The sequence below is a fragment of the Oryza brachyantha genome, chromosome 9 (assembly GCF_000231095.2).
Source record: "Oryza brachyantha chromosome 9, ObraRS2, whole genome shotgun sequence".
NCBI lineage: Eukaryota > Viridiplantae > Streptophyta > Magnoliopsida > Poales > Poaceae > Oryza > Oryza brachyantha.
In genome coordinates, this window is record NC_023171.2 from 11,387,339 (window position 1) to 11,448,286 (window position 60,948).

Consider the following 60,948-nt stretch of genomic DNA (forward strand, 5'->3'; position numbering starts at 1 on the left):
CCGGTACAGCGGAGGGGAATTGGAGGGGGAAATCTTAGATGCGAGCTTGGTTAGGTTATAGTGATGATGCGGGTCAATACCAAAGCATAAACCTCCAACTCCTCAACCCCAAGCCTTTACCGACGACTGACTTTGGCAACGTGGTCTTATCCCTCCGCATCCACACCCTCTTCCTCCTGGTTGCTTGCCTCCTCAAGGTCCTTGAGGTCGCCGATGAACGATGAATCCGGCTCCCCCTCCAAAATCCTTCCAACTTGATCAATTGTGTCTGCTACCGAAGGGACCTCATTGCCGGTGTTGCGAGAGAGGGTCAGCTTCAATCCAAAATTGTGGAGGTGGTTGAGATAATTTTAGAGGTGACGGCGGGTGAGCCGGTGGAGGAGCATATTGATTGGAACAGCCACACCATGGTGGCCCCCAACAATGACGCGCATAAGGGTGGGATACTTAGCATGGGATCCTCAAGTGGTGGCTCCATGGTATGCTCCTCCTGTGGCCGTACTCGATGATGCGTCAATTGGCCGCTGTCTCATGTGGTCTCGGCAAGTAGATTCAGCGAGGTGGAGGCAACGATGACGATGGTAGACTAGGCCCATGACTAGGAGCTCGAGCTTGACATCTGATGTGTCTTCGATGGTTGGTAGAATTGGCAGCTGTGGAAGGTGCCAATGGCAATGGTTGATCGGCAAGGAGGGGTAGTGACCATAGTAGGAAGGTACAACTAGCTCATCTAGTGTAGAGAGGGGGGATAATGGAAAGGAGGATATAAGGAGAGAAAGGGTGAGGTGGAGAAAATGGGACCCACATGTGGGATCCACATGTGTTGTTTTATTTTATTTTTTAATTTGTCTTCCAGTGTCAGGTTAATATCACGTAGGCGTCACACTGCCTCAATACTGTCTTGAGATCTTATTTGCACCGGTTTTGGGAGATGAATGATGTGTTGCATTGGGTTTTACAGTTGAGTGATGTGATTCAAACTCAAGGACGAGATGAGGGACCTAAAGTGAACTTAGTCCTGTCTCAGTTGGCGATAAACTACGCGCGTGTTACATTGGATGGTTGGGCCATCTGGCTTAGTAAGAGGGGAGCAGCGGGGTCAGGATTCGCATGGTGGGTTTAGATGAGCATGTTGAGAATTCCATACATGATTGGTAAGCATGCATGGTTGTAAATGTGCAACTTGCAAAGCTAAGATTTTGTAAGTGGAAAGAAAAAAATCGATTGAAACCAAGCACAAGAATATAAGATCGAAAACTACCATGGTACACAGAATACTACAAAAGCAAACATCTTGATGAAACTAATTGCCTTTGCCTTTACATTCTGATTTGCTTCTTTATATATGGTGATACATGGCCTCAAAAGACTCACAAAGTTGTACTCAAATAATTGAACATAGTTGCTCTCAATTCTCAAGATACAACAAGGCACCTATGTGACATATGTGATGCAACATGTGGGTATATATATGGTAGTATGGGACGGAGTACATTATAACAAACTAGTAGTACTCAACCATCTATTAGACTGACACAATATAAAAAATTTCTACTTATCGCCCAGATTCTAGAACCCCAAGTTCACTGTTGATGCTGAAATTTCCGGTGTGCTCAATTGTCAAGTCACTGTTGATCTTATAAGAAGAGTGTCCGAGTAAGCTTTCCATCTCTTCAGGATTTTGTTGCTCCCATGGATGTTTCATTACTTTCCTCAACCTATCAAGCTTTTCTGCTACTTCCTTCATCAATGGTCTATTCTCACCGGACATTTCCAAGCATTGTTTTGCTAACTCCGCAATCTCTTCAAGAAACTCCAAATTCTCGCCCGTCATGATTTGATCATCTAAAATGTCTGAAAGTTTGTTCTCCTTCATGGCTGATAGAAACCTCATGGCTAGGCTCCTTTCATCTTCAGGGCTTTCGAGGTTGAATGCTTTCTTTCTTGTGAGAAGTTCTAGAAGAACAACTCCAAAGCTGTAGACATCACTTTTATCTGTTAATTGGCATGTTTGCATGTACTCGGGGTCGAGGTATCCACAAGTTCCTTGCACGAGGGTGACGAACTGTGACTCATCAGTTGGTGCTAGGATGGAAGCACCGAAGTCAGAAACTTTTGCTGTGTACTCTTTGTCTAAGAGGATATTTGACGACTTGACGTCACCATGAAGTATTGGTGGTGATGCCCATGAGTGTAAATAAGCAAGTGCTTCTGCAGATTCATGTGCAATGCGCAAGCGAGTCTCCAAGGAGACGCGTTGATTGTGATTGTGGTGGATGAGAGAGAACAATGTGCCATTTGGAATGAACTCATATATGAGCATCGGGACTTCTATTTCGAGGCAACAACCCAATAGTTTCACAATATTCCTATGGTTGATTTGGGACAAGATTAGCATTTCCTTCCCGAATTCTTTCTTTTGTTTCATATCAATTGTCATGCATCTTTTGACGGCTATTTCCTTGTTTCCCTTGAGAAGTCCCTTATAAACGGTTGCATTGCCACCTTGGCCAAGAACTTGCTGTTTGTCGAATTTGTTTGTTGCTTGTTGCAATTCTTCTTCTGAGAAAATTTTGAATGAAATGCCTTGTTGAGATTTCATCTCTTCGAATAGCAGCATACCACCATGCTGGCGGAAGTATTGCCGTTTGACGTGTTGTAGCTTTCTCTTCTCTCTCATGAAGCATGCATAAGTAATTACAATCACCAGTACTACTGCACCAACACTTGCTCCTGCATATATAATGAAAAGGTAAGTAATTGTGATTTTTTTTGCTAGGATGTGTATGTAGTTGATTAATGATAACTAATCATATGTAATTGCTCATTGAGCTCTGCAAATTTAACCAACCATGTAGAATATATATGACAAATTTGTAATCTTTAGGTCAAGAGCAGAGATGAACCCACCTATTACTGGATTTCTAGGAAATCCAGACTTCTGATTTAGCAAACAAACACCATTCATCATATAGCTCCCAGGGTAACATGAGCAGGTAAAATTCCCTAAAGTGTTATTGCATATTCCCGGACAAGGGTAAGTAGCGTTGTCAAGGCACTCATTAATATCTGGAGCCAAACCATCAACACACTTGGTTAGAATTGTTGCATCATCTTATACTACATTTGTAGCTTGCAAAGGTATGAAGCATACATAAGAAAGTATATATATGACCGTACCTTGGCATCCATCCTTTACGTATGGGTTGCCTTCGTATCCATCAGAGCACTTGCAACGGTAACCTCCTTTTGGATCATTGACACAACTACTTCTTTCACTAACACATGCATATGAAGTAGTGTTTCTCTCGACTTTATCACATGAATCCATTGTTATGATCCAGTCTAGGGAAACCGAAGCCAACCCTTTGTACGTGTCATAGAATGCAGTGGACTTGAAGTATGTTTGGTTAAAGTTGAAGGTCGTGGTTTCCATCACTGTTATGTAGCTGCAAGGACTGGTGCTATTGTTTTTATTAAAAAAGGCATTATAATACCATGTGCCGTTGGGGAAATCAAGTTTGCAGCATCCCGCTTCAAGAGAGCATATGCCGTTCTTAGGGTCTTCTCCACATGATGGCACACAACCTGTTAAAACCTGCACATGCTATACGTATTATATACTGCCAATACAATAGTATTAAGCAAACAATTCTTATATGACCCCATTTGGCAATTGTGACACTTGTGAACTATGCTGCTTTGAGAGAGTATATTACTATATTTGGATTCACATACTTAAACGCACACTAGCTATATATATTCACACAAATGCATGTCGAGGGTATCAAAGGATTCTTAATTATGGGACTTGTAATTCCCTTAACCGGATACCGCACACTCCTGAAGTTGGAAACCTTGTAATAGGCTTGGTGTAGAATCACACAACCTAGCTATTTGGCCACGTGTTAACTTTCAATTACAAAATTTTTATGCTATGAATTTCTCATAATACTATCTTCACAAATAAGTGCCGTATTGGACAATGACACAATTAATGTGATACTAGTTTGGTTGTTAATTACTACTAGTATAACACATATAAAGAATATAGCAAAGTCATAATATTTTGAAAGCACTTTTGACGACAACTCTAGAAACTGTTTAGATTGTGCTCAAATAAACCTTACCAAATTTATTTTGGCATCACAAATTATGGTAAGTTGGTAGCATTGAAAAATTTTCAAAGGGTAAAATTATTTTGGTTGCGTTTGCTTTGCTGCACATGTTATATCCTACCAAATTTCAGCATCGTCTGGCAGCTTGAAGAGAAAAGCTCATCTGCCTAAATTTTAGTAGGTACGTACTGCTATTTTGCCAAATTCCCCTTGGCACCTTGCTAATTTAAGTAAAAAAGCTGAATGCATCCATATTTCGTGGGTTTACCAAATAATGGAATGGTTTAAAGTGCATCAATCTAAACACGTTAGCTACAATTATTGCAAAACTTCACTTATATATGATTGGAGGGAGTAATAACAGACGTAATAATGCTATTCTCACATGACCAGTCCTAAGTCATCCTTGATACATAAAGGGAGAGATTTGACTAATGTATATGTATTTTGAAGGCCGTATATATTATGAACACATTGAGTACTTGTAATCTAATGCAATCAGATTGAAAAAGTATCAGTATACTTACATTATTGATCTGCATATATGAAAATGTTTCGCACCCGATGACGATTATCTTGTTGTCTTTATCCGATATCCAGAAAGGAGAGCGACCGAAATGCACAGATGTTGTGTTGGTGTTGTCCTTCATGGTGCCCGTTGACTGGTCGTAGCAGTTCTTGGATATGTTCATCTTCATCCAGGCCTTGCCGTCTTCCATGGAGATCTTGGTTACCTCCATACCCCTGAAGAAAGGCTTGCTGGTGCCATCGACGGACACGCAGTTGAACTTGAACGGGTAATTTGTATAAGGCGCCTCAAGTCCGCAGTGATCGCCGATGCCGAACGGGAAGGGGATGTCCACGGCGCCGCACCTCGTCGGGCAGCCCGGCTTCGAGACGACCGCCGGCGCTGGCACGTTGCCGGCTGCCGAGACGGCAAGGCAGAGCAGCAGCAGCAGAGACGACGGCGGCGGAAGAAGCGGCACGCGACTGGCCATTAGCGCCAGCGGCCTGATGGCGATGGCTCTGGCTACTCCGGCAAAAGACTTCCACCGAAGGCCAACTAATTATTGTGTACAAAACAAATTAAGAACTGTATTAGTCCAAGGCAGGATGCAGTAGCTTTATATGAAAATGGGTTGGTATGATTGGGTGGGTGGCTGGGTGCATGCACCTGGCGTATACTCTCTCTGCCGGCTACGTCCCGAAATAAGCGTAGACTCTCTCTGCCGTCTAGAAATTAGATTATTTTTTAGTTTTTTATATAATATTGTGACTTTTCGTTTTATTTAAAATTTTTTTATTAATATTTTAATTTTTATTAGATGATAAAACATGAATAATACTTTATACGTAACTAATTTTTTAAAGTTTCTATACAACTTTTTTAAATAAGACGAATGATTAAACGTTGAACACGGAAAAATTAAAAATAAAATTATCGTAGGACGGAGGTAGTAGTAATTACTAGTACTAGCAGTAATGAATTGAAATGACACTAGTGACTAGTGAGGTTTCGCAGAACCGGTCCTGTCTAGTGACAGTTCTATGGTAAATGGAAGACCATTGGTTTGGATGTTGCCTGGTTCGGTTTACAGATTTTTTTTTAAAAAAAAACATCACATCCGATATATGATACAACATAGTTTAATATAAAATAAATTACAGATTCCGTCAAAAATTTACGAGACGGATCTTTTGACCCTAATTAATCTGTCAGAGCACATATATGTTACTGTAGTACTTACTTATGGCTAATCATATACTAATTAGGCTCAAAAAATTCGTCTCACTATTTTTTCTATAACTCTATAATTAGTTTTAATATTCATGTATATTTAATGCTCTATTTGGTTATATAAAAATTTAATGTGATGTTTTGGAAAAACGGTGACGTACTCCGTACTAGTATATATACAGGAGCCTAAAATTACGTGTGCTAGTCGGATGCGTGCAGAACTGATGCACTTCCGTTTTGTTAGCGGCCTAAAATTTTTTCCAAAAACATCACATCGAATCTTTGGACATCTAAATAAAGCATTAAATATATATAAATATTAAAACTAATTACATAGTTATAGAGAAAATAGTGTACATAGTTATAGAGAAAATAGTGAGACGAATCTTTTGAGTCTAATTAAGACGTGATTAGTCATAAGTACTACAGTAACCAACATGTACTAATGATAGATTAATTAGACTTAAAAGATTCGTCTCGTGATTTTCAGGTGGAATCTAAAATTTGTTTTGTAATTAGACTAAGTTTAATACTTCAAATGTGTGTGTAAAGTTTTGATACGATGTTTTTGCAAAAAAAATTTACAAACTAAACAACCCCTTAGTTTCGAGGGGCATGCTTTCACATTTTAAAGACAGACGATGATAAATCATAACTAAATATCTGGTTAAATTTCGCGTCTGATGCAAGTGGATACCTAGGGGGTGTTTCTTTTCCCTCCTATGTTTTTTATCCCTATCACATTGAATATTTGATACTAATTAGAAGTATTAAAAATAGACTATTAATAATACTTTGGATTATTTCACGAGACGAATCTATTGAGCCTAATTAGTCTATGATTAACGAATGTGATGCACAGTAAACATTTGCTAATCATGGATTAATTAGGCTTAAAAATTTGTCTAATAAAATACTCTTTATTTATGTAATTAGTTTTGTTATTAGTTTATATTTAATAGACTTAATTAACATCGAAACATTCGATGTGACACGAAAAAAAGTCACTAATCCAAATAGTAGTCCGCTACTACACTAAAAAAGTGGTATGATCGGACAGGGTCTCGATGTATGCAAGACTTGAAAAAATGTTGGCGTCTGAATTATGTCCTATGGAATTTACACGTCCAATTTACTCTTTATAAAAGGTCAAGTGTGGGAATCCAAATTCTAGTTGTGCTGCTGGTCTGAGAAGCTATCTTCACTGCGTGTCACAAGTTGAAGATTTTGCTAAAGATTTAGTAATAGAATTGAATAATGTTTTACTCTAGTGGTTCTCGTTGTTTCTTTCTTGCTTGTTAGACTTTTAGCTTTATGTATGGGCCAAATTTATTTTGTTAGGAAACGTCCGTGGCGACTTCGTCAATCTCTCTAGGATTTACCGACCAGGCTTCATAGGTGCTCATAGGGATAGGGTTGTGTGCGTGACTTATAAGCGTCTGCGTTGTACTATGTTCTTAAAAAATAAACTTTATAATAAGTGGCTGTAGCTTTATTTAAAGTCAAAGCTGGATTTTTATCCATTATCTAAAAATAAAGTTATGCTGCTGGTCTCATACTTGATGCTCCGGTTAGGCAAGTCGATGCAATGCATAATGCCTTCTAAAGCCACACACTTATTAAGACCTAAACTTGAATTTGGCGGGAGTGCATAATGCTGGACTGGACTGGGAGAAAAAAGAAAAACTAAGGCATATTTCACAGCAACGATAATATGCAATGGAATGTATATTTCACATTTCATCAAATCAATTGTCATATTTTGGTTTCGAAACGCGGAAAAAATTGTAGCTTTGGCAGACATTAAGCCGGGCGGTATGTAACGACTAATGAGGCCTCAAATGAAGCCGGTATGAACTGTAATCATGAAAACTACTGTGTTTGGGATACGTGACTAAACTTTAGTCCTTTTAGTCCCTTGTCCCATCAAATACTTAGACACATATTATAAATATTAAATGTAGACTATTAATAAAACTCATTCATAATCTTAAACTAATTCACGAGATGAATCAATTGAGCCTAATTAATTCATGATTAGCCTATGTGATGCTACAGTAAACATGCTCTAATCATAGATTAATTAGGCTTAAAAAATTTGTCACGCAAATTAGCTCTCATTTCTATAATTAGTTTTTACACCCCTAATGGCCTTATATACCTAATGGCCCTTTGCTCTTTTTTAATACCAGGTCTAGAAGATTTTGACATCTTGTGATCTCGTCCCAGTCCAGTACACTGGAGCTAGCTAATTAAGACAATGCAACCTTATCTTTTTATTTCTAGTTATACTTCATTTCTAGTTATACTTATAAACTAAAATTTTAATATTTAATATTTAACTTTAAATTTAAAATTGATTTTGATGTTTTAATCATATTTTTTCAATATTGATTTTTAACTTGCTAAGAACATCTATATAAAAATTTTATTTATAATTTTTTTCATTCGTAAATACGTCGTTTGTCATTTTTCCATGGTCGTTTGCAACTAGACTCCAATTTGTGTACGCCAAGTAGCCCGTCGGTCGCATGCATCGACAATTACACGTTACTGCCAGCAGAGGCGCGCATACATGCAATCTTCAAATTGCTTGCTACTAGCGCTAGCTGTAGCTGGCGCGTACTATGAACGTGTGACTAAATATTGAAAGGAAATTTTAGATACGAATAAAAAATAAATTTTAGATTTCGTCTGGGAACAGCGAGACGAATCTTTTGAGTCTAATTAATCCGTCATTAGTATATATTGGTTACTGTAGTACTTATGACTAATCATGTTCTAATTAGACTCAAAAGATTCATCTCCCGCTTTCTCCTATAACTATATAATTAGTTTTAATGTCTATGTATATTTAATATTTTATTTAGATGTCCAAAGATTTAATATGATATTTTTGGAAAATAATTTTGGAAACTAAAGCCTGAATTTCTATGTGGCACCTATCGTACGATATCGTCTACTTGTAATCCCAACCCAAGTGGCACGGCGTATACCTAAGCACGGTAAGACATCCATGTACTTTCTCCGGGACGTTTTTTTTTACCTTTTTCTCTCTAAATAAAATTTAATTAAATTTGATCAGGTTAATAGAAAAAATGTGGCAACATCTTCAACAAAAAAAAAACAAAATGTACCATTAAAATATATTCAACATTGAATTTAGCAAAACTATTTAGTATTGTAAATGTTGACATGTATAGTATTTTAATTATTTTTAAAAATTAACTAAGAAAAGACCCAACACATCATACAACATGAATCTGAGGGAATAGTAGTACCTGTTTTTACGAATCAGGAGTATATCATTTGACAAAAAACTTTGTGTAATTATATCCGTTTAAAAGTATAATCATTTCTATATTATTTAACATAGACTAACAATTCCTTTTAGTCATTTCACTGGCTAATTTTTGAATTTTGAATTGATTAGATTTCTTTTCTAAGCATTTAATTGGCTCAAAAATTATTGAAATGATTGAAATTATGAGAATTAATGTATAAATGATTATTTCCCTCAAAAAAATGTATAAATGATTATATTATGTGTAAAATTTAAATATTAGAAATATTTATATTGTGGAAATAGGAATACAGACTATCCACGGCAAGTTACCGATAGCAAAGTCCCATTGGGTTACCTGGGCCGCCAATCTGATTTTTGGAGCCCATAAAAACTTACCGCTCAATTTTTCACCTCAGTCTCGCACCGCAAAGCCCAAAGCAGAGCAGCCTTGCTTCTTCCGCAACCCCGCAGGCGGCCAATCCCCTCCCACCTCCCCTGATCGTTCATTTTTTTTTTGCCACCCGAAATTTCATTAAGTAGAGAATGCACAAAGAACAAAGCACATTCTGGTCGCGGTAGAAAAGAAAAGGAAAACTGTTGAAGAACAACTAACTATACCCTACTGGGGCAGAGTTACAGGAATTACGGGAGCACTAGCAGAAACGTTATCAGCCAATGCCTTCTGGGACTACGAAGAAATTAGCTGCTGTCCAGACCGTTATTTCCTCCCTGATTTCGCCAAACAGACTGGCAGCCGTCCTGCTGTCCCCTCATCGTTCATCACCCTGCCATGGCGGAGAGACGGGCGGACGGAAGAGCGGTGGTGCCACCGCTTAAAGCAGGAGCGCCGGCGTTGAAGGCGGAGGCGGAGGCAGACCAACAGCCCGACGAGGTCCAACGCTCCCTGTTAATTAAATGGGCTAGGCCCAATTAAGTTTAATTAAAATTACACTAGCCCATAATGAATGGCAGAGACAATAATACCACCTTAAAGAATTAAAGTGAAGAACCTTAACTTAAATAAAGAGGTAGAAGATACTCTCTGTTTTGACTGGTTGAAACGGTAGGAAGACCGCAGCGCGCGCCGGCCGGTCCGGTCCAGGACACGTAACGGAATCGGGGGGGCGCGGATTCGGGTTTCCATATTCTTCCTTCGGGGGGGCGCGGATTCAGGTTTCCATATTCTTCCTTCTTCCCGAGGCCAGAAGAGTTCTTCTCAACGGCACCGATGGCAGGAACGGCAACATCAACAGAAGCAATGGGTTCATTGCTAAATGTTCATAATATATGCTTGTGCTTATCATATATTAAGCATACTACTAGACGTTCTGTTTATAATTTTTAGATTATTCCATATAATTGTCATACCTATTATCTTATCATTTTAGATTAAAATATGTCGAAATGTGACCATATTTCCAACACTCTCAGCTCTTGTGTCCATACTGATCGTAGCTCGCACCTTCTCAATTGCTTTTTTTTATAGTTGTTGGTTAGTTTAGTGATTCATGGCTGGGTTAAATTGAGCGTTTTAAATCATGCTCTAACAAGTTGTATGTTAAATTGGAGTAGAATAGCAAACATATTGTTCAGGAATGGTTGGGTTACTTCTGATTCGGGGGTAATATGTCTGTGTATATGTATCGTAGGAGCACTCGACAGAGGAAGAGTGGGATGAGGGAGTTTGGCTTCATTTGGGTTCGATCCTAAGCGCACCAACATCCATTGAAGATAGAGGTCGAGTCTATCCCATTTCCAAAAAGAAAATAAAATATCTCTAATTCGTTTTTGCTCAGTTGGTCTGATGGAGATTGGTATGTCCGTGTGTGGGTTATACATACTATGTATAGCGAGAAAACGTCCGGTGGAGGTATAGATTTTTGAAAGCCTAAAGCTACAATAATAATGAAAACAACTACTTGTTGAAAAATGCATCTTAACAATGAGGTAACAATGGCCTACACATGTAAAGAGTCATTAAATAAATTACCCGTGGTAATCTTATGGCAATGTGATAACCTTAATACTTAATGACATATGATATCCTATGTAGTGCTCAACGACATAATTTTAGTCCATGTAATGAGATGTCATGTAAAATATAGTGATTATCTTCCTGATTCTAGGGCTATTATAGATTTCTTCTCAATGCTAAAAAATCCTGTACTGCCAACCTCGGAGCTGACAACCGATGGTCCTCCTAATAAGCTCTCCATCTCTTCAAAATTCTGTTGTGCCCAAGGATGATGTAAAACCTTTCTCAAGCTATTAAGCTTTTCTGCAACTTCTTTCATTGATGGCCTATTCTCACCACACATCTCCAAGCACTGTCTGGCCAGCTCTGCAATCTCTTCTAGAAAACCCATATTCTCCTCGTTGTTAATCTGTTCATCCAATATATCTTCAAGTTTGTTCACCTTGACTGTAGACAGAAACCTCATGGAAAGGCTTCTCTCATTCTCTTCCCCATTGAGGTTGAATGCCTTCTTTCTTGTGAGTAACTCAAGGAGAACAACTCCAAAACTGTATACATCACTCTTATCTGTCAGTTGGCATGTCTGCATGTACTCTGGATCAAGGTACCCGCAAGTACCCTGTACCAATGTGACAAATTGTGCTTCATCCGTTGGTGCTAGGATCGAGGCGCCAAAGTCAGTGACCTTCGCTGTGAAGTTACCATCAAGGAGGATATTGGATGACTTGATATCACCATGGAGAATTTGAGGCGATGCCCATGAATGAAGGTATGCCAATGCTTCAGCAGACTCATAAGCAATCTGTAATCGAGTGGTCAAAGAGATGTGTCTATCATGACTACCATGAATGAGATGGAACAATGTGCCATTTGGGATAAACTCATACACTAACATTGAAACTTCCACTTCAAAGGCAACAACCCAACAGTTTGACAACATTTTTGTGGTTTACTTGAGATAAGATTAGCATTTCATTACCAAATTCCTTTTTATGCTGCTCACCGATTGTCTTGCATCTTTTGACTGCGACTTCATTGTTGTCCTCGAGAAATCCCTTATACACAGTGCCATGTCCCCCATGACCAAGAATTTGCTTTTCGTCGAACTTGTTAGTGGCTTTCTGCAATTCTTCTTCTGTATATAGTTTAAATGCAGTACCTTGTTGTGCCTTGATCTTCTTAAATAGCAGTATACCTCCATGCTGTTTGAAGTACTTCTTCTTTATAATGTGTAGCTTCTTTTTTTCTTCGATGAGGTATGCACACATCAGAATAGTCATAAGGGTAACAATTCCAACACTTGCACCTGCATGGTTTCCACTGTTATAGAACCAGTTTTTTCTACTCCAAAAATGGTAAAAATTATAAGCATTGCCGGGCTGGCTAACCTTACATTTAGTTAAACATGACTAATATGACTGCTTCCTCTACTTTATATTCTATAGTACTACACAATGCCCAAATTGATGTCAATTGGCTCTTTCTGTGACTGTGTGTGAGAGGCTGAAGGGGTAACTTATCTACAACAGGCGTAATCCACGAAGTGGGACCCTCCCTGCAAATACCATCAATCATATGTTTTCCTCGTGGACAAGCACATATGTAGCCCCCCGGCGTATTTGTGCAAATTCCTTGGCATGGCTTAGCGATATTTTCAATGCACTCGTCGATATCTGAAACATATAAAAGACGTTAAAAATCTCATTTTTCAATCTCTTTCTCAGGAGCGAAGGAATCAAAATGGTAGGAAAGGGACCTTTGCATCCATCAGAAATGTACGGGTTGCCCTGATACCCATCAGAGCACTTGCAGCGATAACCGCGACCATTGGTGGCATCAACACAGTCGCTGTTGCTACTAACGCAAGCGTACGAAGTGGTGTTCTTCTTTGTTGCCTCACATGTATCCCATGAAACTGTCCAATCCAAGACAACAGGAACCTTCCCCTTGTATGTGTCGCTGAATACTCTGGAGGTGAGATAGCTGGTGCTAAAGTTGAAGGCCGCGGTTTCCATGATAGCGACATAGTTGCAAGGGCTTTGCCTCCAGTTTTTTGTAGTGTTGTAGTTTTCGTTGAAATAACCTTGGTAATACCGTATGCCGTTGGGGATATCTGCCTGGCAGCAGCCAGCACCAAAGCATGAACCGTTCGTAGGGGTCACTTTGCCGCATGTTGATGAGCAACCGATTACATACTGGTCGTTTTGCCCAGTTATGAGCTGCGAACAAAAGCATGAGTTCACGGTGAGAATTTACCCACGTTCTCTCGTTTTTCGCACACCCGCTTTCTGAATGGCTAAACGTTGTGTTTTTTACAAAAATTTTCTATAGAAAAATTATTTAAAAAAATTATATTAATCTATTTGTAAATTTTTGTAACTAATAATGAATTAATCATGTACTAATCTATTACTATATTTTCCGTGCTGGATTAATACTCTTCAAACGAACACGGCGTTACAAGCTAAGCTATTGGTTTAAGAAATCTTTTGAAGGTTGTCTTTTTCCAGATAAATGTCGCTTCTTTAATTTCTGATGAGCAAGGTGCTCATACATTGAAGTAGTCTTGTATCAAGGGGTGGATCTTGAAATGGGTGATTATTATTATTAATTTTATTTTAAAAAAATTACAGAAATGTATTTCTATTTTAAAAAATTGTAAAACTAACCTATTCGTGTCCAACTAGTGGGCGCAGTGTATGGAACGTCGTCTAAGAGGGTGCGGTAGGTGACATGTTAGATGGCGAGTGGAAAACGGGAGACGGTTGTTGAGGGTGAGCTTTTTTTTTTAGGTGGCCTCCTTAAAGCTGGTAAAAAGACAGTTGTAGCAATTTTACAAGCGGCCCTCTAGCCCTAGCGGTCGTCTTCTGCACACCACTCGTCGTCTTCCACGTCATCAACCACACTCAACCAAAGGACGTTTTATACAGCACGCCCACTGGTTGGGTGCGAGGAGGTTACTTTTGCAATTCTTTAAAATGAAAATATAATTCTGTAAATATTTTAAATAATAAATTAATACTAAAATAATTCCATCCAAGGCATAGGGCACCCATTGCACTCTTTATCCAATATCCATTTACATGGTGAAACATCAAAGTATGCAATGGGCTTTCCTCTCCAGGAGGCCCTTGGCCATGGGCTAAGTTGCCTGGTTGCTGGATCAACCACTGCTTATACCCTCGGTTCCATTTGTTACGAAAGTGATTATTGTAGACTTAGTCAATCACTTGTAGGATAATTATTATCTGTTATTGTCATAGTTAGTGACAAATGTTCTGCTTGCGCTAGTGTAAATTTTGTAGCCTAATGAATTAGAGAAATGTTTTAGGCGTCGCATATTTTAATCATGGATAACTCAACATTTTTCACTTGTGATTCTTTTCGAGAACGTGCGATAGATTTGTGCCATTCTATTGAGAAGGAAGAGGCAACATCCAAATAGCTGAACTCCATATATACATCTCCCATCACTATGTGGGACGTCAGGAAAATAAAACAATCATGGTTGTTAAGAAGTGCAATTCTCTTGGAGAAATAAGCTGTAGCAGAGTTTACCGAGAAAACAGAAAAGAGACTTTTGACATCTCTCTGGAGGGTCTATTGGTGAGGACGTACACATACTACTACTAACCCAACAAATTAGTACTCTACTAAAAACAACACGCGGCATTACCGCGTATACCTAAATACTCTCTGATTTTATTTAAATGACATAAATAATTTTTAGATTTATGTTTGACCCTTCGGTTTTTAAATTATTTTTGTAAAATATGCAAAATTATAAATCGTACCTAAAGCTATTTAAGTACCAAATCATAACAAAATAATCCATAAATATTAATTTTTTGAATAAGACGAATAGTTAGGCATAAATCAAAAGCGAACCATGTCAATTTAAAATTTTGGAGGGAGTATAAATGTTTATTATGATCATTTATTGGCCATTGGCCAATGATATTCAATGCATTTATGATTATTTATTTTTGATAAAATTATAAATTTAATCAAAGTAGATAAATAAATACTTTATATTTAGCTAAAAATAAAAGTTATTTTAACTGGATTTAAAACTAAAGGAGATAAACCATTTAATAGCATTTTGATTAAGGAAAGAAAATTAATTATGCGGGCTACGGGAGCTCCAGACAGGCGGGCCCCCCGAGCTCCCGCGGAGATCTCAGGGCAGCGGGCGGGGAGACCTCGGCGGTGGCGGCTGCCACCGAGCTCCAAGCCAACCAGAGCCACCACCCCCGCCGTCGGGCCCCAAGCTGCCCAGATCCGTCGCTCGCTTGGTCCGTGCTCCAAACGCCGTCGCGGCGCCTCGATCCGTCGCCCGGCCGCCTCCGAGATCCGGTCGTCGCCGCGGCGCCTTGATCCGCCGCCGTCGTGCCTCGATCCATCGTCACCGTGTCTCCAGCTCCGCCCACCGCCTGCTCAAGCCGGCGCCGTCCGGCCGCTGCTCGGGCTCGACGGGAGGGAGGGCATCGCTGGCGCTTCGAACGGTCGCGTGCGAAGGTCGAACGCCAGAACCAGGCTGTGCCACGTGGCCCAATCACAGCACGCGAAAATGGCCAGGATTCAATATATAGAGATTGGATTTTTTTTAAGATATCCTTGATTTTGACCGTTCGTTATTTTAAATTCAAAGGATATAATTTCATTATAATACACTTGTATATATATAATAGAAATTTTATAGGAGTAAAATTGATTAAAAAAAATATATAACATAGCGATAAATTTTTGTGTGATATGTCAGATTAAAACAGATAAATTGATAAATTTATCTTACGAAAGTATAAATAAAATATTTAATATAATTATAAATGTACATAATTAGATTTAAATTTTTATACTGACAGTAGCAATAGAAGAAGAAGGTACTGTAACATGCCATAAATATGAGCCATCCGTTATTTAAATCTAACTATGTACCCTTCCATGAATATGAGTCGTCCGTTATTTTAAATCTAATGGATCTGATTTTCTTATACTGCGCTGGTAGTAGTGTAGTAAAAATTTTATAGGAGTAAAATTGGAATAGAATATATAATATTACGATGAATTTATGTATAATATTTTATATTAAAATAGATGAATTGCTAAATATATCTTATCAAAGTTTTAAATAAAATATTTAAGATACTTATAAAAGATATATAAAAATATATGGTTAAATTTAAATTTTACTAGACTACTGCCCTTCTTAGAAGGTACCATAACAATGTCCTCCTTATAAGGTACTATATCGTTTCTGCGTCTTCCTATAATAGAATTGCAAATCAGCTGCTACCTTAAAATTGCACAGTATATAGTATGAAAAATGGGCAAGACATACTCACAGAGGAACTCCGCATATAAGCGAGTGCGTTGCAGCCGATGACGACAATTTTGTTGTCGTCGTGCGACAGCCAGTAAGGTGTATTCGTGAACCTAGCCCATGCGTCGTGGTACAAGGTTCGGCCTGTTTCTGGATCGTAGCACTGCGAAGATATCGTCGTCTTGAACCAGGTTTTTCCTTTGGGCACCGAGATGTTGGTCACCTCCAAGGTTCCATGCAGGAGCTTCGCGGTGCCATTCACGGACGTGCAGTTGACCACGAAGCCGCCATGGATGGCGCACTCTCGGGTGGTGCCGTAAGGGTACGGGATGTCGACGCCGCCGCACCGTGTCCGGCAGCCTGGATGCCGGCCAGCCGGTGCGACGTCGGCGGCGGCCAGCACCCAGCTGAAGCCGGCGAGGCAGAGAAGAAGGCGTAGTAGCTCGTGACACTCCATGCCCATTCACTGCTAGCTGGTTAATTGGTCTGCAGCTGAAAGTGTCTGGTCGTGCAGTTGTGTGTGTTTCGCACATTCGGCAGTAGGCCTAGCTCCCTAATTATATACTACTGGAGTATCCCGATGGAAAAAGCATTTCAGTATGGGGGTCTGGTCTGTACGTCTGTAGATTGATCATTGCGAAGACTTTGACGGACTCAATAGGCACCGCGACGTGGCCATACTCAGGCAGGCGAGTAGGCCATACGCCCAGACCACACGGTACCACTAGTATATACGATGATATGATCGATCGAGTGGTAACTCGTAGAACGGGAATTGTCTTTTGGACTTTTACGAGAGCAAATTGACGCTTGAAAACACAGCATGCGCGTCCGACACTTAGGCCTGGTAACAAGTCCACAATTTTTTTTCAAAAACATCACACCGAATTTTTAACATCTAAATAAAACATTAAACATAGATAAATCAAAAACTAATTGCATAGTTATGGAAGAAATCTTGAGACGAATCTTTTAAGCCTAATTAGCCCATGATTAGTCATAAGTGCTACGGTAACCAATATATGCTAATGACAGATTAATTAAGCTTAAAAGATTCGTCTCGCAGTTTCTAGGCTAGCCGTGAAATTCATTTTTTTCATTTATGTCCGAAAACTCCTTCCGACATCCAATTAAACAACGTGACACTTCAAGAAATTTTCACTACCGCGGTGTGCGCAGATGAGTCAGGCAAAGCAGGGCACCGTCAAAAGTCCATGGAAATCTGAAGAGGAGATCTCGATCTGGACAGGAATAGACGCGTCGCCAAGAATGGGCGGACGCCTTATGTGTACGGGACCAATTACTCAGGCAGCTAACCACCCTACCATTTTCAGCATCCCTCTCGATCACGCCAGGAATCGATTGCAGGGTCCCAGGGAGACTCGATCGCCAAGTCCTTGCCGATTGTTGAGACGAGAGCTAGCTTCGTTAATATGTCTCTTAGTAATCACCAATCAGCTAGCTAGATATATATGAGCAGTGCAGCACACACAGACTACAGTCCACGATCGATCATGGAGACGGGTCGGCGAAGCCCAGGTCTTGTATGACAGAGACGTGACCAGGAGACATTAGTTATGAACTGATAATATATGATTTTTGTTGCTCATTTAATAAATGAGTAGATCAAATATGTCATTTATATACATCCACTCGATGAATTAACTAACCTTGGGTTGACATCACATACTTATCGTATTCCTTTTTATTATTTGTAATTAACATGGTTAACTGAAAATTAAATATTTTTATCGAGATATTATTTTTAAAATGTATGATATTATATTTATGACTAAAGTTCGGTAGTCAAGCTCAAGCCAGGCTAATCTAGAAGCTCAAAAGTTATATAAAATAGACTCAAGATTCGAGCTCGAGCCTACGGAGACGAGCTCGCTTGAGCTCATTGGCATCCCTACCCACCATGACAAATCTTGCAAAGCAACACAATGCAAAAAGGGAATGTGTTATCGTTGCCCAGGTCGTCAGTCTCGAGTAGCTTCGACTTCACAAACACACCAATAGAAAGGGCAGCAGAGTGACTACAAGCACCAAGGAAAAAGAAGGCACACATGCCACCTCAACCGTCTCAACGCCAAGAAAAGGAGACTTCAGTCCGCATTGTCGTGAGCTTGTCACTCCTAGCACATCAACTCCTACTTCGCTCACCTCTCCGCCCACCTAAACTTCAGAACCAATCACAAAGAAATGACTCCCTTATCCATGATGACTATTGACAAACTTCATTGAGTAGCTCTGACTTCAAACATCAACTTTCTCGAGAGGACTACTCGACCGGGAGAGGCTAGTCTTGAGAAAGGATGACCTCCTCAGGAATGTGAGATGACGTTAAAATGAGGTGCAATGATAACCACCAGACGGCAACCCGAGCCATCATCTCCATGACAACTCTACCACATGTCCGAGCACACAGAACACTTTTTCCCCCACCCATTTGCAGGCGTCACCACACGGCAGAGCCACCACATCCAGTGTTGAAGACCAGCACCACCTTCATAACTATGCGCATCGGGGGAGGGGGGAGGCGACGGGGAGTGATTTAATTTTTTTTTGCCCCATTACATATTTGTTACTCTCCTCTCTAAGAGAGTTGGGAGATAGATTAAACTTACCAGGTAAGTGGCAAAAAGTAAAAAGCCCTGTGGGAGAAAGGACATGCCAGTGACGCGGGGGAGGGGGTATTTGCAAAACCAAAGGCAACACCGCTTGAGTTAAGGCCGGCATCACTGTTGGGGTGATGCCGCACACTCTGCCTTTCGCAACAGAGCGAGGGACAGGGACCGAGAAGGCTAGAGTATGAACGCTCGTACGCTCTCCATCCGTACGGATTAGAGATAGGTGGGTATTTATTTTCTTTTTTTCCATATGGATCTCTTTTTTATATTTTGTTGCTTGGGCATGATGATATATATTGGATTTTTTTATGGTAAATACAAAAGTTTATATATGAAATATTCATGTGTTGATTGATTGTTATGTTTATGTATAAAGTCAGTACGTATAATTATTTAGTATGAAGTTTATATATATATATATATATAATATTTAGTGTGAAGTATATATGTATAAGATTTAGTGTATAAAGTCTGTGTATATAGTATTCAGTGTATAAGTTTGTGCGTATAATATTTCGTGTATAAAGTTTATATGTATAAAATTATGTATATAAGGTTTATACATAATTTGAAACAAATGAGTGAATGTTCGCGCATGAGACAAATTTGACAAGGAAGGCAGTGAAGGAGGACAAAATAGCGACGGACGAATCGAGAGTTGAAGCGCCAGAATTTGGATCTAAGGCTGTTGTGGGCTGCCTCTCGCTGGGCATGCTCTGCCTTCTCTGCGCCGAAGGATGAGCTGCCCTCCTTGCAACATCGCACGCATTCTCCGGCATCTTCTCCGACGGCTCTGTGGCAAATGGATGGCGCAAAGGGAGTGGGCGGCAGCAGACGTTCACCCCCCACGTCACTCTCACGAGGATGAGAGCAAAATACTAGGGATATTCACATATGAGATAATTTGAGAAATAAACTTAACATATAAATCTGCTTCGCAATGGCTTACAAGAATTTGCATAGAATTCCATGCTAGTTAATTAAGATTTCTTGGCAAGCTGAAGTATGCCGGTTGTGACAGACAAGCATATTGAGGCGGCGTCCGCGTTAGAGTAAGGTTAATAATATAGCCAACAAGCTGGCTATAAGACTGTTTATAGTCTTTTTTATAGCCCACTCATATAGTGGTTAGCTCTTCATCTTTAATGCAGGACCCACATGTCTCTCTCACATAGTGTGTTGGTTCTTGTGCCTGAGCTAGCTACAAGCTTATAGCCAGCTTCTTCTCTCTCTCCTCTCCTCTCTCTTCCACATCAGCATTTAGCTGGCTTATAGCCTGCTATTATACTTGCTCTTATAGATGGACAGCAATGCCATCGGTGAACTGAAAGCTAGAGATTGGAGAACACTTCGGATTCCATCGGCCATCGAACAGGTGTGGATTCAAGATCATCTGCGGTGATTATTCAATTCGGGCTGAATAGTCCTTCTGATTTAACATACGACTGGTTATTCAATCCGTGCTGCATAGTCCTCACATTGCTGCTTTGGGGAGACGTGAGTTGCTGAGGAGCTATCTGAAGCTCGTCAACCCGCACCCGTCACCCCATAGAAGCACTGCGCCAGTCGCTAGGGCCTCATTAGCGGACAACAGTAGATCCGCTCTGCCTCGATCTAACGTGTTGCTCCCACACCTGCCTCATCGGTAATTATGGTGGTGCCGACATCATATATAGCCAAAAGTTATTATATTTTGGGTAGTTTTCTAAATAAGGGATAAGACGCTTAGCGATTGGCTTACTCAAACTGCTAATAATGGGTTAAGAGTAGCCCCAGCAGATACTCTATCATATCCTCCATCCTAGAAATAATGTATATGAGGAAAAAAACGTTGGTCCAATAAATACTCTATCCCATCCTTTAAAAATAGAGCATATTTCATATTGGAACGAGGAACTTCATATTTGGAGTTTCTCTCTTCTTACTTCATATCTTAATATCAAATATTAATAAAGTATATATGGAACATGTAATATGGATATTCTGTTGGAGCGATAACTGATATGAAGAGAGAATCTATTTTAGATAACCATCTAAATGTCAACATGGATGAGCTGCTAGGAATCTCCTAAATGGGGCTATAACAAGTTACAACTAATAGTTGCTATATTATACATGAGAGCAAATAGCTAGAACCTCCTCAAATAGTTATAGCCGGAGCACATGGTATTAAAAATGTGGGTGAATGCAGGTTGTTTATGCAATTTTGTTATTAAGTGAACTAGTATGTGCTAGTTTCCAAATACACTTAAGCTTTATTGATGCATATCCTGAGTCTTGAGTTCTGAGACCACAGATTATGAGTCTCACCTCCTACTAAATCTGATAATCCAAAACTTGTATGCAGACTTGTTAAATCTCAACCTTAAAATTCTAGTTATCTACCATGACCAAACAATTCATATTTTATTATTTTCTTTGATTAACATCATAATTTCTAGTCTTCCGAGTGAACGGCGTACCTTCTGTCTTTATATTATAATAGATAGATACGTTATGAACTGATTTTTTCATATGCAATCGCAAACACATGATTGTATTATACATATCAAGGAAAATTAATATAACACAAGAGGAATATATATGATAACACACATGATAACAAGAGATGATGTGGTCCCTTTAGTTGGAAAATCTGGCAGACATTGTTACTAACATCGTCAAGAAAACTGTAGGGATTTATCTCCCTGATTTTAGCCCCATGACAACATTTTCCTCTATGCTGAAATTTCCAGTATTGCTGATAACCTGTGTTGTGCCATGTTCTCCAAGTAGGCTTTCCAGCTCCTGCAAATTATGTTCCTCCCATGGATGTTGTGTGACCTTTCTCAACGTATCAAGCTTCTCTCCAACTTCCTTCATTGATGGCCTGTTTACACCTGACATTTCCAAGCACCACTTTGCTAACCCTGCAATCTCTTGGAGACAACCTAAATTACCGTCGTTCTTTATTTGTTCGTCCAATATATCTTCAAGTTTGTTCTCATCCATCGCTATGAGAAATATCACTGATAGGCTTTTCTCATGTTCAGGTGCAAAGAGGTTGATGGGTTTCTTGCCTGTGAGAAGCTCTAGAAGAACAACTCCAAAGCTATAGACATCACTCTTATCTGTTAATTGGCATGTTCGCATATATTCTGGATCAAGATATCCACAAGTCCCTTGGACCAACGTGACAAATTGTGACTCATCTGTTGGAGCCAATATGGAAGCACCGAAGTCAGATACTTTTGCTGAGAGGTTGGCATCAAGAAGAATATTGGATGACTTAACATCACCATGGAAGATTGGTGGTGAAGCACATGAATGTAGATAAGCAAGTGCCTCTGCAGACTCGTGGGCAATCCGCAAGCGAGTGCCTATAGAGATTTGTTGATCATGGTTTCCATGGATGAGATGGAAGAGTGTGTTGTTTGGGACAAACTCATAGACTAGCATAGGGACCTCCACTTCGAGGCAACAACCTAACAATTTAACTATGTTTTTGTGGTTGATCTGAGATAGGATTAACATTTCTTTGCCAAACTCTTTTTTCTTGGCATCATCAATTGTCATGCATCTTTTCACGGCTACTTCTATGTTGCCCTTGATAAGACCCTTGTAAACAATTCCATTGCCTCCTTGGCCAATAATTTGTTGTTCACTAAATTTGTTTGTCGCTTGTTGTAGTTCTTCTTCAGAGAATATTTTGAACGTAACACCTTGTTGGGATTTCATCTCTTCAAAAAGCAGCATACCACCATGTTGTCGAAAATAATGTTGTTTGATGCGTTGTAGCTTTCTTCGTTCTCGGATGAACCATGCACAAGCAATGGCAATCACTAGGACAACGAGTCCAATGCTTCCACCTGCTTTATGAAATTTTAGTTACTATAAAGTTCTGGAAACATATGCATTATCCATGACCTAGCATGACAACTTGATTCTTTATTCAGTAAATTTCAAAGAACTACAACTTTTATGATCAAATTATCAGTTTGCTACAATATTAGTGAAGCATTTTAGGTAGCTGCAAGGATGGCATTTGAAATTATGAGAAAAGCTCCATTCAAACCACCCTGTTACTGACAAACCAAAGCCACATGTAGAACATATTATGCTTGGGATGGAACGGTAAGCATATTGTCATGTCACGCCATTGTCTGTAGTGTTACGATGCCACATTAGATGATGCATATGCAAGCATGGCAAAACTAGACCTAAATCTGGTACTCTATAATGCTTTCGTGTACGTGTTATTTGACATATAAAGGTTTGATACATTGTAGACGATGACATGGCTCAGTATTCCATACTTGCCAAGCATAATCTATATGACATGTGGGCTCTATCTGTCGCTAGTAATGGGACAATTCCAATGGTTATTTTCTAATAATTTCAAATATCATTGTTGTTTATATTTTAAATGTTTCACTAATGCTGAATCAAACTGATAGTTTGATCGTACAAATTGCAGTTCTATGAAATTTAGTTTGATTTGGTTCTACAATCCTCGACATGTTTTCTGCTTGCATAGGCTATTTAAATAAGTATTTATTTTAATATAGCAAAAAAACTATAACTAATTCCTCATGGAATATCTTGAAATGTATCAATATATAGGCTTTGTTTCAGTTCCAAATGCTAGTCATTTCAGACTGAAGGACAATTTTAAGAAAGTAATTTGAAAATTACCATGATCCATTCATTTGCATCATGGTTGAAATATTAATTGTTAGGGTGGTGTACTGGGCAAGAAGCAAAAAAAGAACAAAAATTGCCTACGCCCTATATTAAGGAAATAACTGTTATATTTGTGAGGGAGTATATATGCAGTGTGACTCGGACTCTTGTCCTTCTAGATTGATGTACACATGTGCAACTATTACTCCCCCTATTTCGTATTATAAGACATTTTAACTTTTTTATAAGTCAAACGTTTCAAATTTGACCAAGTTTATATAATAATGAAGCAACACTTACAATATCAATTAGTTTCATTAAATTCGACATTGAATATATTTTGGTTCAATATTTGTTTTAAGCACAATTTTTTTCATAAACTTGAATGGGTCAATGAGATTTGACATAGGAAAAAGGCAAAACATTTAACGGAGGTAATATTTATTACGAAGAGATGGGCCCACCTATTACAAACGATGCTGCAGGTGGAAAACGGGATTTTCTATTAGTTTGGCAAACACCATCCGTCATATAACTTCCAGGGTAGCACGAGCAGGTGAAACCCCCCATTGTGTTCTTGCATATTCCGTTGCAGGGGTAAGTAGTGTTGTCAAGGCACTCATCAATATCTGAAATCAAACCACCACACCGAGTTAAAAATTGTTGTACCAACTTAATTAATTTTGCAGTGCATTTCAAAAAAAAAATTAATTATGCAGTGCATCAGGTATAGCTATAACATGGACATAAAAGGGCGTATAGTTAAGGCAAAGTCCATTTGGCCCTCAAATCTCTCTTTCATAGTACAATTTTATTTTGAATTCAAATACTGATATTTTTCATGCGAACTTTTAAAATTGGATAAATAACACCAGAGACCTATTGATTCGATCTACCATAGTTTTTTTATTGGAAGGGTTGTGCTTTTCTTGGCTGCTATAGGTGTGGACCTAAGTAGCATTACTTTGGTAAGCATGTAGAATAAAGTCCCAAACAGACAAACATAACTGTCATGCTAACAAAAACCACAACATAAATAGAGCTAAGAAATGTTCTTTTTTTAAAAAAAGGTGAAAATCCTAAATCTACGCTCTTTTTAAGATAGTGACGGTGGTAGTGAATTTACCATCCCATCTATTCTTATTACAAATTTTACAAATAAACTTTTGATCTTTTTAATATCTATATATTTTTTTAAAAGTAGGGTAGTGGTGTGAGAGTGAATCCGCAGTAAATTTTAGAAATTACCAATTGAACTTCTTAATACTAAGAAACAGTCAAATTTAAATGGATATCCACATATAAAATCAAATTAATGTAACTCATATTCCCTATATGGAATTTTTTTATTTATTTCAGATAATATATAATTAATATATTTTTTACCCATATATAGAAAACATGAGCATTTAGCTAGTTTAGTCTAAACTAAAATATGGACTTCAAGAAGAGATTAAGGGTAAAGGATCCATCGTTGATTTAGCTAGTTTATTTATTTCAGCAAATATGACTAATAATTAATTAATAAGCCCTACCTTTGCATCCATCGTTGATGTATGGGTTGCCTTCATATCCATCACTGCAGGCACAACGATAACCTCCCTTCGGTTCACTGACACATTTGCTGTTTCCACTAATACATGCATATGATGTGGTGTTTTTCTTAGCATCGTCACATGAATCCATTGATATGATCCAGTCTAACGAAACTGGAGTTACCCCTTTGTATGTGTCATAGAATATAGTGGAGTTGACGTAAGTAGCATTGAAATTGAATGATTTAGTCTCTATCACTGCCATGTAACTGCAGGGATTGGTCTTCCATATTTGGCTATTGTTGTAGTTTTCATTGAAATAAGAACTATAATACCATGTGCCATTAGGAAAATCAAGTTCACAGCAGCCAGCTCCAGAGCATACACCGTCCACAGGGCTGAAATCCTCCGTGCATGTTAACACACAACCTGTTAAAGCCTGCACGGTGCACGTGTTTTCAGAGGCGAAGCCAGCATCTGATTAGGGGGAGGGGGGGGGGGGGGGGGCAGATTTTCTCCATCTATTTAAAAATTTGTAAAAAAAACTTAAAAAATTAGTTATGTATGAAATATTTGTTCATGTTTTACCGTCTAGTAATTATAAAAAAATTAATTATAATTATTTTAAATAAGACGAAGACTCAAAACATTGTATGTAAAACTAAAAAATAAACTTAATATAGGACGAATGTAGTATAATTTATCTAAAATTAATACTACGGTGGAAAAAAAACATATACTTACAAAATTGATCTGCATATAAGCGAGCGTTTGGCACCCGATGACGACGACTTTGTTGTCCCTGTCCGATATCCAGTAGGGCGAATCGCTGAAGTCCGCGGACGCGCTTCGGCTCCTCATCGCGCCCGACGACGGGTCGTAACAGTACGTGGATATGTTCATGTTCATCGAGGCCTTGCCGTCGGACACGGAGAGCTTGGTCACCTCGGCGCCCCGGAAGAAAGGCTTCGAGGAGACGCAGTCGATCTTGAAGTCGTAGAACGTCTGCATCGCGCACCGAGGGCCGACGCCGAATGGGAAGGGGATGTCGACGTCCCCGCACCTGGACGGGCAGCCGGGCCGCTGGCCCGCCGGCACATCGGCGGCGGCGGGCATCCACCAGATGGCCGGAAAGCAGAGGACGAGATGGCCGAAAAGAATCGCTCCTCGACAAGAGTACCGCCACCTCATCGATCTCACTGATTGTTGGACCGCGAAAGCCCGGGAGGCAACGGCAGTGCGTCAAATTAAGCTACTCAGCTCTCGCGTGATCATGTCCTAAGCTTGTATTGGGACTTAATTTGGAAGCTATAAATAGATAGATGGACATGGACTTCTCTTTTTTGTTTGTGAGTGTTGATTCTTTTTTGTTTAATTTCTTTTATTTTTTAAAATTGTACTGTGCCGCTGACTCGGTTTTCGGCAAATGGAATGGGAATGACTTTATTTGCATAGCGACAACAAGTGTATATATGACTTAAAATTGCATATGAAAGTGCCTGCGCGCCGTTGGTAATTAAATTAATTCAGTAGAGCTGTCTGGACGTCATCCTCTAGCCATTTTTTTTAAAAAAATATATATTCTTGCAGCTCTCAGTTCTGTTACAGTAGGAGTTAGATCGGTTTCAAAGGACAGAGTGAAAACTATAGCACTGATATTTTGTCGCAGTCGCAGGGGCTACAGATTTGAAGATGGTGGTGGTCTGGTGGAGGAAAGGCATCAATTACTGTAGGATTTAGTCATCTACTTTGAAGTGTTCCGTTGTAAATTAGGAAGACGTTGACTTAGGCATGTAGTCCCTGCAATCAATGTATATATCATTATAATTTTGAGTTAAATACACGGATGTCCCTTAAACATGGATCAAACGCTGTCACTAAGGTCCATCATCTTGTCAATTGCATATTTAAGTCTAGGGATGGAGCTAGAACAAAATAAAGTGGGTGTCACTCACTTATTTGTAGCATTTTGAACCAGATTTAGACTAATACGAGTGCCTAAATTTAGATTGAGATGATGCATATATGATGAAAATAGATAAATTCTACTTAAATTTTTTTTAACTGGTGCCTGGGAACCCCAGGCACTATATAGCTCCACCCCTGTTTAAGTCTATAGTCATGATTTAATATACCACCCATGGTCCAAATTAATTGTCTTTGACTTGGTCTTACACGTCAACGTTGTTATCTACTGTGGCAAATATTTCGCATTTCACCCCCTCATAAACCCTCCTTAGTCCTCAGCAACAAAAATGCATTTAGGCCCCTCAGTATGTTAGGATTTGTCCCTATCCAGACTCCTCAACGCATTATGCCACTCTATCCCCTCTCTAATCTACTTCGACTCTATCCCCTCTCTAATCTACTTCAAATCAAGAAGAGGGAAGCGGTAGATAAAGTGCAATGCAGAGGGAGGCATCGAAGTGTAGGTAGAGCTCACATAAATAGGTGTAGGTTCATCTTCTCCCTGAAAATTTGGGTATATCGTAGGCCTTCTCGATGACAATGGCACCGCCACACATCGGACCAGGATGGAGCTACAGTAACCCTGGGGTTCCCAGGAACTTAGTCCAAAAATTTTTTTTGTTAGAGTTAATGTACTTTTACAATATATACATCCATTCAATCCAACCTCAGGCACTCATAGCAGTTTAAACTCAGTTCAGAACACTAAAAAGTAAACGATAGGCACTACTCTATATTTTGTTCTAGCTTTTCCCCTGCATCGGACTCACTGGATCACCCTCTCTGACTCGTATTGTCTTCACTGCTTTGGAACCTTCAAGCTTTGATGATTGCTCTCACACTGATATCTATTTCAGAAGATGAGGAATCAAGTGGTGGAATTGATTTGGGCGTGCTATAGCTAAGTCTCTAAATACACGTTGATTGCCACGGTAGGTTAGAGAGGGGGCTGAATGAAAATCCTTTCCTCGGTGGATAGCCACCTTGATGCCTATGCCAATTAAAGGTGATTTGGACTACATATGTTACAATAAACAATAATTAGGATATAAAAATGTGTAATGTACACGATTATGGATCTAATAACATGTCAGTCTAAATTTAATGACGGTCATTTACCTTACTCTTTAACTTTTACCGTTTGTCGCATACACCAGGCATAGATTGAATTTGCATAAAGTAGAAAACTAGAAAAGTTCCTTTACTTTATTTCTTTAATTCAGTTAATCTAGATGTGTTTTTATGTTTATATAGATCATTTTTCCCATGTCATTTTAAGATAAACAACAGAGATTCTGTGAAGTTTAGCAATGGCATTGGCTGATATATTTTTCAGGCGGATCAGCTCAAGCACTCTGTTTTTTTTTTCATCAAAAGAAAGGACTTAGGTTGACATCTATTTGAATGTGAACACGTGCGATGGCTGTACCCTTTTTTGCATTCTCTATGTCATCGAATGCTGGTGATGAACTAGCTAGCACAACCAAGGATAATTACACAACAAACTAGTCACAAGTAAATGCAACAACAATTAGCTAACAAACAACACGTGGTTACGTACTTAACAGGCGAAATTCGCCGTAGTTCACAATGAAAGACAAATTAATTGGGAACACAGCTGGCTAGAAAACAACATGCTAGCTAATTAGCGTGCACAAAACGAGCTGACGACACACATAATTACATATTAATATTTTGTTGTCGGATCCCCGTAGGTCATCGAACTGCGGGTGGATCTTGTGGCCATCTCGGGAGTGGGGAGTGGATATACATCTTGTCAAATTTATATATGTAATATTCTAGGTTTGGCTCAAAATAAAAAACATATACTACATTAGATATAGATCAATTTTATAATTTTATAGTTCTTGACTATTATCGAGAATTACTAAAATTTTAGTATTAAATTTGATATCTCTCGGTACCTCAGGTATTAGGCCATGTTCGTTTCATTCCTTCTTAACAATTAATAGATTCCCTCGTTTTTGTCGTTTTTCGCGTGCACTCATCCTGAATCGCTAAATGGTGTGTTTTTTTGAAATTTTCTATATGAAAGTTACTTTAAAAATTTAGATTAATCTATTTTTAAATTTTTTATAGTTAATAATTAACTAATCAGATATTAATCTATTATCGTGTTTTCTGTGCCAGTTAACAATACAACTGCCGAACACAGTCTAGAGTTACCACATTTTACACTAAATTTTTGCTACCGCTCGGTACCTTATCACGTAACTGTAAATTTTCTCTTAGATATAACCTGTCATATAAATGTGACTGAACTCTTTATGAGTTATTTATAGAGTACATGCCTGACTTAAAAGGCAAGAAGCATATCTTGGATGTAAGGAGTCATAATGGTATAACGATACGTAAATTATCGGCTAAATATATGATCTGAATTTTAGTATGTAATACGTATTTAGATTATTTTCAAATAGAATTTCTAGTTTTTTCCTATGGATTTTATCTTTTTTTCATGTATGTGTGTTTATATACACACTGTATAAAAAGGACGCGGCAGTCAGTTTTTATTATCCATAGTTATAATCATCTTCTCATAGTTATCATGGTCGGTTGGTGCCCGTAACTTCTTTTTCTACAAGTATTTTTCATGTAAATTCTTGTCTCGATTGTATATCTAGTTTCCTAACACTATCACATCTAGAGATGCCAAATATATTCTAACACATATGTACACATAGGTAGCATCCAATAGAAAATTCTGAAGTGCCAAAAAAGGTGAGAATATAGTTATCCCTGGTTGCCTCCTCCGCTCGATTTTAATAGCTAGAATATTGTTTGTTTCACAAGAACAAGAAGAAAACATAAACATATGATTTCTTGCATACTGATCTATCATTGAAAGCAAGTTATTAACAGATCAGAAAAAGTCAGTCAACTATCATGTAACTCCATTATTTTTATATTAGCTGGACTATGACAGCTCTCCAAGGAGTGGTGGCAATCCAAAATAACTCAGCTTGTTGGGTTAATTTCTTGCAACTTGAAAAAGATTCCCCACACACAAGTTGTAGGTGACACTTTTCTTTGTGAGTCCATTGGATTATCATTATAACTGGAGATGCACAGTTAGCGTAGCGACAGGGGTGAGTGGTTGTAACCCCAAGGTCTCATGTTTTGATTCTTGACATGCTCACACTATTCCTACTTATTATTCCTACATATTAACTTGGTCAAACAATCGTTGTTGTTTTTTATTTGTTCTTATATGACTTTTCCATTGGCGTAGGATAAGGCCACCATATATCAGTTGCTGACTGTAGTGCCATATATGATGAACCACCATCCAAATCACCCAGGGAGATAAGTTAACTCAGTTTAAATGTTGGGGGAATCTTCATACCCAGTTTTAGTGTTGGAGGATAATAATCAATCAAGCACAACCCATAGTTGAGGAGTCAACGTTCACTTTTCTCACAAGAAAATTACTAGCCCATCATGCCTAAGGCGTGATATCTCATCACACAAGTTACTCTACAGCGCGTCTCTGGCCTACATCTAGCCCATCCTCCCTCATCTCTCGCCTCCACCCCTAAACCACAGAAAATCATCCCTTACCTAGCGCAACCGCTAGCCATAAAGCCCAAGGCCCGACAGGCTGGCCCAAGGCATGGCCATTTGGCCCAGCCCAAACACGGCATTACACGATCAGTGCTGGGCATGTGCCAGCTTGGGCCGATGGTTGGGTCATGCCTGGGCCAATGCCTTGGCACGATGGGCCAACCTGACATGGTCCAGTTCAACTAAAAAAAGTTATAGGACCTAAAATAGACTTAATTCATTCATATAAGACATATCTCAAAAGAAAAGTATGTAAAATAGACTTACTCAAGCCATATAAAACACGAACCAAAGAAAAGGAAGGAAAATAGACTTATTTACATAGCCTATGTGAGGGACAAAATATAGACTTATTTATTGAATAACCATCGTGCCTTCGGGTCAGCCCGATACGACCCGAGTGATACTAGGTCATGCCTAGGCGCCTTCAGTGCAGCTCATGGACCAACATGGCATGACCCGACGTGTTGATCGGACTGTACCAGGCCGGGCGGCCCATCTGGCCGCCATCTATAGCCGTCACCCACTGTAACTTTCAGTGCTCTGGCCAGATATCCTTCGAGTCCACCCATTGCCCTTGCATGATTTATGGCGGGAGCAAAACGGCCAAAAGAAATTATCAAATCGATCTTGAAATATTTTATTAATACGGTGGTGTACGTAGAAATCAAAGAACGGAACTGAATGTTACTTCAGTCGCTCCTATGGCTCAAATGTCATCGAAAAAAATCTCAATCTTGTAATTTTTCTCACGCGTCATGACTGGCTTAACAGTCATCGTCAACGCTTGTAATGACCATGGCCTAGTTTGAGTGCCATTATAGATTTTGATTGCAGCGGTCATATTTCTGAAGCTCCTAAAGAAAATAGATGGACCGGCTGAGCCGTGCTTGCGCTCGGCCGTGCAGTGCCTGCTTGCTACACCAACTGGGCTATGTCGTGACAGGCCAAGCATGCTGCACCCTCGGCCTAAGCACGGCACAGCCCACAACTAAACTGGTTGGGTTTGTGGTCGGGCCATGTATATTATGGCTGTGCTCGGGATGGCCCGCTAGTGCACGACCCATTTGGCTAGGTATAGATTGAAATATTGGAATATAAGTTTAGTCGTGTTTTGCTGGAGTTTAAAATTATATCGTTGTTTTTAACATTCTTTTGGAAAATTTTGTTTAATAAGCTCAACATTGTTTCACAGTAAAATTATATTCTATTATATGGAAAAATATTATAATGATGCTAGCCGCGTAGTTAAAACAGACCACCATGCTAGGTACTTTCTTATTTAACCCTGTGAAGACATATTTTCTCTTGTCTTAGAGAGGTTCGCTGTTACTATAGATAAGAGACAAATATGTAGTTCACTGTTTCTATAGAGTACTTTCTGACCACAATAGCACACTATAAGCCGACTATAAACATATTTTAGAGATAAAAGAGAAGAGAGAAGAGCAATGAACTATAGATTTGTCATAGCTGCGGCATAAACTCCAAGACACAATATGTGTATGACATATGAGACATGATATTATATATTTTATAGGTAGCTATTGTATAAGTTGACTATTAGATTGACTATAAATAAATTAGAACAAGTAATTGGCTATACTATTGAACTTGCTCTCATAGACTTCTGGTTATTTACGCTCCACTCTATATCATGGAGGACATGACTGCTTCACACGCTCTACTGCCACATCGATCGCTGCTCTAACTTCTATGTACAGTTTATCTGGCTGCAAAATTATATATACATTTTTTTGAACTTTTCTAAATTTGTTATTGGATTTTTTTCCAAAGTCACTCAAATGATAGTTACAGTGGTTTTGCAATTTTTAGTGATAGTTTTGAAATAACGAATCAAACCAATAACAAATTTAAATTTACCCTTTTTCCCCTTGCAAGGGGTAGACTAAAGTTTTGGAGACCATTGAAAAACGTGTTGAACCAAAGGTTGCTTTTGGCAAGGTGCAGCTGAGTACGATGGGAGTATTTTGGGGACTTAGACACGTTCAGCTCTAGGCCTAAGTTATCTAAACCCTCTCTTTTTTTATACGCACTCTTAAAATATTGAACGGTGTATTTTTTTAAAAAAATCTCTATAGGAAAGTTGTTTTAAAAAATCATATTAATCTATTTTATATCTTTTAATAATTAATAATTACATATTAATCTATTGTTACGTTTTTTTTACGCCGGATAACTAGCCATCCCTACCCCCACTCCCAAACAAGGCCTTAGAAGGTGTCTAGGATGGTTTGCAAGATGGGCTGCTTATATTGTAAAGCTTCTGATAAGTTCTTGTAAAGAAAATGCTGAATCCAAGTGTACCATAAGCAACTACCACTTGGTAGATAGAAATTAGTAGGAAAAATAACAGAGTGATGAAACAGTTAATTTGTCTCCTTAAGATTGCTTCTTATTCGCTATAAACGATGATATACGGTCACATATATACTAAGTCGTACACAGATCATTTGGAATAATTGAGTTTCTAGGGAAATAGGTACGATCTGACACGAACCGAAACAAACAAAAATATTTTAACGCCCTGATTCTAGTCTGCTAACTGCTTTCTTCTCAATGCTGAAGTTTCCTGTACTCCCCCTTGAGTTGGTTATGAACGAAGATTCCCCAAGCAAGCTCTCAATCTCTTCCTGATTTTGTTGTGCCCATGGATGTTGCATTACCTTAATCAACCTATCAAGTTTCTCCGCAACTTCCTTCATGGATGGTCTATCCTCACCACACATCGCTAAGCATTGCTTTGCTAAATCTGCAACCTCTTCAACAAACTCCATGTTGTCGTTATTGTAGATTTCATCGTCCATTATATGCTCAAGCTTGTTCTCCTTCATTGCAGATAGGAACCGCATTGACAAACTTTTCTCATGTTCAGGTGCATCAACGTTGAAAACACTCTTGTGAGCAATTCTAGAAGAACAACTCCAAAGCTATACACATCGCTCTTATCAGTTAATTGGCATGTTTGCATATACTCTGGATCTAGGTAACCCCAGGTTCCTTGGACCAACGTGACAAGCTGCGATTTGTCTATTGGAGCCAAGATGGAAGCACCAAAGTCAGAGACCTTTGCCATGAGGTTAATATCAAGGAAGATGTTGGAGGACTTGACATCACCATGAATGATGGGTGGTGAAGCATAGGAGTGGAGGTAGGCAAGTGCCTCGGCAAACTCATGGGCAATCCGTAGATGAGTAACTAGAGAGATGTGTTGGCCATGGTTACCATGGATGAGATTTGATAGCGTCCCATTTGAGATGAACTCATATACTAGCATGGGAATATACTAGCATGGGAACTTGTACTTCAAGGCAAAATCCTAATATCTTAACAATATTTATGTGGTTTATTTGGGATAGGATCAACATTTCTTTACCAAATTCTTTCTTGTGTTGCTCATCCATTGTCATGCATCTCTTGACAGCTACTTCAATGTTTCCCTTGAGAAGGCCCTTGTATACAGTACCATGACTTCCGTGGCCAATAATTTGGTTTTCGTCAAACTTGTTTGTAGCCTGCTGCAACTCTTCTTCTGAGAAAATTGTAAATGATTTTCCTTGATTTGACTTCATCTCTTCGAACAGCAGTAGACCGCCATGTAGTTTAAAGTATTTCCGTTTGATGTTTTCCATCTTTCTTCTCTCATGGATCAAGTACGAACATGTTACAGTGATTATAAGTATAACAAATAATCCAACACTTGCACCTATAGTTGTCGAATATAATTCGTCAGCCAAAAACAATACTAGGACAGATGACCACTTCGCTTTTAAAAGTTAGTGATGATAGTATTATATTGTACAACTAGCAATAGTAAGATAATAAAATATGTAAATCGTAACAAAAATATTAATCTTGCTAGACGTACATACCTACAACAGGCATCACCCAAGAGGGCCTATGATTCTTCCGATCTGGAACACAGACATCCCGGACCATATATTGTCCTTGAGGGCAAGAACAGATGTAACTCCCAACAGTATTTTCACAAAGTCCGGTGCATGGCTTACCAAGGCATTCGTCGATATCTGGAACAAAACAGAAATGTATCTGTTGTTGCATGACTGAAAGCTTTCGAGTTATACATACACAATTAAACCATCTAGGAGGGGAAACAGTTTTTAGCACATGGGTGTAGGTACACCCGTGTGCTTGTATGTCATCTAAATAGTTATAAAAAATATGAAAAAATTTGACAAAATAGATTAATATGAGTTATATCACTCCACAAACATGCAAATTTAAATTCAACTTTTATAAATTATAGCAAAAAAAACAAACAAAACTAAAACTAAGTATACGCATATTCATAATTGTTTTTGTTATTTTTCTACGACTTATATAAGTTGAATTCAAACTTGTATGTTAGTGGAGTGATATAACTCATATTAAACTATTTTATTAATTTTTTTTATAACTATTTAGATGATATGCAGGCAACAGATATACATACATCCGTGTGTTTAAAAAAAACTGTTTCCCATCTAGGAGGTGAGGAGGTGGAGGATAGAGAGAGACCTTTGCATCCATCCTTGACATAAGGATTACCGTCGAACCCCTTGGAGCACTTGCAGCGATAACCTCGCCCGTTTGTTGGATTAAGACATCCACTATTCTCACTAACACATGCATATGAACTCATGTTCATTTGTGCTTCCTCGCATGTCTCCCCTGTAACTACCCAGTCCATCACAGCAGGAACTTTTCCCTTGTAGTCATTCCAGAAATTTATTGAGGTAATATAAGTGGTGCTATAGCTGAACACAGCCTTTTCCATCACTATCACATAACCGCAGTTGCTGTAGTTCGAGATTTCAGAGGTGTTATAGTCTTTATTGAAGTAAGCCTCAAGATACCCAAGGTCATGCGGAACATCCACCGCACAACAGCCAGCGCCAGAGCAAGAACCATTTTTCGGTTGTTGATCACCGTAGCATGTGGACAAGCAACCTATGACATACTGCACAACTCAGAAATGTTGTCTTACTGTTAGTTAAATCAGGATGTCTTGTGACTGACAAAGATAAACTGAAAAGTTACTAATTTAACTATCACAATTCACAACGGTTTGGTCTAATATCTTAATAGAATCAGAATAGAAACTTGTATAACTCAAATGTTCAAAGTATAAAAATGTGGAGATACATACAGAAACACCTCTCATGTAGGCCATTGTATTGCACCCGATGACGAAAATTTTATTGTCCTCGTATGAGAACCTGAATGGTGTGCCGGTGAAATTCTGGAAAATCACCCGTTCATCAACCTGGCGCGTGGCCTGATTGTAGCACTGCCAAGAAATTCCCATCTTCATCCAGGCTTTGCCATCAGGCACAGAGATTCTCGTCACCTCAAAAGGCCCTATGAGAGGCCTTTCACGCCGTCAACATTTGTGCAGTTGATGAAGAAGCCATGGTGGATGGCGCACTGATCACCGACGCCGAACGGGAACGGGATGTCGACGTCGCCGCACCTGGTCTGGCAGCCTGGGCGTGCAGCCACCGGGACGTCGGCCGCGGCTACCACCCCGCTGGCTAGAACGCAGATCAGAAGAATGGCGGATAGAAGCAGCTTATGTTGGTTGATTTATCGGTTAGCCGATATTTAGGAAAGGATATAACCACCGTAATCCTATCCATAATCCATCTCTAACTCTGAAATTCGTAACCCTTATGGGCCGTAACTGCGATCGGTGGTTACGGTCAGAATCAGATTAGGAAAAGCCCCCGAGGCCCACCAGTGCTATATAAAAGAAGAGGAGCCCATGGGGACGCTCGTGTCGCTTATTCTCTAAACTAGAAATTCGAAATCAAGCTCTCCCGATCAGAGAAGCGCTGGAAGGGTTTCGTGCGGCGATTCCAGGACAGTGCCGTTGGAGACCCGAAGGTCGGAGATTCAAATTAGATCACCGGCGACCTAATCTTGCCGGAGACGAAGGAAAGAAGACAGAATTGAAGAAAAGAAAGAAGGGAATCAGATGGCTTCATCTGCAGGTTTATTTAGTTTTCCGCATTTGAATTAATCGGTGATCATGTGCAGATTAGGGTTTAAATTCGTAATCTCTTGTTTATGATTGAATTGAATTATCTAACATTGTGGTATCAGAGCCAATCCTAGTCGTATTTGATCCCATCAGTGATTAATTATGAATTAATTAATTATTTTGGACTGTTGATGATCTAATCGGTGAAGGATTCAAATTAGTCACATACACTATAATTGATTCGAATTCCAAACCGAGAAATCAAAAATCTCAAACCCTAGATCAAATTGCAATCAACCAAAACTATTTGATCCGGCTTCGGATTGAAGAAAGCTCACCGGAGCAATACCGGTCGTCGCCGTCGTCGTCGGGTGGGCTTGGCCCATCCGTGCGTGCGCCTGTGCCGCCGCTATTTGCGCCGGGGATCAGCCGCCATCCACCGCCGCCGCCGCCGAGCGGGCTTCGACCCGTGCGTGGCACGCGCGCGTGCGTGGTTGCCGCGCGCCGGTGCGAGGGCGCTGCCGCCTCCGCTCTCCTCCTCCGGCCACGCCGGCTCCGCCGTGCGTGCGCTGTCACCGTCGCCGGGTCTCCGCGTCGACGGGAACGGCCGGCTTGGGCGCCGCCGCCTTCGGGCGCGCTCGCCCCCCAGCCGGTGGGTGATGGTCCGCGCCTTTGGCGCACGCCCTCCCTGCCGGACCGCCACCGCCATCCAGCGCCGGGCGCTCGCCGCTCGCCGCCGGAGAAGAGGAGAAAGGGGGAGGAGTCGAAAAAAGGAGCTAGGGTTAGGGTTTCGGTCGCGGGGTTTTTTGATCTCGTCGCACCAAATCCTGGCCGTCCGATCAGATCAGACGGCCACGGGCCGAGCGCCCTTATTCCTGGGCCGCCGCCGTTATTTGGGCCGTCGACGCTCATGGGCCGACTCGGCCGCCTGGGCCCGTGCCCCTACGAGCGCGCTATCTAACGGGCCGGCCTCTCGTGGGCCGGCCCGGTAAATGGATAGGCCAGAATAAAAAAAATTGATTAATTATTTTTTTTAAAATTCCAGAAATTAGTTTATACCTTGTTATGGGCTGTTTAAAATTGCAAAAAAAAATAAAATAAAATAAAATAGATAAAATATATTATATTGCTCAGAAAATTATTTCTAGTCAAATGGAACCAACGGGAAGTTTGCTAGAAAGAATTTATGATGTGAAGTTATTTATTGACCAACGTTATTTATGATTTCATGTCAATTCAAATTTGATTATTTCTTCCTTGATTATTTCTGCCCAACGGTGATATAATTAAGGATTTATTTTATTTTCTAAGTCTTTTCTGCCCAACGGTGATTAGATTTGGAAAAGTATTATACAAATATTATTTTATTTTTTGATCAAATGTTTTATATTATAAATTGTTATCTGCAGCCTTGTCACAGCTTAAAAGGATTGAGCCACTTGATGGGGCTAATTATGCTGAATGGAAAAACAACATGCTCCTGAATTTGGGGCTGTTGGAAAATGATCTCGCACTTAGAGAGGATCCACCCGTGGAACCAAAATTAGCTGACTTCATGGATGAAAATGATGAGGAATACACCAATCTCAAGTGGGTTTACGATGAAAAGTGGCCCGCTTGAGAGAAATCAAACAGAGTGTCTCTAATGTACATCAAGAGCAACATCTCTCCTTCCATTATAGGGGGGATTGCTGACTCTGACAATGTTAAGACGTACCTGGCAAATATTGAATCGAACTACAAGGCTTGTACCAAAACCTATGCCAGTACTCTTATCATGAAAATGGGCTCTTCTGTCTATGATGGAAAGAAAGGCATCCGACAACACATCATGGAAATGTCACACATGGCTCATCAACTAAAAACGATGGACATGGAAATTTCGAAAGCCTATCTTGTCCATTTCATCCTGAACTCACTAAACTCTGATTATGATCCGTTCAAAATTCACTACAATACTCAAAGAGAAAAGTGGACCATTTCAGAGCTTATCTCCCATGCAGTGGAAGAGGAAGAGCATCAAAAGGCCAAAAGGCAGAAACACATTGACCAGCTCAACCTCGTCAACTCTAAGGGCAAGAGAAAGTTCCATCAAGAAGAAGCCTCTGGATCAAAGAAAAAGGGCAAGCCACCTCACCCTCCGAAACAAGGAGGGAGTAAGACTGCTCAATCAACTGCTCAACCTTCAGCTAGGCCAAAATTCAAGAATCCTCACTGCACTTTCTGTGACAGTGATGGACATTGGCACAAAAACTGCCCCCGCTTCAAGGAGTGGTTGGCCCGTAAAGGTATAAATAAAATTAATGAAATTTCCAACGTTAATGAATCCCTATATGTTGAGTTTTCTCGGAATTATTGGTGGGTTGACTCAGGTGCCACCGTGCACGTCACTAATTCATTACAGGGATTGAATGGCGTCCAGACGCTAAGAAAGGGGGAGCACATCCTAAGAGTAGCTGATGGAGTGGAGATTGAAGTGGAGGCTGTTGGAGACCTCACACTCAAGCTTCCCAGTGGCTACAATTTAATACTTAATAATGTCTTAGTTGCTCCTTCCGTTAAAAGAAATCTTATTTCAGTCAGAGTCCTAGCAGAGTCATGATATGACTGTTATTTTTCCAAGAGAACTTGTTACATTAAGCATCTAAATATAGTAATTGGTCTTGCCTTCGTGTGAGACAAACTCTACTTGCTCTCTTTGGATCATACTGTGATGAATGTCATAAATGCCTGCAATGATAAAAATGAGACTTCATCGAAATTGTGGCACTGTCGCTTAGGCCACATTTCTAGGGGGGGAATCGAACGTCTCATTAAAGAAGAATTATTACTCCTCTTAGATTTTTCTGACTCTGATCATTGCATAGATTGCATTAAAGGAAAATTTGCTAAATCAATTAAGAAAGGAGCCACTAGGAGCACGAGTCCACTAGAAATAATTCACACTGATATTTGTGGACCGTTTCCAGTGACATCTGTAGATGGTTTTGATTCATTCATTACATTTACGGATGATTACTCCCGTTATGGATATATTTACCCCATAAGCGATCGTTCTGAATCTCTCGAAAAATTCAAAATATTCAAAGCAGAAGTTGAAAACCAGCACAACGCGAAAATTAAAATAGTGAGATCAGACCGTGGTGGTGAGTACTATGGGAAACATGCTCCATTTGGGCAAAGTCCTGGTCCATTTGCTCAATGTCTTCAGATTCATGGGATTATTGCACAATATTCCATGCCTGGGGAGCCTCAACAAAATGGAGTGGCAGAAAGACGCAACCGCACACTCATGGAGATGGTGCGGAGCATGCTTAGTCACTCCAACTTATCAAATAAATTATGGATTGAGGCATTAAAAACTGCTGCACACATACTAAACAGAGTTCCAAGCAAGTCCGTGCCGAAAACTCCGTATGAACTGTGGATCGGAAGAAAACCGACACTAAATTATTTGAAAGTGTGGGGCTGCCGTGAAGAAGCGAAATTATTCAACCCCCAATTAAAGAAATTAGACCCCAAGACTGTGAGCTGTCCTTTTATCGGTTACCCGTCACATTCTAAGGGATATCGATTTTACTGCCCAGACCGTGTCACTAAATTTGTAGAAACCAGACATGATGTCTTCTTGGAAAATTATGAAATGGGGAGCTCACAGGAAAGGGAAATTAATCTTGAGGAAATTCGGGTGAGTGTTTCTTCTCCTCCGGAAATCCAAGAGAATAATGTCCCTATTTTTCATAATGTACCACAAGCTGTAGTTCCCACAGTTGGCGCTACGGCTACTGCTGAGGAAAATATTGAAACCCATGAAAATAATGAGCCTCAACAGAGTCCTGTGATACATAATGAAGAAGAAATTCCGCAACCTGATCCTGAACCGTCTATGGTCAATAATGAAAATCAAGAATTAAGACGATCACAACGGAACAGGAGATCTGCCATCCCTGATTATTATGAAATTTATATGGGTGAAGATATTGGGAAGGTAGACGACCCCACCTCATTTAAGGAAGCCATAAGCAGTAAAAATTCATCCAAGTGGGTTCAAGCCATGGAAGATGAACTCAAATCAATGAGCCAAAATAAAGTGTGGGATCTAGTAGAAATTCCTAAAGGAGTAAAAACAGTAGGCTGCAAATGGGTCTACAAAACTAAATTGGACTCCAAAGGAAATATCGAACGATTCAAAGCAAGGCTTGTGGCGAAGGGTTTTTCGCAGAGAGAAGGAATTGATTACAATGAAACATTCTCTCCTGTCTCTAAGAAAGACTCATTCAGAATTGTCATGGCGCTAGTGGCACATTATGATTTAGAACTCCATCAAATGAATGTGAAAACAGCATTTCTAAATGGCGACTTAAATGAAAATGTTTACATGACTCAACCGGAAGGTTTTGTTGTGGAAGGAAAGAGCCATATGGGATGCAAACTTAAGAAATCCATCTATGGACTTAAACAGGCGTCAAGGCAATGGAACCTTAAGTTCGATGAAATTATCAAGAAATTCGGATTTAAGGAAAATAAGGTGGACAACTGCATTTATACCAAAATTAAAGGTGGGAAATTTATTATACTAGTACTCTATGTAGATGACATTTTATTAGCAAGCAGTGACAAGAATCTGCTGCGAGAAACCAAGGAATTTTTGTCATCGAAATTTGATATGAAGGATCTCGGTGATGCATCATACGTTTTGGGTATTGAGATTCACCGAGACAGGTCCAAAGGGGTGCTAGGTTTATCACATAAATCATATATTTCCAGAGTATTGGAAAGATATAATATGAGCAAATGCTCGACATCACCTGCTCCAATTATGAAAGGGGACAAGTTTGGTTCATTCCAAAGTCCGAGAAATGAATTGGAAGAAAAAGAAATGACTAAGGTACCATATGCTTCAGCTGTCGGAAGCTTAATGTATGCTCAAGTTTGTACGCGACCAGACTTGGCGTTTGTAACCGGGATGCTTGGCAGATATCTGTCTAAACCAGGTATGGACCACTGGAAGGCAGTAAAGAAAGTATTGCGTTATTTGCAAGGAACTAAACATTACATGCTCACATACAAAAAATCTGATAAGCTTGAAGTTATAGGCTATTCGGATGCTGACTTCGCAGGGTGTTTAGATACCAAGAAATCTACTTCTGGGTATATATTCACTCTTGCGGGGGGAGCCATTTCATGGAAAAGTACTAAACAAACACTCACTGCATCGTCGACAATGCAGGCAGAATTTGTGGCATGTTATCACGCAACGGGGCAGGCTGTATGGCTTAAAAATTTTATCCCGGGATTACAAGTGGTTGACAGCATTGAAAGACCACTGACTATATACTGCGACAATGAGGCTGCAGTTTTCTATACGAGTAACAACAAGTCAAGTGAAGCTGCCAAACACATTGACATTAAATACCATGTTGTGAAAGATAGAGTACAGGATCAAACAATCAAAATTGAATACATAAACACTAAATCAATGCTTGCGGATCTGTTAACTAAAGGCTTACCTCCCAACTTGTTCAAAGAACATGTGGCCAATATGGGATTGTGTAATGACCTTGAATAAAGATCCTGGAAACCGGGGCAATTAAGTTCGATCAACACCCGCTTAATTAATCAAGGGTTTATTCGTATGATATTGTGAACTATAAGTCTTGTCGTCTCAATGATGCGAAATGTTGTTGTGACACATTGCTTTAGGGAGCTGTATTGTATGATGGACTCGTAACTAACCTCTAAATCAAGGGGAGAATGTTGGTTGATTTATCGGTTAGCCGATATTTAGGAAAGGATATAACCACCGTAATCCTATCCGTAATCCATCTCTAACTCTGAAATTCGTAACCCTTATGGGCCGTAACTGCGATCGGTGGTTACGGTCAGAATCAGATTAGGAAAAGCCCCCGAGGCCCACCAGTGCTATATAAAAGAAGAGGAGCCCACGGGGACGCTCGTGTCGCTTATTCTCTAAACTAGAAATTCGAAATCAAGCTCTCCCGATCAGAGAAGCGCTGGAAGGGTTTCATGCGGCGATTCCAGGACAGTGCCGTTGGAGACCCGAAGGTCGGAGATTCAAATTAGATCACCGGCGACCTAATCTTACCGGAGACGAAGGAAAGAAGACAGAATTGAAGAAAAGAAAAGAAGGGAATCCGATGGCTTCATCTGCAGGTTTATTTAGTTTTCCGCATTTGAATTAATCGGTGATCATATGCAGATTAGGGTTTAAATTCGTAATCTCTTGTTTATGATTGAATTGAATTATCTAACAGCTTAGTCATCAGCTGGTTCATATGTGGTTTCTTGTGCTGAACTCTGAATGTGCTTTGCTGGGTCATGACGCCCTGGGTTAAATAGACAAATGAGCTTACTACCTACTGTCCCTGCGGGCCCCACATATTATTAACTAGGAGCTTGACACTTGGTGATTAATCAATCAATCCAATATATATAGAAGGCATCTTCTCTAGGATTAACTCTAGCTTGGGTAACATGGACACTTGCAACGTACTCGATCAACCCGATGGCGATGGGCATAGGCTTTTTCTTTTGCCTTTGTGCCTACCCGCCCGCTACCCGAAACGTAGTGCAAGCAGCTAGGTTTATATTAACCTACGTCCGATCTGATATTTATATAGAGGTTTATTTTTATCTAAAGTAATTTTACAGAACAAAGTATCAGAAGGTATTATTTTTTCTATGTAAATTTTGGTATATCTTGATATACCTTAGGTATTAGGAGGTATCAAATTTTACATGTATTTGTGTACTCGAGCAGCGATTAGTTCCCAAAAAATTTTGAGAGGCAGATCACGTCAACGCGTACGGTCATATATATATTTGAAGTATTAAACGTAGTCTAATTATAAAATAAATTTCAGATTCTATCTGGAAACCACGTGACGAATCTTTTGAGTTTAGTTAATTTATCATTAGCACATGTTGGTTACTGTAGCACATATGGCTAATCATGTACTAATTAAGCTTAAAAGATTTGTCTCACGATTTTCCCATAACTGCGTAATTAGTTTTAATATTTATATATATTTAATATTTTATTTAGATGTCTAAAGATTCGATTTGATGTTTTTTTAACTAAACGGGGCCTGATTTCCGTTCGCCAGTTTTAGAAACTTGGTACGGAGTATCGAACACGGAGTATCGAACACGATAGAAAGCACATGCGTGTTCGGCGTTGCGTCGAGCCGTCGAACATGCCAGCGTCACTGAGGCAGAATTTTGTCATCGGCTATACGCTTCTAGTCAAGTCAACCCGTTCAGCTCTTCCATTCCACGCATGCTCGACATCTCTCTCGATTTCGCTGGATTAAGTCTGGGATCCGAGGGGGACCGAGTCAATGCCGGTAGTTGAGACCCCGTAGCAGTCAGCTTAAGGCCTTGTTTAGCTCTTGTTTAGATTTAGGGATTTTTTTAAGTCACTTATCACATCGGTTTAGACATTAATTAGGAGTATTAAATATAGGCTAATAATAAAACTAATTGCATAAATAAAGACTATTTTATTAAACAAATTTTTAAAGCCTAATTAAGTCACGTTTAGCAAATATTTACGGTAGCATCATATTCGCTAATCATGAACTAATTAGTCTTAATATATTCGTCTCGTAAAATAGTCCAGAATATGAGGTAAGTTTTATTAATAGTCTATATTTAATACTTCTAATTAGTGTCTAAATATTCGATGGGACATAGAAAAAAAAAAGTCAAGAGGAAACAAATATGCCCTTCATTGTCAAATTTTTTTGACAAAAAAGTCATGTCGAATATTTGACTGGATGTCGGAAGAATTTTTCGGACACAATGAAAAACAAATTTCAGATTCCCCGTGGAAATCGCGAGACGAATCTTTTGAGTCTAATTAATCCATTATTAGCACATATTAGTTAACTATGTCTAATCATGTCCTAATTAGATTCAAAACATTCGTCTCATGATTTTCTCTATAACTGTGTAATTAGTTTTAATGTTCATATATATTTAATGCTTTATTTAGGTGTTTAAAGATTTGATGTGATATTTTTGGAAAAAGTTTTTGGAAACTAAACAGTGCCTAATTATAAGTGCACTAATCACTAAATGTCCATGACCGTGGAGACCGGTGAATGACTCAAAGTCTCGAGGGGGATTGGTTGGCTTTTATATACAAAAGCTAAATGACGTATTTATAAAAATAATTGTAAATAAATTTTTTATATACGTATTCTTAACGATATAAAATCATATATCGAAAAAAACCATGATGAAAAAAATCTAAAATTAACTTTAAATTTAAGATTAAAAATTTAAAATTTGCTTATAAGTATAAGTAGAAGCGAAAAGATAATATCGAATGGTCCCATCAGTAAAACTAGATTTTTTGGTTTTTGCTCGAATTAATCCCTTGTTTGGTCATGGGTCAATCAATCCGATGGCATTCCCTTTATAGGTAACCTATTAACACCACTGACTAATCTAACTAAAATCTAATATACTCTCTCCGTTTTATAATGTAAAATGTTTGACCTTTTTGTTTTCAAAAAATTATAGAAATATTATTTATTTTGCTTGTGACTTACTTTATTATCAAAAGAACTTTAAGCACGACTTATCATTTTTTATATTTGTATTAAACTTTTTAATAAGATAAATGGTCAAACATCGAAAAAAAGTCAAACATCTTATATTATATTTATATTATGAAACGGAGGTTAGTATTTTTTAGTGTTATCTGTCCTTGGTTTTATTTCCTTTTTTCACCGGTAGCACGTGCAGTTGCACCTAAAGACAATTAAAGAGAGAGAGACGTGACATCCATAATACATTGGGCTAACACGGGAAGAAAACAAGGCCGACGCCCTTAATACACTGGGCCTGTCAGGCTTGAGACGTGATTCCCGGCCCATAGCCACTCTACCGCGCATGGCCGGCCCATACCGAGCCCGGCCCAACCAGTGCCACTCCCCCACCTCTCTCGCCCAACCGAGCCACCTCCCATCCTTCCCCCCACCCGCATCGGCATCACTCGCCGCCGCCGCCGCTCCTAAACCCCAGAACCCTCCTCGCCAACCGCCGCCTCCGTTCCGCGCCGTCGCTGGGAGCGAGAGGGCAGCTCGCGCGAGGGGTAGAGAGAGAGAGAGCGAGGAGGGGACGGGAGGCGGCAGGAAGCGCGGGCGCACGCAGCGCCGCCACTTGAAGCAGGGGCGCGAGAACGTGTGGAAGCACAACCCGCAGCGCCCCGTGGCGGCCGGCAGCGAAGGAGCCGAATGGAGCGGCGACGGGCGCGAGGGGAACCCCTCGTGGCAGCCCTTCGCCACCGAGAACCGGGCCTCCGAGGTCTACTACAAGGTGCGCTCGCTTGCTTCGGATGACGCTGACGCGTGGTTTACTGATTTTACAATTTGGTTATTGTCGTGATTTGGTTTGGTTATAGGCTTATGGATTTCGTTAGCGAAAAAATGGAGCTGAGCAGCTAGCTCTAGGCGTCACAGTTTTGATAGTATGGTCTCGTGTATACTTCGTTTTAGACCATGATAATTTGTTGATCGCGGCTGGAGTATTATTTTCGGAGTCACAAGTCTATTTTGACTGTGGTACTTAGTAGTGAATACGAATATCTGCACTTAGACCATGTTTTATGGCCACTTACTGAGATGTGGTATGAAATATACAAACCCTTCATTTGGCCAACTACTAACTATAAGCCATAATATCTTATCAGCAACAAAAAAAACATAATAAACTATAAATGAAAAAGGCCGAAAATCATAACTACCCAGATAATATTTTGAAGAAAAATATTCATAGCTGCTACCTCCCTGAATCTAGCTCCATGACACCTTTTCTCTCTATGCTGAAATTTCCTGTACTAGTACCCCTTGAGATGACCATAGACGAATCTCCAAGCAAACTCTCCAACTCTTCTGAATTCTGCTCTGCCCATGGATGTTGCATAACCTTCCTCAATCTGTCAAGATTATCTGCAACTTGCTTCATTGATGGCCTATTCACACCAGACATCTCCAAGCATTGGTTTGCTAGCTCTGCAATCTCTTCAAGAAATGGCATATTCTCACTATTCTTGATTTGACCATCTAATATATCACCAAGCTTGTTATCCTTCAATGCATTGAGAAACCTCATTGATAGGCTTTTCTCATGTTCAGGTGCATTGAGGTTGAATGCTTTCTGGCATGTGAGAAGCTCAACGAGAACAACTCCAAAACTATACACGTCACTCTTATCTGTCAATTGACACAACTGCATGTACTCCGGATCAAGATATCCACAAGTTCCTTGAACCAATGTTACAAACTGTGACTCGTCTGTTGGTGCTAGAATGGAAGCGCCAAAGTCAGAAACCTTTGCTATGAGGTTTTTGTCAAGGAGGATATTAGAAGATTTGATGTCACCATGAAGGATCGGTGGTGAAGCACATGAATGGAGATAAGTAAGTGCCTCGGCTGACTCATGGGCAATCCGAAGGCGAGTTGCTAGGGTGATCTGATGACCATAGTTACCATGGATAAGATCGAAAAGTGTGCCATTCGGGATGAATTCATATACTAGCATAGGGACCTCTACTTCAAGACAACAACCTAAGAGTTTAACAATATTTTTGTGGTTGATTTGAGATAAAATTAGCATTTCTTTACCAAATTCTTTCTTCTGTTGCTCATTGATTGTCATGCATCTTTTGACAGCTACTTCCATGTTGCCCTTCAGAATCCCCTTGTAAACAGTTCCATGCCCTCCTTGCCCAAGAATATGTTGCTCATTGAACATATTTGTTGCTTCCTGTAGTTCTTCATGTGAGTAGATTTTGAATGCAACACCTTGTTGTGATTTCATCTCTTCGAACAACAGCAGACCACCATGCTGTCGAAAGTAATGTTGTTTGATGTGCTGTAGCTTTCTTCTCTCTTTGATCAAGTAAGCACACATTATGGTAATCACTAGGACGACAAATGCGACAGATGCACCTGCAAATTGTTGGAACAAGAAATGGATATAAGTCCATAAGCTAGCCAACAATTTACTAATTGTTTTTAATTCTCTGTTTTCCTGTGCACCAATCCTGAGTAGATTTAGGCTATCCACACAAGGCCGTCAGCAAGAAAGGTTCTAGTTGTGCCTTGGCGACCAACATAATAATTACGTGAAATTTGACCAAACAAAACTATCATATTGGATATTTTTTGTTTACTTCTAAGAAAGCTTGGGTGTTTTTAAGAGAAGTGTTCGATTTACGTTATGTGGTGTGGTATGACTGTATCATGCACACTACGTGATGTTTAAGAATTCAGTTCATAGATTCGTAGTTCTGATGAAACAGATTAGCTAGCTCACCTACTACTGCAGGCACTAAACCGAAACCTAATTTCTTGTTTGGCACACAAACGCCATTCATCATATAATTTCCTTGGTGGCATGAGCAGGTGAAATTCCCCAGTGTGTTAGTGCAAATCCCCATGCAAGGATAAGTAACATTGTTGAGGCACTCATCAATATCTGAAATTAAACCACAACAAATTTGGTCACCGGTCAGAATTGCCATATTATATGCATGTGTAACATAAGCATGTATAGCAGATACAAAATTATACTAGTGCTATACCTTTGCAACCATCCTTGACGTAGGGATTGCCTTCATATCCATTGGAGCATTTGCAGCGGTAACCATATCCATTCGTCAGGTTGTCAATGCACACACTGTTGTCACTAACACACGCGTAGGAAGTCATGTTTCTTTTAGCTTCCGTGCATGTTTCCGTTGATATGGCCCAGTCGTAGACAACCGGAGCTGTCCCATTGTACTTATCATAAAATACCGTGGATTTGAGGTAAGTTGTGCTGAAGTGGAACTCGTTGGCTTCAATCACTGCCATGTAGCTGCAGGGGCTGCTTCTCCATATTTCGGTGGTGTTGTATCCTTCGTTGAAATAACCCTGGTAGTACTGTAGGCTTTTGGGAACATTTACCTGGCAGCAGCCAGCGCCAGAGCATGAACCATTCTTAGGAGTTAGGTTGCCCCCTTTGTTGTCGCATGTTGATGAGCACCCGATTACATACTGCATTTGTTGCATATGGATGTACACTGATATTTAGCCAAGGACCAAAGCAGTGAACATGTTTGCACTAAATAATACTTCCTCCATTTTATACTATAAGTTATACATTGAGTTTGTTTCAAGTCAAACCTATTTAAATTTGATCAAATTATATAAATAGCATATTTTTATATAAATTTGATCAAACCTAAAGAGATTTAACTTAGGACAAACCCAAAGTAAGTTTACATATAAAACAAAAGGAATAATTAAGAAATACTAGTAATTAACTCATGCATTCATATAGGTTATTTATATGACAGATAGTTCTTTGTATCCATACAAGCTATGCATTGTTATATACATAGTACATGACAACAAAACAATTTAAATTTATTAATAATTCTAAAGACTGAAATGAGAATTTATTAGTATATAGACTTCACTGCAATATTTGTTTCCATTACTTTCTATATTCCCAATAAAATAATTCTGTAACTTAGAAATAATAAATAAATAAATTATACTTTGGATGGAGGATTAATTTTAGTTTTTCCTTGATTAAAGTTCCATGATTTGGAATTAACAATACAATGTTATACTTGATTTGGAGTCTCAATTGTAGTTTTTCCTGATTTATTCTAGAATTTGGTATTAGTGCATCCGAGTTGTACCCATTTTGGAATGTCAATTTAATACTTTTTAGTTAGAGTATTTAAAAAGGCAATATAGTAAATAATTATTAAAATGAAAAATTAATTATTAACTAATCTTAATTGGCATGCTCTCCAACATTTACCCGGCCTTCAACTTATAAGCATAATTAAAAATTAATATTTTAAAACTTAACTTTAGAGTTATTTTAAGATTTTATATCATATTTTATTTTAACTGTTGATTTTAAATCTTTTAGGGGACACATATATAAAAGTTTTACCTATAAATTAGGGCATTGTTACGGTACCTTTTACTAGCATGGTTAGTAGTGTAGCATGGTTAGTAGTGTAGTACTATATATTTTATAGGTATATTAAATATTTTATTTGAGACTTCGGTAAGATATATATTTACCAATCCATGTATTATACACAAATTTATTACAATATTATATATTTTAGTTCTAATTTTATCGATATAAAATTTCTAATACACATGCTATGCTATGCTATAAGAAAATCAGATCCCGGACGGGACGGCTCATGATGATCGAATGGTACCTTAAAAAAACTCCATAAATTAATCTTTAATGGCTGATAAGCTGCTCGCTTATCTTAAGTTATCTTCACATGTTTATTTTCTAACAGTCGCTTTTAAATCTCTATGTGCAATATTTCAATGAGATTACGAAGATACAATGAAACACTTACAGAATCGGTCATCATGTAGGCGAGAGTTTGGCATCCGATGACGGCAAATGATGTTATCCGTGTCCGAGAGCCAGAAGGAAGTACCGCTCATATTGGCCGACGCGTCGCTGTATGACATCCCGCCCGTGGAGGTGTTGTAACACTGCGTGGAAATGTACGCCTTCATCCAGGCCTTGCCGTCTTCCATGGAGATCTTGGTCACCTCGAAGTTCCCCCACAGTGGCTTCTCCGGCTTCCCGGCGTCGCCGTCGTTCGTGCAGTTGAGCTGAAAATACCAGCCAAACGCGCACCCGTCGCCGACGCCGAACGGGAAAGCGATGTCGACGTCTCCGCACCTCGTCGGGCAGCCTGGCCGTCCACCCGCCGGGGCACCGCCGATGGCTGAAATGCAGAGGAGAAGAATGGCGGGGAGAAGAAGAAGCTTAGTCATTTGGTTGATCTGCGCTCTGCAAGTGTGCTGCGGCTGGGCCGCGGCCGCGAGTTAAATAGAGAGAAAATGTAACTAACTGGGGGTAGCTGTCAACATCCTGGTCCCGAGCAATTTGAGAAGTTGAGGAATATAATAACCGATCAATCCCGGTGTAGTTCTTAAATAAAAAAGAAACGATCAATCCCGGTGTAGACGGCGTCATCATCATCATCATTCGAGATCAGGTGGTGGTGCGTTCCTTTTGAAAGATGAAAGCTTATGTGATGTTTTATAACTATTTAATAGTATAAGTAATTATAAAATAAAAATAGATAATGAATTTTCATGGAGTATTTATTTTTTGAAAATACGTCGTTTAATATTTTGGAAAGGGTAATCGTAAAAGCCGACGAGTAATTTAGACAGATGGAACGCGTCCTTCATGTCTTCATGGACGACGACGGCGTCGTCAACGCGTGCATGGATCGCGTATTTGCGTACCCGAGCAGCGTAATTGAAACTAGAAACTTGGTACGGAGTAACGAATACAAAAGAAAGCACATGCGTGTTCGGCGTTGCGTCGAGCGTCGAAGATGCCAGCGCCACTGAGGCAGAATTTTGTCATCGGCGATACGCTTCTAGTCAAGTCAACCCGTTCAGCTCCTCCATTCCACGCATGCTCGACATCTCTCTCGATTTGGCTGGATTAAAGTCTGCGATCCGAGGCAGACTTGCCGAGTCAATGCCGGTGGTTGAGACCCCGTAGCAGTCAGCTTAATTATAAGTGCACTAATCACTGATGGCCATGACCGTGGAGCACGCTGAATGACTCGCAAAGTCTTGAGGGTGCGCAAAGTCTCGAGGGTGATTGGTGTTAGAGATATAGATGTATACGATTAGAGATATAGAGTTCAATAGAAACTCTAGAGGTAGAAAATCATAGAGATATACGATAGAATATTTATCTTGTACTCTAAGTTTCTATCTCCAATGTACGCTATAAATAGACCAGTGAGGGTCAGTACAATAAATACAGTAGATCACAACAGATTATAGTTTCTCTCACTATTCAATATTTTCCACAATTGGTTGGCTTTATCTACAAAAGCTAAATGACATATTTATAAACAAAAAATTTTATAAATAAAACTTTTATATACATGTTCTTAATGATCTAAAATCATATATTGAAAAAAACTACGATGAAAAAAAAACCTAAAATTAACTCTAAATTAAAGATTGAAAATTTAAAATTTGCTTATAAGTATAAACAGAAGTGGAAAGATGGGATCGAAAGTGTTCCATCAGCAAAACTAGATTTTTTTTGGTTTTTGCTCGAATTAATCCCTTGTTTGGCCATGGGTCAATCAATCTCATGGCATTCCCTTTATAGGTAACCTATTAACAACACTGACTAATCTAACTAAAATCTAATATACTCCAGTGTAAAATGTTTGATTTTTTGTTTGTAATGTTTGACCATCTGTCTTATTAAAAAAACTATGGAAATATCATTTGTTTTGCTTGTGACTTACTTTATTATAAAAAACTTTAACCACGACTTGTCATTTTTTATATTTGTACTAAATTTTTGAATAAGACGAATGGTCAAACGTTGCAAAAAAAAATCAAACATCTTATATTATGAAATGGAGGTAGGCCGCGTACGCCGCCCCTGTTAGTTAACTTATCCTATCTCGTTTTCCGAACTGCTAAACGGTGCATTTTTTATAAAAATTTTCTATAGAAAAGCTGTTTTAAAAAATCATATTAATCTATTTTATATTTTTTAATAATTAATAATTAATTAATCGTTTTCTGTGGTAGGCATAAGTTAACTTATCTGTAACATGCCGAACGCAGCCGTAGTATTTTTTAGTGTTATCTGTCCTTGGTTTTATTTCCTTTTCACACCGCGAGCACATGCAGTTGCACCTAAAAACAATTAAGGAGAGAGAGACGTGACATCCATAATACATTGGGCTAACACGGGAAGAAAACAAGGCCGACGCCCTTAATACATTGGGCCTGTCAGGCTTGAGACGTGATTATCGGCCCATAGTTACTCTCCCGCGCATGGCGGGCCCATACCGAGCCCGGCCCAACCGGTGCCACTCCCCCACCTCTCTCGCCCAAGCCACCTCTCCTCCTTCCTTCCCCACACCCGCATCGGCATCGCTCGCCGCCGCCGCCGCTCCTAAACCCCAGAACCCTCCTTCCCCTCGCGCCAACCGCCTCCTCCCTCCACGCCATCGCTGGGAGCGAGAGGGCAGCTCGCGCGAGGGAGAGAGAGAGAGAGAGAGAGAGAGAGAGAGAGAGAGAGGAGGGGATGGGAGGCGGCAGGAAGCGCGGGCGGACGCAGCGCCGCCACTTCAAGCAGGGGCGCGAGAACGTGTGGAAGCACAACCCGCAGCGCCCCGCGGCGGCCGGCGGCGAAGGAGCCGAAGGAAGCGGCGACGGGCGCGAGGGGAACCCCTCGTGGCAGCCCTTCGCCACCGAGAACCCGGCCTTCGAGGACTACTACAAGGTGCGCTCGCTTGCTTCGGATGATGCTGACGCGTGGTTTACTGATTTTACAATTTTATTGGCGTGATTTGGTTTGGTTATAGGCTTTTGGATTTCGTTAGCAAAAAAATGGAGCTGAGCTAGCTCTAGTCGTCACAGTTTTGATAGTATGGTCTCGTGTATACTTCGTTTTAGAGCATGATAATTTGTTGATCGCAACTGGAGTATTATTTTCGGAGTCACAAGTCTATTTTGACTGTGGTACTTAGTAGTGAATACGAATATCTACACTTAGACGCACTGCAGTAGCTACTGATGTGATTGCTTACCAGTTATAGTTTTTCTGCTGGATAGATCATTTCTGAGTTAGAGTGCTATACATGTCTATGCCTTACAGGCGCAGCAAATTATTCCAGAGGAAGAGTGGAGTGACTTCATGAACATGCTCCGGAAACCACTGCCAGCCACTTTCAGGATCAATGCAAGGTAATGTTGCTATCTCACTAGCATCAAGGCGCCATCCACATATTTAGTGTACTAATTTTGCGTTAATTGGTTGTGACATATTGAATGGCAATGCAGTTGGCTTACTTATCAGCATGGCAATATGCCATTATTGCAATACAGCAACACCAGCATTTTAAAGAAATCAATTTCTTAAGTTCAAATAATTGGATATTGTAGTTTGCCATGACTAAACAACCTGGTTGTTAAGTCGTAAAATCGAGTTGGGATACCCTCTACCGACTTGGAGAATAGTTGAGGGCTAGTCTCTGAGTTACTCTATAAGTTGTTAGTGCATATGTTGATTGCTTCTAGTGCTATTATGTTATCACTTGCTGAGCCTGATGGACCTGATGGAGCTTTCCTCTCATTTCCCTTTCACTCAGTAGGACCTGATAGACAAGGCCACCCAAGAAACTCATTTTTGCTGCCTCCACTCCACTCCATTGCGTTCTCTGATACCAACAAGTCAAGTTGTGCCCCTCAAGTCATACTCCCTGTCTGACTTTACGACTAGTTTTACGACTTGATAGCAGTGCTAAATAACTTGCAATATCACTTAAAATCACCAAGGCAACAATTCCTTGGTGGTTTTATATATGATCTGGGTGAAAGATCATCTAGAGGCTCCCAAATTTTGGTTTCAATAAAATGGATATATGGAATTCTCCTACCTTGTAAAAAAGTTGATTTGCTACTATTTTCCATGGTATCAAAACTAACATTATTTCACTAACTATCTGCTGCTGATACTTATTCTGTTTGTAAGTATATATAGTAAAATCGTGATTTGTTCAATTCATCTTTTACTTATACCATTTTGTAATATGCCTTTCCCCCTCTTTTGTAAAACGAAACATGGTTATCTCTATCATATTTTCCCTACTTTTTCCTTGCTATGGTTCATTCATCAGATATACTATCTCACAAGATATATGATCGATTGACCATATAGTTAAAACAAAAGCATTTGCATGAAATACGCTGGTGTTTTTACTGACATCGTTTCACTTTTCATGTCTATTATCATTGCACATAAACTAATCTTATTTATCGTTGACAATCATGTTCTAATAGGATAATGTTCTCCTTATGTTTCCAGCTGTCAATTTTTTCAAGATATTTGCTCACAATTAGAAAATGACTTCAGGAAGCCATTGGAGACTGAGGTAGATTCTAGATATTGTGCATAAATTTATGTGATGTCCTTGATAATTCTATTTTTTAATCCTTTTTGCATGTACAGGTTAGTGATGACCATGAAGAAGATGCTATTCGGCCTTTGCCTTGGTACCCTGGCAATCTTGCATGGCATTTGAACTTTTCTCGGATGCAGCTCAGGAGAAACCAGGCACTTGAGAGGTATGCATAATGCTTATTTTGAAAGAATCTTGTTGACAATGCTCAATATATAGGATGAGATGCTTGGTAAACTGATGCTTTGATACAAGAAAAATCCTTTCAAACAGAAAATCTTCTTTTCTGTAAATTGATGAATCTATTGAGAATATGGTTCTCCCTTAAATGATGAATCATTTCTAACCAAACGTACGTTTCGTGATCAATTACTTGCCTTGAATTCTCCATTATACCACCAATGTGTTCACCAGAACTTTCAAATACTTAATTTAGGTCTTCTCTATTGCAAATTTATTGTTATATATGCTGTTACTTATTTTCTTGCTGTAATTTCTCGCAAGAGGGCTAGTTCCTTCTGAAAATAAGACTTGTAACATTTTTGTACTCAATAATTGCTGCCATTGAAACATTGGAGGCATTCATTTAATATTCTATTCAGACATAGTACTATGTTTGATATTTATTTTCCACTCCAGTTTTCATGAATTCTTGAAGCAAGAGAATGAAGTTGGCAACATAACTAGGCAAGAGGCTGTCAGCATGGTAGGCTCCTTATATCTGTTTGGAAGATGAGCACCGTTAGTGGTTTATTATATTGTTTATCGATGATGGCCTGCATATATTGCTGCAATCTTGTGTCAATTATATATATATATTGCTTTTGCAGGTCCCACCTTTGTTTCTCAATGTGCAACCTGATCATCATATTCTTGACAGTACGTATATCCACTGTTCTTGTCCGTCATTCCACATGCTGTGCAGTTCTGGTTATCTGCCTCTTGAACTGCATGTTTGACCTATAATTCATTTTTGTAAGGTTCAACGACTAATTGCCCTATAAAGCACCTGGCTCAATAGTTTATAAGTTTTTATTTAATATGCATGACACCACCATGAAACATGCATTGAGACTGGCCTAAGTACTGGTAAAAAGAACATACCAGAATAACTGCCATTTATCATTTAGTTTCAACCCTTTCTGTTTGGCTTTGGTTTTAGTTTACACTTTATTTTTTTGGTCGAATTTTAGCTTAAAGAAAGGGCTAGTGGGTTCCATTTGTTCCATTTAAAGTTTTTCATTTGTAGATGAAAGGCTTCTCCAATGTTAATCTCATAAATTTTGTGATCATATCTTATGCAGTGTGCGCTGCTCCAGGATCTAAAACCTTTCAGTTACTTGAGATGATCCATCAGTCAACAAAGCCTGGACTGCTTCCAAATGCCATGGTATGTTTCACATTCTATTACACATTTACAATTTCTAGTGATGATCAGAAAATGAAAACTTTTGACTTGAACCTTTTTTCTTATTTTATGATTCATATTTTGTACTCAGGTGGTAGCCAACGACGTTGATGTGCAAAGATGCAATCTTCTTATTCATCAGACAAAGAGAATGTGCACAGCTAACCTGATAGTGACGAATCATGAAGCACAAAACTTTCCTGGTTGTAACCTTGCAAAGTTTAGTTCGGAAACATGCGCAGACGACTCCAAACTGCTGAGGTTGGAATTTGACCGTGTACTGTGTGATGTGCCTTGTAGTGGTGATGGCACTGTACGTAAGGCTCCTGATATGTGGAGAAAATGGTAAGTAGTGAATGTTTTAGCCTTGTTGCTACTGTTGTTTGCTTTCCTTGTTCCTTATCAATTTTATTTATCATTCAGGAATGCTGGCATGGGGAATGGGCTCCACCGTCTCCAAGTAGAAATCGCCATGCGTGGTAATGATTTTAGCTGTCATATTTTCTGATGAACTGTTATGTTTGTTCGCTATGTTGGAATCTTGATTCTTGAAATGTAAATGTAATTTATTTTTGTGATTTTCTCTGAAGTCATCTCTTGCACACGTGAGATGTGACTATCATCAATCACCATCTATATTACTACCTTTGACCCAAAATATAAATTTTGGTGTTTGACACGGGTATTAAGGAAGTAGGTTGAATTAAATCGGGGAGGGTTGTGATTGGTTGAGAAGAGGAGGTGGAGTCTAGAGAAATAATAAAAAAGGAAGGTTGTGATTGTTTGAGAGGAGAATGCAGGTGAAGTTGTATTCTTGAACAGATTTTTAATGCTAATAGTTATATTTTGGGACGGAGGGAGTATTATATTTTATTAAGAATCAGTTTGTCATAGCTATGACATGTCATTAAGTATTTAATGACTTGAGTATTGTGATCACATGATCAATCAAATAGCTTACTGATTATCCTTATAAGTTCATTTAGGTACATGTGATACCATATGCATCTAGTCTGGATTTCTTTTGCCAAATCAATCATGTGTAGTGATGTTAAATCAGTAAAAAATTTGGTACTTTCTAATGCGTAAAATGATACGTTAGTTGCTACCAATGATATGTTGCTTCAAGAGAATAAGCTTCTTTGTTTATTTTTACTTCAGGTATTGGTTTGCTTAAACTGGGTGGAAGGATGGTTTACTCAACATGTTCAATGAATCCTGTTGAAAATGAAGCAGTTGTTGCCGAAGTACTTTTTATTGCCTGATTTTAACTGTATTTCACTCCATCTTGATGTTTTATGTAGCAAGGTTTAATTGGTGCAATCATCTTTTATTTTTCTTTGTCATAATTTGATTAGACCCTGAAATGATGCTCACTGTGCCAAATCCACTGTCATAGTAAATGTTGTGAGATTCGACCAACTAGATATGCTCATTTTTCAGCATAATATTTTACATATCCTGTCTGCCTTGTTGTAGCATTGACCATAGTTTTCATAATCAAATAGATTCTACGGAGATGTGGGGATTCTGTTGAACTTCTTGATGTTTCTAATGAGCTACCTGAATTGGTCAGGCGTCCTGGACTTAGCACCTGGAAGGTCAGTGTACATGTCTCTGAATCATGCATATTCCTCTTATTTTATTACTTTTACATAATTAGCTATGGTTTACAGTGCAATCAGCTCACCTTAGGTAGGATATATAACTTCATAATATTCATTTAACACATCATCTGTTGTAATGTGCTGAACTGGTAACTCCACATGTTGGACTCGTCTTGCCAATGTCATGGTTCACAGCATTAGTCTTGAGATTGACACTGGATAAAGCGTAGACTGAGTTTGCATTGACATATATCTTGAACATCTTTGCTGTCTTGATCTGTGTTTCTGTTTTGCTTCTTGTAGTAGTCTCTTAGGTGTGATATGAAGAGTAGTGGATAGGTGTCAGACTTGTCTGTTCTTTTGTGCTGAATGGCTGAATTTGGGAAGCATGCGCGTTAATCTATTCTTCTATTCCTTCAAAAAGAACATTCAATTTATGACACTTTTGCAAGGATAATGGGGACACCACCAATGTTTTAATCTGTTTGGAGTTATTTTTGTAGTTTGTTTGTATTCTCCTCTTTCGGTCTTGTTATTCTGTCTGTCAATGCCCTCTAAATTTGATAATTTATGCTCTGAAGTATTTATTCTTCTGCATTTAATAGTTCTTTTTAACTGTTGCAGGTACGGGATAGAGGGTCTTGGTTTGGCACTCACGAAGACGTCCCTCGCTATAGAAAGAATGTGATATCACCAAGCATGTTTCCTTCAGGGAAGGGCACCATGGATAGCCATATGGCACGTGGCAGTGTTGAGGTCAACACAGATGTAGTAGATGCAGATCTGAAAGATTCAGAAAACATGGTAGGTGGAGAACAAGAAACAAAAGCATCAACTACAGATGGCAGCAATGGTGGTAATCCAAATACTGAAGAGACAATCAAACTTCAGTCTAATGAAGTTCAAAATGGCTCTGATAAAAAGTCAGATTCTATTTCCACCCACACAGAATATTCAAATCTCCCACTGCATCATTGTATGAGAATTGTTCCGCATGACCAAAACAGTGGGGCATTTTTCATTGCAGTCCTTCAGAAACTAGCTCCTGTGAATGGTAATATTTTAACCATCTATTCCATCTATCTGATGGATTGTTCTGTCCAATCTGATATACCCAATTAATTAATGCTTATTAGTATTTGAGTATGCATTATCCTTTAATATCTTTGCAGAAAACCAAGTGACAGAAGCGATAAAATGTGAGAACAGTATGTCAAAGGATAGTACTGGAAAACTTAAGAAAGGTCTAGGGTCAGATAAGGCGCCACATAAAGAAAATACTGTGCCCCAGCAAGGAATTGATGATGGTACTGTTCTGGATGGACAACAAAATGGAGATATGGATAATGAAACATCAAATGATAAAAGCTTAGAGGAAGCTAAGGTACTTGTTAATGAGGTAGAAAATGATCAAGCAGGAACAGGAGATAGGAGGAGGAAGCCACAGAACCAAGGAAGGTGGAGAGGAGTTGATCCTGTGATATTTTTCAAAGATGAAGCTACAATCGGAAGTATAATATCTTTCTATGGTATCAAGGATACATTTCCACTTGATGGTCATCTTGTGACTAGGAATCCTGATGCTAACCATGTCAAAAGAATATACTATGTGTCAAAATCAGTGCAAGAAGTTTTGGGGCTCAACGTAAAAGTTGGTGAGCGGCTTAAGATCACTTCACTTGGCCTAAAGATATTTGTAAGTGCCTCCCTCAATCTCTCTTTTTCTTAGTCAATTTGAGCTTTTCTCAGAGGAGCGCATGGTACATTGGCAACACTGCACTACAATTCTTGCAATCTTTTTCAGGAAAGACAGTCGTCCAAGGACGGTTCACCATGCACATTTAGGTTGTCTTCAGAGGGTTTACCGCTGCTGCTTCCATACATCACAAAGCAGATTCTATATGCTTCTGCAATGGACTTCCAGCACCTTTTACAGTATAGAACTATTAAATTTCCTGATTTTGTGGATGCAAAATTCGGTGAAGAAGCTTCAGCTTTGTTGCCTGGTTGCTGTGTGGTAGTACTACGAGAAGGTAACATCACATTCCCGTCATAAGCTTAAAAGAGAGAACTTTATGGCATCTGAATATGTTTGGAATATTTCAGGGCATCAGAACATTGATTCCATCGCCATGGATCCCTCTGCAATTGCAATTGTTTGCTGGAAAGGAAAGACCAATTTGTGTGTCATGGTTTCTCCCCTAGATGGAAAGGAGCTGCTTGAGAGGATTTGTTTACGTTATGGGCTCAAAGTCCCTAAAGCGGATGATGCAAAACCCAGCAAGAAGATTGATGAATCAGACGAGCAGCCTGATCACAGCACTGAGGCAGTTGATCCTGAAGCTCGTCCTGAAAGCAAAGCATCTGACATGGAGATTGCTGATGTTAAAGAGGCCGAGTAACCCTGCTGAATGCTGATGCATGCTGTCCAGGGCCGAATATTATAGCTGTACACGACAGCGCCTCTTTGTTTGCCTGGCGGTATTAGTTGAGCGATGAGCTGCCATTTTCCATTGATTTTGGCATTTACACCGTTTTCTTGTTCCATTTATATTGTGCTGATGAAGAATGGGTGAATCAGCTCGCCCATTAGTGGAGGGCACCACGTGGCTCGAAGTCAATGTCATCTAGTAATCGCGCGCATTGGCCCCATACTTCGTGTTGGCTCCTGATGTAAACCTATCAGTTTATTTTTCTCCCAAGAGAATGTATTGTAGTGAGCACCAATCTTACCCTGAACTCTGAACATGTACCTGATAAATTTTGATACGACATTATTTCAGATACATCCTATTGACTAGTGCTTGTGGCGTCGCTAGCACTGAGCTGTCTGGCCATGAATGCATTATCATTGAGGTGTATCCATCAAGTCCATGCAGAACTCGTGCTTCGAAGTTAGAAGCCTGTTACAGAAACATGAACAGATGGAGGAAAATGCTATGCAGAAACTTGAATAATGAGGGGTGGAAATGACAGGACTATAGTGCATGTATTGACTTGACCTGGTTCTGAAGTTTGAGCAAAGCACCAGTTGTAAGAAGATTCAGGATCGGTCTAGGATTTTGAGACTTGTCT

The 60,948-nt window shown here is 39.4% G+C and overlaps 3 protein-coding genes and 3 pseudogenes across 3 annotated transcripts; 1 reads left to right on the forward strand and 5 right to left on the reverse strand.

Moving 5' to 3' along the window:
* Positions 1 to 1,315: 1,315 nt before the first annotated feature.
* LOC102715237 (wall-associated receptor kinase 3-like) lies at positions 1,316 to 5,129 on the reverse strand. Its single transcript, XM_040527512.1, has 4 exons — positions 4,646 to 5,129; positions 3,181 to 3,598; positions 2,911 to 3,069; positions 1,316 to 2,733 (listed from the first exon to the last, which is right to left on the reverse strand). Exons 1-4 carry the CDS (start codon positions 5,114 to 5,116, stop codon positions 1,556 to 1,558), a joined length of 2,226 nt encoding a protein of 741 aa, XP_040383446.1. The 5' UTR covers positions 5,117 to 5,129; the 3' UTR covers positions 1,316 to 1,555.
* A 5,956-nt stretch (positions 5,130 to 11,085) lies between these two features.
* Positions 11,086 to 16,897, reverse strand: LOC102715512 (annotated as a pseudogene).
* A 4,798-nt stretch (positions 16,898 to 21,695) lies between these two features.
* On the reverse strand, positions 21,696 to 26,461 carry LOC102715789 (putative wall-associated receptor kinase-like 16). Its single transcript, XM_015840901.2, has 4 exons — positions 26,015 to 26,461; positions 25,271 to 25,709; positions 24,200 to 24,364; positions 21,696 to 22,921 (listed from the first exon to the last, which is right to left on the reverse strand). The coding sequence occupies exons 1-4, from the start codon at positions 26,459 to 26,461 to the stop codon at positions 21,753 to 21,755; spliced, it is 2,220 nt and encodes a 739-aa protein (XP_015696387.2). The 3' UTR covers positions 21,696 to 21,752.
* Positions 26,462 to 33,226: 6,765 nt separating this feature from the next.
* Positions 33,227 to 37,213, reverse strand: LOC102716067 (annotated as a pseudogene).
* A 9,137-nt stretch (positions 37,214 to 46,350) lies between these two features.
* On the reverse strand, positions 46,351 to 50,682 carry LOC102723078 (annotated as a pseudogene).
* Positions 50,683 to 52,922: 2,240 nt separating this feature from the next.
* Positions 52,923 to 60,734, forward strand: LOC102699527 (RNA cytosine C(5)-methyltransferase NSUN2). Its single transcript, XM_006660670.3, has 15 exons — positions 52,923 to 53,180; positions 53,556 to 53,644; positions 54,765 to 54,831; positions 54,909 to 55,024; positions 55,498 to 55,564; positions 55,689 to 55,737; positions 56,163 to 56,248; positions 56,358 to 56,611; positions 56,690 to 56,745; positions 57,428 to 57,513; positions 57,775 to 57,867; positions 58,498 to 58,927; positions 59,046 to 59,569; positions 59,678 to 59,906; positions 59,980 to 60,734. The coding sequence occupies exons 1-15, from the start codon at positions 52,983 to 52,985 to the stop codon at positions 60,273 to 60,275; spliced, it is 2,640 nt and encodes an 879-aa protein (XP_006660733.2). The 5' UTR covers positions 52,923 to 52,982; the 3' UTR covers positions 60,276 to 60,734.
* The last annotated feature ends 214 nt before the right edge of the window (positions 60,735 to 60,948 follow it).

What these genes read in the sequence shown, in the direction of transcription:
- LOC102715237 (XM_040527512.1), bottom strand. Translation starts at nt 5,116, where the DNA reads ATGGCCAGTCGCGTGCCGCTTCTTCCGCCGCCGTCGTCTCTGCTGCTG. An exon ending in CATATATGCAGATCAATAAT is followed by an intron (nt 3,599 to 4,645) that starts GTAAGTATACTG and finishes TAGCATGTGCAG; the next exon opens with GTTTTAACAGGTTGTGTGCC. An exon ending in CGTAAAGGATGGATGCCAAG is followed by an intron (nt 3,070 to 3,180) that starts GTACGGTCATAT and finishes GTTTGGCTCCAG; the next exon opens with ATATTAATGAGTGCCTTGAC.
- LOC102715789 (XM_015840901.2), bottom strand. Translation starts at nt 26,461, where the DNA reads ATGAGGTGGCGGTACTCTTGTCGAGGAGCGATTCTTTTCGGCCATCTC. An exon ending in CTTATATGCAGATCAATTTT is followed by an intron (nt 25,710 to 26,014) that starts GTAAGTATATGT and finishes TGCACCGTGCAG; the next exon opens with GCTTTAACAGGTTGTGTGTT. An exon ending in CATCAACGATGGATGCAAAG is followed by an intron (nt 24,365 to 25,270) that starts GTAGGGCTTATT and finishes GTTTGATTTCAG; the next exon opens with ATATTGATGAGTGCCTTGAC.
- LOC102699527 (XM_006660670.3), top strand. Translation starts at nt 52,983, where the DNA reads ATGGGAGGCGGCAGGAAGCGCGGGCGGACGCAGCGCCGCCACTTCAAG. An exon ending in GGCAAGAGGCTGTCAGCATG is followed by an intron (nt 55,565 to 55,688) that starts GTAGGCTCCTTA and finishes TTGCTTTTGCAG; the next exon opens with GTCCCACCTTTGTTTCTCAA. An exon ending in ATGAAGCAGTTGTTGCCGAA is followed by an intron (nt 57,514 to 57,774) that starts GTACTTTTTATT and finishes ATAATCAAATAG; the next exon opens with ATTCTACGGAGATGTGGGGA.